Genomic DNA, 72,089 nt, shown 5'->3' with positions numbered 1-72,089 from the left:
TTCGGGTTTTCAACTTAGCGAGCTACCCGTTTTTTGCCTAAGCCGCCCTTTCGGGTTTTCGACTTAGCGGGTCTTCTTTTCTTTTTTTCTTTTTTATTATCGGCAAAGAAGAAAGAATTATGAAATGCCTTTTTTAATGTTTAGACCGTGCCCAAAGAGGGCTGCCTACATATCTCCGATATATAATTTCTTTTTTCCAAAGAGAATCAGGTCTAATGTAGTTCGTTTTACATTATGCAAATGATTACAATTTACACAAAATATCTTTTTAACTGATCTAAATTACATGGATTAGTGAATTCCAAGCCATCCAAATCAGTCAAAATAACGGCTCCGCCTGACAATATCTTCTTTAACACATAGGGTCCGGCCTAATGAGGGCGAAACTTCCCACGTGGATCTATGATTGGCTATCTAATCTCTTTCAGAACCAAACAACCTTCTTCCAGTCTCCGGTCTTTGACCTTCTTATTAAAATGTCTTGCCATTCTTCTTTGATAGACTTGAGTTTGGTGGATTGCTCGTAATCGTTTTTCATCCATACCCAAAAGCTGCAAATGATAATTCTCAACCCAATCTGCTTCGCTGATCTGGCTTTCCCGGATAATCCTTGCCGACTGAACTTCCAGCTCAATAGGCAACACTGCTTCCATTCCATATACTAGGGAGTACGGGGTTGCCCCAGTAGGCGTTCTGATTGAAGTCCTGTATCCCCACAAGGCATTTGGTAATTGTTCGTGCCAAGCTCTATGCTTCTGAACTGTCTTCTGCAAAATGACCTTTATAGCCTTATTTGCAGCCTCCACCGCCCCATTTGTTTGTGGACGATAGGGCGAAGACTTGTGGTGCTGAATCTTCTTTTGCTTCAGTAGCTCCAAAAATTCACTCTGAAAGTGAGATCCGTTATCCGTGATGATCTCGAAGGGTGTTCCGTACCGACAAAGGATGTTGGTACGAACGAACTGAGCTACTTTCTTGGCGTTCAAGACTGAATAGGAGGCTGCCTCAATCCACTTAGTGAAATAATCAACAGCAACCAGGATGTATTGATGGCCATTGGAAGCCTTGGGATGGATCTTTCCGATCACGTCTATGCCCCAAGTTGCGAAAGGCCATGGTGAAGCGATGGGATTCAAATTGATCGGAGGCTGCTTTTGCAGCTTGGCAAAAACTTGACACTCATGGCACTTCCGCGCGTGCCTCACGCAATCTGCATTCATGGTTGACCAGTAATAACCTAAGTTCATAATTTTTCGAGCCAAGGCTATCCCGTGCATATGTGGACCAGACTCCCCATTATGTAAGGAATTCATGATGTTTTGAGCTTCTCCTTCATCGACGCATCTCAGGTGCAGGCCATCCCAACTTCTCTTATACAGAACTCCCCCAGTAAGGCAATATCCAGCTGCTAACTGCCTCAATGTTCGTTGATCAGTCTTTTTGGACCCCTCCGGGTAGGCTTCATTCTGAAGATAGTTCTGTATATCCCAAAACCACGGCTTGTCATCGACTAGATGCATGACATGTGCCGGCTGCTTCTGTAGCCGGACTATTAGAGGTCGAATGATTTGATCTCCCTCTACATTAACCATGGAAGCTAAAGTAGCCAGCGCATCGGCAAACTGATTTTTGGCTCACGGCAAGTAGTGAAAGGATAATTCCTCAAACTGCTGAGCTAATTCGTCCAAGCGTCGTAGGTAAGGAACCAACCGCTCTTCCTTAATTTTCCATTTCCTTAGCGCTTGAGAGACTATCAGGTTGGAATCTCCGAAAACCCTAAGGATTTTTATTTCTCTTTCTAGGGCCGCTTCTAACCCTTTGATGCAAGCTTCATACTCGGCTTCATTGTTGGTACAGTCGAAATCTAGTTTGACTGCGATTGGGACGTACTCTCCACAAGGAGTTTTGAATACGACACCAACCCCATTTCCATGGTAGTTGGAAGCTCCATCGAAGTACATCTCCCAGACTTCACTTTCCAAGCTTAACAAGTCTTCATCAGGAAATTCTACCTCTGGCATCTGGTCTTTGACCGGTAATTCTGCTAATTGGTCAGCCAAGGCTCCACCTTTTACTGCCTTCCGTTGTACAAACTTTAAATCATAAGCTGCGAGCACTGATACCCACTTAGCCATCTTGCAGCCAAGAACCAGCCTCTCCATAAGGAATTTCAAGGGGTTCGATTCAGAAATGACATAGGTCGTGTAAGATGAGAGGTAGTGCTGCAGCTTTGTACAGGCCCAAACTAGAGCCAGACACAACTTCTCTATCTTGTTGTATTTTAGCTCGTATTCCAGCATCCTCTTGCTAAGGTAATACACGGCATTTTCTATTCTTGTATCTTCTGCTTGTTGAGCTAGCATTGCACCCATCGCTTCTTCTGTCACTGATAGGTATAATAATAAAGGCTTTCCTAGCCTTGGTGGCTGTAAAACTGACAGGGATAGCAGATATTGCTTGACTTGGTCGAAAGCTTTCTGGCAATCCTCATTCCATTTAACCGCTACTCCTTTCCTGAGTAACTTGAAGATCGGACCACAAGTATCGGCCAATTGATTAATGAACCGGCTGATGTACTGTAGCCTTCCTAGGAAACCCCGAACTTATTTTTCCGTCCTTGGTGCTGGCATTTCTAAAATGGCCTTGGCTTTTGAAGGGTCAATCTCTATGCCCTTCCGACTGACCATGTGCCCTAGAAATACTCCGGATGTAGCTCCAAATAGACATTTCGCCGGGTTGAGCTTTAAGTTGCACTTTCGAAGTCTAAGGAAGAACTTCTCAAGTGCTGTTGTATGTTCTTCAGCTGTTTTTGATTTGACAACCATGTCGTCCACATACACTTCGACTTCTTTGTGAATCATGTCATGGAAGATGGTTGTCGCCATTCTTTGATAGGTTGCCCCGGCATTTTTGAGCCCAAAAGGCATGACCCTGTAGCAGTAGGTTCCCCACTCTGTAATGAATGCCGTTTTCTCTTTGTCTGGCAAATGCATCATTATTTGGTTGTACCCGACAGCGAGATCAGTCAAGGAGACCATCTCGTGTCCGGCCATCCGGTCCACCAGCAAGTCAATATGCGACAGGGGGAAGTCGTCCTTCGGACATGCTTTATTCAAATCCCGATAATCCACACACATTCTGACTTTTCCATCCTTCTTAGGAACCGGCACAATGTTTGCTAACCATGTCGGGTAAGCAATGGGCTCTATAAACTTGTTCTCCAGTTGCTTGGCAACTTCCTCCTTGATTTTCAAGGACCATTCTGTCTTCAGCCTTCTAAGCTTCTGTTTCACTGGCTTAGCCTCAGGGTATACTGGAATCTTATGCACCACTATTGCTGGGTCGATTCCCGTGATGTCACTTGCCTTCCACATGAAACAATCGGCAAATTTCTTCAAACATTCACTGACCTGTTTCCTGTTCATACAATCAGATGCAATGTATGTATGTTCATTTTCTTCTTTGCCAATTATTATTTTTTCTTTTTCATTTTTTATTTCATTTATTTGATTATTTTTGCTTGGAAATGCTTGGAAAGATAGACACGCAGGGTAGTCAAGAATTTGCAAGCCTTTATTGATTATGACGGAATCGTCTTCAAAAATTACATCAAATTTGAAATCTGGATCCTCTAGATCCGACACAGACGACTCAGAACTGGAACTGGACTCTGACTCGATTTCAAACTCGGGGTCAGACTCGAATTCAGTACAGGACTTTGTTACAGATTTTGACTCTTGGTTTGACTCGGGAGGGGGTCTATCAGCAGTGTGATCCTCCTCGGCGTACCAGTTGGTGAGAGGTCCTCCGCTTGGCTTGATTAGGTTGAGCAAGTCTCGATTCTCGTCACTTCCGGTGATAACCGCAACCTCATCAAAGAGACTAGGCTGCATGAAGTCTTCCGCCTCCAGTTCAGTTATGGTTTCGGGCTTGTTGCCCCAGACATCCAAAAATATCTCTAACCCAGGCAGCATTTTCTTAGCAGCCGGGCAGCGGAATGGTTCTTGGAAGCCACGATAAGGAATCGGATCTCCCGGTTTGCAGAAGTAACCATTCAGAGTCAAAAGGTAAGGCCGCATCTGTATACCGTCCTTCCCTCTCCTTCTACCTCTTTCAGCTCGGTCTTCGTCAGTAGGCTCGTAGCCTAGTCCATAGGTCCCCTCATTCACCGGACATTCCCAGGCTTATAGTGTGGGGTATGTTTTTCCGGATCTTGCCATAATCATTCCTGGCAGATAGGACATTTTCAGCATCAGAGGCACTATGCAGTTTATTTGCACCGTCCCGAAATCAAAGAGAACTCGAGAGCTCGCAGTCTTTCCCTCTATGAACTGCACGGTGTCATATTGAAATCCAGAAAGGGGTAAATTTGCAGTTTCAGGGTTAACCTCAAAGAGAGGCTGGCCCTTTGGCCTTTTCAGCTGGCTGTAGTCATCCCCTTGAATGGTGATAACTTTGTCCTCATAAGGAAACTTGACCTTTTGGTGCAAGGATGAGGGTACTGCCCTAGTGTGATGTATCCAGGGTCGGCCCAGAAGCAGATTGAAACTAGTCGGTACATCAATTACCTGGAATGGGACTTCCATTACAGCCGGCCCAACTGTTAACTTCAGTGTAGCAACCCCCAACACTTCCCTCCGGGTACTGTCATAAGCTTTCACTATTTGGTCGGATGGACTGAAATCTGTTTCCTCCAACCCCAGACAGCTAGCTACCCTTAGTGGGCAGACGTTTAGTGCTGACCCATTATCAATGAGAACCATGGGTACAGTTTTGTCTCTGGTCTGGACGGTAATATAGAGGGCATTGTTGTGACTGCCTCCCTCCTTGGGTAAGTCATCGTCAGAGAACCCGATGTTCTGCATTTTTGATGATTGGGTAAGGGTGGATACTAGCACTTCGGGGCTAACCTCCACTGATGTCTGAAGTTGACTCAAAGCCTTGCAAAGAGCTTGGCGATGAGGAAAAGATGATGCTAGAAGTTCCCAGATTGATACCCTAGCTTGTGTCTTTTTTAGCTGTGCAAGTACCGGGTCTTCCTTTAGCTCCTCTACCCTCTGATAGGGTTTACTTTGGATCTTGTCCAAGACTAACGGTTCATATTGTCTCCCGCTCCTGGTTATAACATCAAGCTCTTCGGTTAGGTCATTCAGATCCAAGACACAGATGTTATTCATTTCTAGGAATAGTTCGAAAGGATCGATCAGTTCCTGGTCAGCAATAATAGCATTTACCCCATGATTTGGTAAGGGATTAGTGCTAATATTTGGCTTACTTCTTGGAATAATAGAACCGTTGTCCACCAAGTCTTGGATACGGTTCTTAAGCGTCCAACACGCTTCAGTCTTGTGCCCATACCCCTGATGGTACTCACAGTATTCATCAGCTTTGTAATTTCTTGGTAATGGGTTTGGTGGTGGCCTTGCTTCTAAGGGCTTGATGTAGTTTGCCTTGACAGCCTCTCGGAAAACCAAAAGGATTGGCATCCCGAGATCAGTATAGGTTCTTCTGGACTGGCTGCCATTTCTCATGTTCCCCACACGCAAAGGGTTAGTGGGGGTGATGCTTGCCACTTCGTGGACTTTACTAGCTTGGCTAGGTTTCTTGTACTTTGAGGTTCCTGAGTCTTCTTTCAGTTGCCCCATTTGAATCAGATCTTCTACCTTCGTAGCAGTGGCAATGAGCGACTGGAATGTTGGTAGATACTGGGTCTACAACTGCTGTTGGTAGACAGGTTGTAGGTTCTTGATTATTATGTCTACCTGCTCTTGCTCAGAGGGCCGGTTAATCATCTAAGCGGCCTTGGCCCTCCACCTCGTAAGGAATGAGGAAAAGGGTTCATTGCTTTTTTGCTTGGTGGTTTCTAGTTCTCTTCGAGTGACATCCACCTCCATGTTATAGTGGTACTGTGAATTGAAGGCATTACAGATGTCTTCTCATGTTTTCATCTTAGAGCGGTCCAGGCTAACAAACCACCTCAAAGCAACACCGGTGAGAGATTGTTGGAACAACTGAGCAAGGAGCTCGCTGCTCAAACCAAACGGGTTAAGAGCACCCACATACATCTTCAAGTGAGTTTTAGGACAAGTAGTTCCATCAAATTTGTCCATGTTGGGCATCTTGAACTTGGTTGGCAGTCTTGCCTCAGGGAACAAGGACAAGGAGTCCATGTCCACTACTTCTTTGTGGGTTTTGAGAGCAGTGATAGATCTTTCTAGGAGTTCTAGCTTCTCTCGCACTCTCTGAGCTTCCAGCTCAGAAGCAGTTTTGGGTGGCACATCATACAGGTTTAGGGTGGGGTTTGTTGGTTCAGCAGCAGGACCCTGATTGGAGGCAGCAGGTCCACTTCCCCCCGCCGAATTTCCATTACCATTCCCATTACCCAATTCAGCTATCAGGGCGGCCCTTTGGGCGGCCAGGGCCTCATTCATTCTGGTCTCCATTCTGGCCTCCATTTGTTCAATGAGGGTTTGGATATCAGCAAGCGATGCCATTGGTGTAGGTAAAGCTGTCGAAGTTGTAGGTGAAGCTGGTGTAACTGGTGAAGCTGGTGATAGTACTATAGGTGTAGCTGGCACAGATGTGGGCACTTGGATCGTGGGCACCTGTAAGGATAAGGGTAGCTGGATTAGGTACAGTGGTTGGTGTGTCAAGGTAACTGATGTAGATCGACCCTTTTGTCCGACTGTGCATGGATGAGAAGAGTGTTTCATGCTCTCTTTATGTTTACCCCATGTTTATGATATGTCGTGAATGCGCATAACAACACGTCATAATCTGTTTAATGAATATGATTCACATCATTGCGTGCATACGGTCCTAAAGGATAGGTTCTATAGGCTATAACTCAAATAGAGAATCGGCTTATAAGGGACCCTTGAACCTTGAGTATGGATATACCTAACCACATGTGAAACAAAGAGTTTCGCGTGAGTCCAACGGTACGCATACCCATGGGCCACCCCCAAAAGGATTAGGGGCGGTTTGCGGTAACAGGGAGGATGCTTTGGCTGTCTGTCGACATAATCAATGAGACCTACCGATCAGCGCTACTTGCTATCCAGACTCAGAAGTTTGAACAGAGAGAGAAGAAATTCATTTGAAATTCATTTTTTTATGCAATGGAGAAAAGGATTCTCAATCGTGCAAATAAATCAACAAATTTAAATGTCTTAATCAAATTTGCCAATTAAGTTCAAATTTCCTCTCATCGAGTATTCTTAAAGAAAGAACACTCAATTTATGTCAAGGTACCCTGCAAAACAAAGCATAGTAGAATAATACCCTAACGAAGGGCAGGTTAGTCTATGCAACAATTGTAGTCCACTTATGCAAAATAATTACATGTCGTCCCCAGCAGAGTCGCCAAACTGTGAACCCCTCCCCAAAACATCAAATGCATATGGATGCATGTGACTAAGGAAGAAATGCACGTGATGTGTGAGTCGCCACCTTGTTTAATTATTTTAGGGTAAACTAGGAAAAACCCTAAGTGACTCTAATTTTAATTAACCTAAATGCTAGATTAATTATCCCAATGTTAAAGGCATGGTCTGCGAACCCGAGGTGGATCCCGAGACTATGTCATGCTGATTAACTAACCGATGAATGAATGTTGTGCAGGGTAAATGATGTAATTGGACCAATGAAATGTGCTTTGATGATTTCGACTTGCCACTCGGGGTTAAATCCCAAACGTGCCTACGTACTTCCGTTTGAATGGAAGATCAAAGTCGACGTAGTTCGATAGGCCTCTTTTAGAGGGCTTTGAATGGGGATGCTTTATGCATGAGTGTGTGTATACTTTGTGCATTTTGTTTAGGCATTTTGCCAAAAATGTTGATTGGGCTTATTGGTTTGCCAAAAAAATGTTGATTAGGGCCTTTGGCCAAAAGGTTTTGTGATTTATGCAATCTGATTGCCAAAAGATTGGTTATTTAAAGGCTTTTTAGCCAAAATGTGTTGTTTTGAAGACTTTTAGCCAAAAAGATTAATTTTAGGCAATTATTGCCAAAAAGTTGATTATTTAGGCGATTGTCGCCAAAATGCTTGATTTAAGACTTTTAGCCAAAAAAATGGGTTGATTTAGGCAAATTGTTGCCAAAAAATTGGTTATTCTCACTTATAGGCGATTTGTTTGCCTAAAGTAATTAAATGAACTGCAATGTAGGCAATTTTAATGCCAAAAGAACGTGATTAATTAAGGCCTTTTAGTCACAATTATTGATTAATTGGACTTAAGCCGAAAATTGTTCGAAATAAAGGCAATCATACCATAGCCATTGATAGACTAGATATATTAAACCAATATTGTCGGATTTAAGCTTTAATACCACGATTATTAATTAACCGGGCATTTAGCTTAATCATATTTTAATTGAGGCAATTTACTTGCCTATATGATGATATGAATGCATTTATGCAGTTGTAGAATTATTAGGAGTAGAAGAGAAGCATGCATGAAGTGCTAAAATTAAATAGGCAGAGTTTAACTTACGTACCTGATTTAATCGTCGACCGCTTCTTAACTCCAGGTTAAGCTCCTCGTTGACGGAATTTTAATTAATTTAATTTTAGTGACCACTTAAAAAAGCAAGAAAGCGATAAAACTAAATTAAAATGCAAGAAAGCAGTAAAGAATCGCAAGGAGCGTAGGGGAGAAGGAGCGTCCGTCAACACAGACTGAGTGAGTCAAAACGGAGGTCCCGGGGCCAATTTTATAGGAAAAAAGAAACCGAGGGCGGTTCTGCCCGCCCTGGAGGGCGGGCGTGCCCACCCTTGAGGGTGAGCGTGCTGCCTTTTGAGGGCGGGCGCACCCACCCTCCAGGGCGGTCATGCCCGCCCCCTTGAGGGTGGGCGTGCCCGCTCTTGAAGGTGGGCGTGCCAGCCCCTGAGGGCGGGCACATCGACCCGTGCTCTCTTTTTTTTTTTCTTCCGGAGGCTTTTTCGGGAGTTCCAGACCTCTAAAAAATATTCCGGGATCAGTTTTGCGATCCTCGTAATTTTCCGGACATTTCAAGTACCATATTAGCATACTTCCGGTGAACTTTCCGAATGGCCTTTGGTCCGGCCGGACTGTTTGCAGTCCAGGAAAACTGGCTCTTTGAGCCTCAAAATTTGAGTATTCACACGGCCGCCGGCCTCCGGCGGCACCGATTCGGCGGCACCTGCCGCCGGCCTCCCACGGCACCTGCCGCCGGCGCCGGCGGCAGCTGCCGCCCTAGGCCCATTTTTGGCCTATAAATAGCCACTTACCTCTTCATTTTTTGCCACTCCTGTCTGTGTTGACGGACGATCTTTCTCCCTCACGCTTTTGCATTTTTAATTCATTTTTTGCATTTTTTAATTCAGTCTTTATTTTTTTTATGTGTTGTGATACTTGGCCACTAAAATTAAACAAATTCTAATTAATTAATTAATATTCCCCAAGCGAGGAGCTTAATCCGGAGTTAAGAAGCGGTCGTCGATTAAATCAGGTACTTAAACAAAACTCTGTCTATTTAATTTTAGCACTTCATGCATGCTTCTCTTCTACTCCTAATAATCCTATAACTGCATAAGTGCATTCATATCATATTTAGACAAATAAACTGCCTCAATCAAATATGATTAAGCTTAAATATCCGGTTAATTAATAATCGTGGTATTAATGCTAAATCCGACAATATTGGCTAAAAAGCCTAGTTAATTAATAACTACGGTTTAATTGCCTTTATTTCGAACAGTCTGGCTTAAGTCCAATTAATCAATAATTGTGGCTAAAAAGCCTTAGTCAATCACGTTTTGGCAACAAATCGCCTACAATTAAATCAACCACATTTTGACAACGAATTGCCCACGGTTCAATCAATTTTTGGCAAACAAATTGCCTATAAATTAGAATAACCACTGTCTAGCGACAAATCGCTTAAATCGAACTTTTTGACAAAATGCCTTCAATAAATCTACTCATTTTGGCTAAAAGCCTTAAAATCAATCAATTTTGGCGACAATCGCCCAATCAACACTTTTGGCAAACGAATTGCCTAAATCAACTCATTTTGGCTAAAAGCCTTAAAATCAATCAATTTTGGCGACAATCGCCCAATCAACACTTTTGGCAAACAGATTGCCTAAATCAACTCATTTTGGCTAAAAGCCTTAAAATCAATCATTTTGGCGACAATCGCCCAATCACATCATTTTGGCAAACAGATTGCCTAAATCAACACATTTTGGCTAAAAGCCTTAAAATCAATCATTTCGGCAATAATAAGCCCGAACATCAATTTTCGGCAATAATAAGCCCGAACATCAATTTTCGGCAATAATAAGCCCGAACACCAATTTTGGCAAAAAAAAAGCCCAATCATCATTTTGGCGACAAATCGTCCAACAAAACGTCTTTCGGCAATAATAAGCCCGAACATCAATTTTGGCAATAATAAGCCCAAATATCAACTTTGGCGACAAATCGCCCGACAACCATTTTTGGCTCAAATGCCTTAAAACCAACATTTTTGGCGATGAACGCCTAATCGAATCAATCGATCCTTTGGCAAAATGCCTAAACAAACATGCACAAAGCATACACACACTCATGCATTAAGCATACACCTTTAAAGCCCTTCAAAGAAGGCCTATCGAACTATGTTGACTTTGATCTTCCATTCAAACGGAAGTACGTAGGCACGTTAGGGATTTAACCCCGAGCGGCAAGTCGCAATCACATAAACATTTTTCATTGGTCCAATTACATCATTTTACCCTGCAAAGCATTCATTGTTTTGGTTAGTTCATCAGCATGACATAGTCTCGGGATCCACCTCGGGTTCGTAGGCCATGCCTTAACGTTGGGTTAATTAATCTAGTAATTAGGTTAATTAAAATCGGAGTCACTTAGGGTTTTTCCTAGTTTACCCTAAAATAATTAAACAAGGTGGCGACTCATACATTCACGTGCATTTCTGCCCTTAGTCACATGCATTCATATGCTTATGATATTTGGGGTAGGGGTTCACAGTTTGGCGACTCTGCTGGGAAAGTTAATTATGTAATCTTTTTGCATAAAAGTGGACTACAATTGCTGTGTAAACTAACCTGCCCTTCTTTAGGGTATTATTTTGTTGTGCCTTGTTTTGCAGGATATCATAGCACGAATCGAGTGTTCTTTCTTTAAGAATACTTGATAAGGAAATTTGGACTTAATCGTAAAGTGTGATTAAAACATTAAAACTTGTTGATTTATTTGTGTGAACCCCTCCCCAAAATGTCATGGCATATGAATGCATGTGACTAAGGGTAGAAATGCACGTGAATGTATGAGTCGCCACCTTGTTTAATTATTTTCGGGTAAACTAGGAAAAAACCCTAAGTGACTCCAATTTTAATTAACCTAATTATTAGATTAACTAACCCAATGTTTAAGGCATGGTGTGCAAACCCGAGACGGATCCCGAGACTATGTCATGCTGACAAAACTAACCATGAATGAATGCTTTGCAAAGTGATTAATGTAATTTGAACCAATTTTAAGTGATTACGACTTGCCGCTCGGGGTTAAATCCCAAACGTGCCTACGTACTTCCGTTTGAATGGAAGATCAAAGTCAACGTAGTTCGAAAGGCCTTCTTTGAAGGGCTTTGAATGGGTATGCTTAATGCATGGGTGTGTGTATGCTTTGTGCATTTTTGTTTAGGCATTTTGCCAAAGAATTGATTTTTAGACATTTGATGCCAAAAGTGTTGATTTTAATGGCTTTTAGCCAAAAAGATGTGTTTGATTGGACTTATTTGCTTGCCAAAAATGAATTAAGGCTTTTTAGCCAAAAGGATTGATTTAGGCAATTCGGTTGCCAAAATGATTGACTTTAGGCGATTGTCGCCAAAATGATTGATTTTAAGGCTTTTAGCCAAAAAGAGTTGATTTAGGCAATTTATTGCCTGAAAATTGATTGATTGGGCGTTTGTCGCCAAAATGATTGATTTAAGGCTTTTGGCCAAAAAGAGTTGTTTGAAGGCTTTGAAGCCAAAATATTGATTTAAGCGATTTGTCGCTAAGAAAATGGTTAATCTACTTATAGGCAATTTATTTGCCAAAAGTGATTAATTGATTTGCAATGTAGGCAATTTATTGCCAAGAAAACATGTTTAATTAAGGCTATTTCGCCATAATTATTGATTAATTGGACTTAAGCCGGACTTTGTTCGAAATAAAGGCAATTTCGCCATAGTTATTGATTAACTAGGCTTTTTAGCCAATATTGTCGGATTTAGGTTTAAATACCACGATTATTAATTAACCGGGCATTTAGCCTAAATTTATTTAATTGAGGCAATTTACCTGCCTAAAGATGACGTGAATGCATTTATGCAGTTGTAGAATTAGGAGGAGTAGAAGAGAAACACGCATAAAGTGCTAAATTAAATAGGCAGAGTTTAGTTCATGCACCTGATTTAATCGACGGCCACTTCTTAACTCCAGGTTAAGCTCCTCGTTAAGGGAATTTTAATTAATTTTAATTTAGTGACCAAGTATCACCACAAGAAAGCAATAAAATTAAAATTAAAAAATGCAAGAAAGCAGTAAAGAATCGCAAGGAGCGTAGGGAGAAGGAGCGTCCGTCAACACAGATTGAGTGTCTCAAAACGGAGCCCCAGAGCCGTTTTTATAGGAAAAAAAGTGACCCCGGGCGCCCCTGCCCGCCCATGAAGGCGGGCATGCCCGCCTGGGCTGGGCGGGCGTGCCCGCCTGGCTTGGGCGGGTGTGCACACCCATGCGGGGCGGGCGTGCCCGCCCTAGCTGGGCAGGCATGCCCGCCTGGCTTGGGCGGGTGTGCCCGCCCATGCTGGCGGGCGTGCCCGCCCTAGCTGGGCGGGCATGCCCGCCTGGCTTGGGCGGGTGTGCACGCCCATGCTAGGCGGGCGTGCCCGCCTGGCCTGGGCGGGCATGCCCACCCCCGCGGGCAGGCATGTGTGCCTTCTCTTTTTTTCTTTTTTTTTGTTCCGGAGGCTTTTCCGGGAGTTCCGGACTTCCAAAAAGTATTCCGAGACCAGTTCCGTGATCCTCGTAATTTTTCGGACATTTCAAGTACCATATTGGCACACTTCCGGTGAACTTTTTGAATGACCTCCGGTCTGACCGGACTGTTTGCAGTCCGGAAAAAGTGGCTCTTTGAGCCCCAAAATATGGGTATTCACGGGCGACTGCAGCCGCTGTCGCCGGCGGCTGCCGCCGCCGGCGATAGCGGCTACCGCCACCGCTGCGGCCGGGAAAACCGGCTTTTTGAGCCTCAAAATTTGAGTATTCACAGTTGCCCCCCACTGGCTATCATAAAAAAGATTTATGAGAGCCAGTGTCTGTCTAAAGGAGCAAATTTTGAGGATGGGCAGAGAAGGAAACCTCGCCGTTGAAATGATCAAATGCATGGATTTATGTTTGCAACTTAAAAGATGTTTTTGCCTCTTAGAGGACTTGAAAAGATGTTTTTCCTCTTAGAGGACTTAAAAAAGATGTTTTGCCTCTTAATGAGGGCTGGAAAAGAGATTTTGCCTCTTAATGAGGGCTTGAAAAGATGATTTTGCCTCTTAATGAGGGCTTGAAAAGATGATTCTGCCTCTTAGAGGACTTGAAAAGATGTTTTGCCTCTTAATGAGGGCTTGAAGATGTTTTGCCTCTTAGAGGACTTGAAAAGATGTTTTGCCTCTTAATGAGGGCTTGAAAAGAGATTTGTTTTATTTTTGTATTTTTCTTTGAGAACCAAGGGTCCACCTAAAGTCGAAATGATCAAATGGCTTGGTTTTGGATGAAAAATGGTTGGTTATTGGTTAGGGTTTCACCCTAGGTTTTATGTAGAAAAATAAGGTAACCATTAACCGGGTTCTACCCTGGGTTTGTGTAAAAGGGGTTGACGATGGTTGGGTTCCACCCTGGGTTGTGTATTTTTTTTATAACATTTGCCCCTGAATCCGACTTGGAGGATTTTGCCCCCTGCTTGAGAGAATTGATGCCCTTATTAGCTGAAATAGAATTTCTTCTTAATGAAAGACTAAAAATTCCGTGATTACTTCTGTGATGGGAGAATGGTGAAGGTTCTTGTCACTTCTTGCCCCCAGAATGGTGCTGACCATGGAATACTTCAAAAACATTGGTGTTGTTCTTGTCCAATCGATTGAGGAATCAAAGAGAACAAAGCCACTTATATGACTCGAGGAAACGGACAATGTGGATGACATCGCTCGTCTGAAAGGATCGAAGAAACGATGGTCCGAGTGGAGACGAGGTATTAAAGAATTACCTCTCAACGATTGTGCTTGACATTTTTTTAGGGTTGTTTTGGAAACCCCAGGGATTGAATTGACATTTTCCTCTCTCTCTTTTTTTTCGAGGAATGACTCAAAGAGTGACGCTTTCAAAATGAACTTTTGAGAATGACTCGATTTTTGTGACTCGTTGTGGAATGACCACTGGTGATGGAGACTTGATTTTAGAGACTCATTGGAGACTCAATTTAGAGACTCAAATTTTTCTTGTAGTGAATTTTGGCTCGAAGGAATTCAGTGGTTCCTGTAAAAAATGATTTATATACTCCCGAGAAGACCTTTGAAAGCACTTTTTTTTCTTTTTTTGCCTTAACTTTTGCCTAGTAGCCGCCCTTTCGAGTTTTCGACTCTAGCAGGCTCTTTGCCCTAACTTTTGCCTAGACCGCCCTTTCGGGTTTTCAGCCTAGCGGGCTCAATTCTTGCCTGAAGCCGCCCTTTCGGGTTTTCAACTCCAGCTTTTATTTTTCTTTTCTTCTCTTTTTTTTATTATTTTTTTTATTATATTTTTTTTATTGGCAAAGAGAAAATGCTTTTTATGATGCAGACCTATGTTTGTGACCGCGCCTTTGTGGTTGCCTACGTATCTCCAAGAACTCTTCGGGGGATGGGGAGAATCAAGTCTTTCGTAGTTCCTTCCAGGATGCGAACTTCGTGCTCGGCTGGTGCGGAATTCATCTCCGACTTGATGTTAGCGCGGAATTCCTTTCCGTCTTGGTGCAGAATTTATTTCCGACTTGATTTCTTCACGGGATTCCTTCCCGGCTTGATGTCTTTGCGGGATTCCTTCTCGGCTTGATGTTTTTGCGGGATTCCTTCTCGGCTTGATGTTTTTGCGGGATTCCTTCCCGACTTGATGTTGATGCAGAATTCATTTCTGCCTTGATTTCTTCGTAGGATTTCTTCCTAGCTTGCTGTCTTTACGGGATTCATTCCCGACTGGATGTCTTTACGGGATTCCTTCCCGACTTGATGTTGATGCAGAATTCATTTCTGACTTGATTTCCTCGCGGGATTTCTTCCCGGCTTGATGTTGAATCAACTTATTGACTCGAGCTCATATGATAGTGATGACCCTAGGCGAATCTGACTTTGTTGTTGTAGTGGTTTTACCACTGGTTGACTGAAATATGACTTGTATTCATCACAAAGAGTTTTGAATACCCACATTGTGGTGGTAACTTGAGTGGCTTGAGTGTTGAAGAAGCTTTTATGCTTTGAGTTTGTGGCTTCGCCATGTTTGAATTCTTGAGGTTAATTTGATTCCTTTTCTTGAACTTTATCTTCCTCTGAATTTGAAACTTATTTCCTCAATAGTTCTCCTCTCCATAAGGAATTTTGAGGAGACTCTTCCTTTTCCTTGTTTTGAGAAATGATCCTTGTTTATAAGGACACTTGTACTTGTGCCATGCCTGGCGCTTGATTTTCAAGGTGTTTGTTGTCATCCAATTTGTGGAAATGACTGCTTCTTTTAACTTGTTTTTTTTTTAAAATGTGAGCAGCCGCTTGGTCTTTGTCCTTATGGCTGAAATGATTTGTCCTCTACCCTTGATGGGCTTGAATTTAACGGAGAGCTTGCAGTCGACCCGTTTTTGACCAGGGGTTCCTTTTGTCCCGTTTTTGCTTTTGCTTGCTTAGAAGCAGCCTCTCCATAAAGAATTTCGAGGCAACTTGATTCTGAGATGACTTGAGTAGTGTATGGATTGCATTGCGACTTCGTGCAGACCCAATCCAATTCCAAACATAACTTCTTTATTCTGTCGCTTTTAAGCTCAAAATTCAGACACCTCTCTGTTGGAGCATCTTCCATTCCTGGGTTTTCGGAGAAACCATTCTGGCCTTAACCCCTTCAATCGGCTTTGCCTCGGTACTGTTTGAAGTCTTGCGTACCCTTTGCTGGATCCTTTCCATGATTACCCTTCAAAACTTCCCCTTTGATGGTGCCTCTTAGGATGCCCCCAGCTTTGATTGATGCAGAGCAAATGAATGCATTTTTCTTTGCCAATTTTTATTATCTTTTTTTTTTATCATCATTTTTTATTATTTTTTCGATTTTTTTTTTTGCTTTCGCAGGAAAGGAAAGAGTATAAACATGGTTGGAACGTAAACTGCTCCCTTTTTATTGATAAAACAACATTTGTGTACAAAAGACACTTAGATTTACAAATGAAAACTTGACTGGAAATGAAAATGAAAAGAAAAGACTAGACCCTAAAAGATAGACTCCAGGTAAACTGTGATGGACTAGGATTGGATTGACTGAAGTGACTTTGTTCTTCTCGATGCTTAAATCGATCAGACAGGTTGTTGTTGGTCTGGAACAATTCCTTTATTCTTTTGGAGGTTGGATCTCAACCTTCTCAGACACAAACTTCATTCATTTCTAAGAAAAGTTCGAAAGGATCGAACGATTCTTGTTCAGCAAAATTTTTTTTTGCATTAATCCCATGGTTAGGCAAGGGATTGGTTGATGTTCAGCTTGCTCTTGGTGATGATGGACCAATTGTCAACCAGGTCTTATAGACGGTTTTTTCAAAGTCCAGCATGATTCGGCTTCTTGTTTGAGTCTTCTTTGAGTTGACCCAACTGGATTAAGTCTTCCACCTTAGTTGCAGTCGCAATGAGCGATTGGAACGTAGGCAAGTACCGTGTTTGAAGCTGTGACTGGTAGACAGGCAGTAAATTCTTGATTATTATGTCAACTTGTTCCTGTTCAGAGGGTCGATTGATCATTTGAGCAGCTTTGGCTCTCCACCTCGAAAGGAACGAGGAGCTCATTGTTCTTTTGTTTAGTGGTTTCCAGCTCCCTCCGGGTAACATCCACTTCGATATTATAATGGTACTGCGCATTGAAAGCATTGCATATGTCCTCCCAATTCTTCATTTTGGAGCGATCCAAGCTTACAAACCATCTTAATGCAGCACCAGTCAAAGATTGCTGAAACAACTGAGCAAGGAGCTCGCTGTTCAGGCCAAACGGGTTGAGGGCACCCACATACACTTTCAGGTGTGTTTTGGGACAAGTGGTTCCGTCAAACTTGTCCATGTTAGGCATCTTGAATTTTGTTGGCAGTCTTGCTTCGGGGAACAAGGACAAGGAGTCCATGTCCACCACTTCCTTGTGTGTTTTAAGGGCAATGATTGACCTTTCCAAGAGTTCCAATTTTTCTCTCATTTTCTGAGCTTCCAGCTCAGAAGCAGTTCTGGAGGGCATGTCATCAAGGTTAAGGGCAGGGTTTGTCGGCTCAGTAGCAGGTCCCTGATTGGAAGTAGTAGGTCCACTTCCCCCAGTTGAAGCCCCATTTCCATTGCCATTACCTAGTTCAGCTATCAGGGCAGTCCTCTGTGCAGCTAAGGCCTCATTCATTCTGGCCTCCATCCTGGCCTGCAGTTGTTCCATAAGGCTTTGAATGTCAGACAGTGATGCCATTGGTGCAGTTGGGGTTGTTGGACTTGTGGGTAAGAGCTCAGTTAGTATTTCGGGTACAGGTGGTCTTTGGACGGGTACCTGTGAAAGGACATAGTCAAAATGATTAGACTATCCTATATAAGGTGTTTCCATATGGTATGTGAGATAGTGTGAGGTAGGGTAGTGTTGGTATGCTAGGACACCTAGGATAGGACCCAATGGGGTGTGATATGTAAGGTGGAGTGCTTAGGGCTGGACACCTCGACTTTTCGAAAGGCCCTAAGTTCTCAAAAAAAAAAAATTTGGGCCTTAGGGGCCAAAATGTGAATTTTTGGGCCTTAGGCCAAATTGGGAATTTTTGGGCCTCTGTGGCCAAGAATGTGAACTTCTGGGCCTTAAGGGCCAAAATGTGAATTTTAGGGCCTTAGGGGCCAAAATAGGAACTTTAGGGCCTTAGGGGCCAAGATGTGAATTTTCGGGACCTTTGGGGCCGTATTGGGAATTCTTGGGCCTTTGTGGCCAAATTGGGAACTTTTGGGCCTTTGGGGCCAAATTGGAAATTTTTGGGCCTTTGGGGCCAAATTGGAAATTTTTGGGCCTTTGGGGCCAAGATGTGAACTTTTGGGCCTTTGGGGCCAAAATGTGAACTTTTAGGCCTAAGGGGCCAAAATGGGAATTTTCGGGGCCTCTGGGGCCAAAATGGGTATTCTTGGGCCTCTGGGGCCAAATTGAGAATTTTTGGGCCTTAGGGGCCAAAATGTGAATTTTCCAGGTCTCAGGGACCAAAATGTAATTTTTCAGGTCTCAGGGACCAAAATGTGATTTTTTAGCTTTGAAATGGAATTTTTTTTTTTTTTGTGAAGTATGGGATGAATGCGTGAATGCGCACAACATCACAACATGATTCATTTATGGTATGATTCACATCATTGGGTGCATACGACTTCCTAAAGGATAGGTTCTATAGGCTATGACACAAATAGAGAATTGGCTTATTAAGGGACCCTTGAACCTTGAGTATGGATATACCTAACCACATGTGAAACAAGGAGTTTCGCATGGGTCCAACGGTACACATACTCATAGGCCACCCCCAAAAGGATTAGGGATGGTTTGCGGTAACAGGGAGGACGCTTTGGCTGTCCGTCGACATAATCAAAGAGACCTGTCGATCAGCGCTACTTGCTATCCAGACTCAGAAGTTTGAACAGAGAGAGAAGAAATTCATTTGAAATTCATTTTTTATGCAATGGAGAAAAAGATTCTCAATCGTGCAAATAAATAAACAAATTTAAATGACTTAAAGCAAAGTTCAATTAGGTCCAAATTTTCCTTATTAAGCATTCTTAAAGAAAGAATACTTAAATTTTTTTTTGTTGGGGTACCCTGCAAAACAAAGCATAGTAAAATAATACCCTAAAGAAGGGCCGGTTAGTTTACACAGCAATCGTAGTCCTCTTATGCAAAAAGATTGCATAACTCCCCAGTGAAGTCGCCAAACTGTGAACCCCTCCCCAAAATGTCATGGCATATGAATGCATGTGACTAAGGGTAGAAATGCACGTGAATGTATGAGTCGCCACCTTGTTTAATTATTTTAGGGTAAACTAGGAAAAAACCCTAAGTGACTCCAATTTTAATTAACCTAATTATTAGATTAATTAACCCAATGTTTAAGGCATGGTGTGCAAACCCGAGACGGATCCCGAGACTATGTCATGCTGACAAAACTAACCATGAATGAATGCTTTGCAAAGTGATTAATGTAATTTGAACAAATTTTAAGTGATTGCGACTTGCCGCTCGGGGTTAAATCCCAAACGTGCCTACGTACTTCCGTTTGAATGGAAGATCAAAGTCAACGTAGTTCGAAAGGCCTTCTTTGAAGGGCTTTGAATGGGTATGCTTAATGCATGGGTGTGTGTATGCTTTGTGCATTTTTGTTTAGGCATTTTGCCAAAGAATTGATTTTTAGACATTTGATGCCAAAAGTGTTGATTTTAATGGCTTTTAGCCAAAAAGATGTGTTTGATTGGACTTATTTGCTTGCCAAAAATGAATTAAGGCTTTTTAGCCAAAATGATTGATTTAGGCAATTCGGTTGCCAAAATGATTGACTTTAGGCGATTGTCGCCAAAATGATTGATTTTAAGGCTTTTAGCCAAAAAGAGTTGATTTAGGCAATTTATTGCCTGAAAATTGATTGATTGGGCGTTTGTCGCCAAAATGATTGATTTAAGGCTTTTGGCCAAAAAGAGTTGTTTGAAGGCTTTGAAGCCAAAATATTGATTTAAGCGATTTGTCGCTAAGAAAATGGTTAATCTACTTATAGGCAATTTATTTGCCAAAAGTGATTAATTGATTTGCAATGTAGGCAATTTATTGCCAAGAAAACATGTTTAATTAAGGCTATTTCGCCATAATTATTGATTAATTGGACTTAAGCCGGACTTTGTTCGAAATAAAGGCAATTTCGCCATAGTTATTGATTAACTAGGCTTTTTAGCCAATATTGTCGGATTTAGGTTCAAATACCACGATTATTAATTAACCGGGCATTTAGCCTAAATTTATTTAATTGAGGCAATTTACTTGCCTAAAGATGACGTGAATGCATTTATGCAGTTGTAGAATTAGGAGGAGTAGAAGAGAAACACGCATGAAGTGCTAAATTAAATAGGCAGAGTTTAGTTCATGTACCTGATTTAATCGACGGCCACTTCTTAACTCCAGGTTAAGCTCCTCGTTAAGGGAATTTTAATTAATTTTAATTTAGTGACCAAGTATCACCACAAGAAAGCAATAAAATTAAAATTAAAAAATGCAAGAAAGCAGTAAAGAATCGCAAGGAGCGTAGGGAGAAGGAGCGTCCGTCAACACAGACTAAGTGTCTCAAAACGGAGCCCCAGAGCCATTTTTTATAGGAAAAAAAGTGACCCCGGGCGCCCCTGCCCGCCTTCGAGGGCGGGCGTGCCCGCCCATGAAGGCGGGCATGCCCGCCTGGGCTGGGCGGGCGTGCCCGCCCATGTTGGGCGGGCATGCCCGCCTGGCTTGGGCGGGTGTGCACGCCCATGCTGGGCGGGCCTGCCCGCCCTAGCTGGGCAGGCATGCCCGCCTGGCCTGGGCGGGCCTGCCCGCCTGGCTTGGGCGGGCATGCCCGCCTGGCTTGGGCGGGTGTGCCCGCCCACGCTGGCGGGCGTGCCCGCCCTAGCTGGGCGGGCATGCCCGCCTGGCCTGGGCGGGCCTGCCCGCCTGGCTTGGGCGGGTGTGCCCGCCCACGCTGGCGGGCGTGCCCGCCCTAGCTGGGCGGGCATGCCCGCCTGGCCTGGGCGGGCATGCCCACCCCCGCGGGCAGGCATGTGTGCCTTCTCTTTTTTTCTTTTTTTTTGTTCCGGAGGCTTTTCCGGGAGTTCCAGACCTCCAAAAAATATTCCGAGACCAGTTCCGTGATCCTCGTAATTTTTCGGACATTTCAATTACCATATTGGCACACTTCCGGTGAACTTTTTGAATGACCTCCGGTCTGACCGGACTGTTTGCAGTCCGGAAAAAGTGGCTCTTTTAGCCCCAAAATATGGGTATTCACGGGCGACTGCAGCCGCTGTCGCCGGCGGCTGCAGCCGCCGGCGATAGCGGCTACCGCCGCCTTTAAGGGCGGCCGCCACCGCTGCGGCCGGGAAAACCGGCTTTTTGAGCCTCAAAATTTGAGTATTCACAATTTGCACGATTGAGAATCTTTTTCTCCATTGCATAAAAAATGAATTTCAAATGAATTTTTTCTCTCTCTGTTCAAACTTCTGAGTCTGGATAGCAAGTAGCGATGATCGGCAGGTCTCTTTGATTATGTCGACGGACAGCCAAAGCGTCCTCCCTGTTACCGCAAACCATCCCTAATCCTTTTGGGGGTGGCCCATGAGTATGCTTACCGTTGGACCCACGCGAAACTCCTTGTTTCACATGTGGTTAGGTATATCCATGCTCAAGGTTCAAGGGTCCCTTAATAAGCCAATCCTCTATTTGTGTCATAGCCTATAGAACCTATCCTTTAGGGCTGTATGCACCCAATGATGTTGAATCATTCCATTAAAATGAATTGTGTTGTGATGTTGTGCGCATTCACGCATTCATCCCATACTTCACACAACAAAAAGGGTATGGAAAATGATAAAAAAGAGAATCTTGAAAAAAAAAAAACATTCCATTTTAAAGCTGGAAAATCACATTTTGGTCCCTAAGACCTGAAAAATCACATTTTGGTCCCTGAGACTTGAAAAATCACATTTTGGGTCCCTAAGACCTGAAAAATTACATTTTTTGTCCCTAAGACCTAGAAAATTACATTTTAGCCCCTAAGGCCCAAAAATTCCCAATTTGGCCACAAAGGCTCAAAAATTTCCATTTTGGCCACAAAGGCCCAAAAATTTCCGAATTGGCCTCAAAGGCCCAAAAATTCACATTTTGGCCACAAAGGCCCAAAAATTCTCAATTTGGACACAAAGGCTCGAAAATTCTCATTTTGGCCACAAAGGCCCAAAAATTCCCAATTTGGCCACAAATGCTCAAAAATTCACATTTTGGCCACAAAGGCCCAAAATTCCCAATTTGGCCCCAAAGGCCCAAAATTTCACATCTTGGTCCATAAGGCCCAAAAATTCACATTTTGGCCACAAAGGCCCAAAAATTTTCAATTTGGCCCATAAGGCCCAAAAATTCACATTTTGGCCACAAAGGCCCAAAAATGCCCAACTTGGCCCCAAAGGCCCAAAAATTCACATTTTGGCCCCAAAGGCCCAAAGTTCACATCTTGGCCCCAAAGGCCTAAAAATTTTCAATTTGGCCCTAAAGGCCCAAAAGTTCCCAATTTGGCCCCAAAGGCCCAAAAATTCACATCTTGGCCCATAAGGCCCAAAAATTCACATTTTGGCCACAAAGGCCCAAAAATTTCCAATTTGGCCCATAAGGCCCAAAAATTCACATTTTGGCCACGAAGGCCCAAAAATGCCCAATTTGGCCCCAGAGGCCTAAAAATACCCAGTTTGGCCCCAGAGGCCCAAAAATTCTCAATTTGGCCATAGAGGCCCAAAAAATTCTCAATTTGGCCCCAAAGCCCCAAAAATTCTCAATTTGGCCCCAAAGGCTAAAAAAACTCACATGTTGGCCTCAAAGGCCCAAAAATTCACATTTTTGGCCCCTAAGGCCCAAAAAATTAATTCTTTGAGAACCTAGGCCTTTCGAAAAGTCGAGGTGTCCAGCCCTAAGCACTCTACCTTACATATCACATCCCATTAGGTCCTATCCTAGGTGTCCTACCCTACCAACGCTACCCTACATTGTTTGGTCATACCACCCTACATCACAAGGGTCAAGTCCAAATACCTTACCCTTACACTACCCTACCTCACACTATCTCACATACCCTATGAAAACACCTTATATAGGATAGTCTAATCATTTTGACTATGTCCTTTCACAGGTACCCCTCCAAAGACCACCTGTACCCGAAACACCCACTGAGCTCTCACCCACAAGACCAATTTCACCAACCGCACCAATGGCATCACTCACCGACATCCAGAACCTCATTGAACAACTAGAAGCCAGGATGGAGGCTAGAATGAATGAGGCATTGGCTGCCCAGAGGACTGCCTTAATAACTGAACTAGGTGGTGGTAATGGTAATGGGGCTTCCGCTGGGGGAAGTGGACCTGCTACCTCCAATCAGGGTCCTGCTGCTAAACCGACAAACCCTGCCCTTAACCTGGATGACATGCCCTCCAGAACTACTCCTGAGCTGGAAGCTCAGAAAATGAAAGAAAAACTAGAATTGTTGGAAAGGTCTGTTACTGCCTTTAAGACACACAAAGAAGTGGTGGACATGGACTCCTTGTCCTTGTTCCCCGAAGAAAGACTGCCAACCAAGTTCAAAATGCCCAACATGGATAAGTTTGATGGAACCACTTGTCCCAAAACGCACCTGAAAATGTATGTGGGTGCCCTCAACCCGTTTGGCCTGAACAGCGAGCTCGTTGCTCAGTTGTTTCAGCAATCTTTGACTGGTGCTGCATTAAGATGGTTTGTAAGCTTGGATCGTTCCAAAATGAAGAATTGGGAGGACATATGCAATGCTTTCAACACGCAGTACCATTATAATATTGAAGTGGATGTTACCCGGAGGGAACTGGAAACCACTAAACAAAAGAACAAGGAGCCCTTCTCCTCATTCCTTTCGAGGTGGAGAGCCAAAGCTGCTCAAATGATCAACCGACCCTCGGAACAGGAACAAGTTGACATAATAATCAAGAATTTACTACCTGTCTACCAGTCACAGCTTCAAACACAGTACTTGCCTACGTTCCAATCGCTCATTGCAACTGCAACTAAGGTGGAAGACTTAATCCAGTTGGGTCAACTCAAAGAAGACTCATACAAGAAGCAGAATCATGCTGGGTCCAGTGAGACAAATGAAATAGCCAGTATAATCCCCACGAATCCTTTACGTGTTGGGAACTTGGGAAACAATCAGCCAAGGAGGCAATATACTGATCTCGGCATGCCAATCCTTTTGGTGTTCCAAGAAGCAGTGAAAGCAAATTTACTGAAGCCCTTAGAAGCAAGGCCATTACCAAACCCTCTGCCCCGGAATTTCAAAGCCAATGAATACTGTGAGTACCATCAAGGACATGGGCATAAGACCGAATCATGCTGGACTTTGAAAAACCGCCTACAAGACCTGGTTGACGATGGGTCCATCATCCCCAAGAGCAAGCTGAACATCAACCAATCCCTTGCCTAACCATGGGATTAATGCAAAAAAAAATTTGCTGAACAAGAATCGTTCGATCCTTTCGAACTTTTCTTAGAAATGAATGAAGTTTGTGTTTGAGAAGGTTGAGATCAAACCTCCAAAAGAACAAAGGAATTGTTCAAGACCAATGACAACATGTCTGATCGATTGAAGCATCGAGAAGAACAAAGTCACTACAGTCAATCCAATCCCAGTCCATCACAGTCCACCTAGAGTCTATCTTTTAGGGTCTAGTTTTTCAAGTTTTCATTCAATTCAAATTTGTAAATCTAAGTGTCTTTTGTACACGAATTTCGTCTTATCAATAAAAAGGGATCAGTTTATGTTCCAATCATGTTTATACTCTTTCCCTATCCTTTCCTGTGAAAGCAAAAAAAAATCGAAAAAAAAATAAAAAATTTAAAAAAAATTAAAAAAAATGATGATAAAAAAAAAAGATAATAAAAATTGGCAAAGAAAAATGCATTCATTTGCTCTGCATCAATCAAAGCTGGGGGCATCCTAAGAAGCACCATCAAAGGGGGAGTTTTGAAGGGTAATCATGGAAAGGATCCAGCAAAGGGTACGCAAGACTTCAAACAGTACCGAGGCAAAGCCGATTGAAGAGGTTAGGGCCAGAATGGTTTCTCCGAAAACCCAGGAATGGAAGATGCTCCAACAGAGAGGTGTCTGAATTTTGAGCTTAAAAGCGACAGAATAAAGAAGTTATGGAATTGGGTTGGGTCTACACGAAGTCGCAATGCTATCCATACACTACTCAAGTCATTTCAGAATCAAGTTGCCTCGAAATTCTTTATGGAGAGGCTGCTTCTAAGCAAGCAAAAGGAAAAACGGGACAAAAGGAACCCCTGGTCAAAAGGAAGCAAACAAGCAAAAGAAAAAAAGATGGGTCAAAAGGAACTTCTGCACAAAAGAAAGAAAGAAATCAAGGACAAAGCTACAGGAAATCAAGTTGTCAAAAACAGGTCAACTGCAAGCTCTCCGTTAAATTCAAGCCCATCAAGGGTAGATGACAAATCATTTCAGCCATAAGGATAAAGACCAAGCGGCTGCTCACCTTTTGAAAAAGCAAGTTAAAAGAAGCGGTCATTTCCACAAATTGGATGACAATAAACACCTTGAAAATCAAGCGCCAAACATGGCACGAGTACAAGTGTCCTTATAAACAAGGATCATTTCTCAAAACAAGGAAAAGCAAGAGTCTCCTCAAAATTCCTTATGGAGAGGAGAACTATTGAGGAAATAAGTTTCAAATTCAGAGGAAGATAAAGTTCAAGAAAAGGAATCAAATTAATCTCAAGAATTCAAACATGGCGAAGCCACAAACTCGAAGCATAAAAGCTTCTTCAACACTCAAGCCACTCAAGTTACCACCACAATGTGGGTATTCAAAACTCTTTGTGATGAATACAAGTCATATTTCAGTCAACCAGTGGTAAAACCACTACAACAACGAAGTCAGATTCGCCTAGGGTCATCACTATCATATGAGCTCGAGTCAATAAGTTGATTCAACATCATCAAGTTGGGAATGAATCTCGTAAAGACATCAAGCCGGGAAGGAATCCCGCGACGAAATCAAGCCAGAAATGAATTCTACATCAACATCAAGTCGAGAATGAATCTCGTAAAGACATCAAGCCGGGAAGGAATCCCGCGACGAAATCAAGCCAGAAATGAATTCTGCATCAACATCAAGTTGGGAATGAATCTCGCAAAGACATCAAGCCGGGAAGGAATCCCGCGAAGAAATCAAGTCAGAAATGAATTCTGCATCAACATCAATTCGGGAAGGAATCCCGCAAAGACATCCAGTAGGGAAGGAATCCCGCAAAGACCTCAAGCCGGGAAGAAATCCCGCGAAGAAATCAAGTCAGAAATGAATTCTGTATTAATATCAAGTCGGGAAGGAATCCCAAAGAAATCAAATCGGAAATGAATTCCACAATCAGCATTAAGGCGGAATTGAATTTTGCCCTAACAGCAAGTCGGAAATAAATTCCGCACCAAGACGGAAAGGAATTCCGCACTAACATCAAGTCGGAGATGAATTCCGCACCAGCCGAGCACGAAGTTCGCATCCCAAAAGGAACTATGAAAGACCTGATTCTCCCCATCCCCCGAAGAGTTCTTGGAGATACGTAGGCAGCCGCAAAGGCACGGTCACAAACATAAGTTTGCATCATAAAAAGCATTTTCTCTTTGCCAATATAAAAAATAAAAAATACATATATATAAAAAAGAGAAGAAAAGAAAAATAAAAGCTGGAGTTGAAAACCCGAAAGGACGGCTTCAGGCAAGAATTGAGCCCGCTAGGCTGAAAACCCGAAAGGGCGGTCTAGGCAAAAGTTAGGGCAAAGAGCCTGCTAGAGTCGAAAACCCGAAAGGGCGGCTACTGGGCAAAAGTTAAGGTAAAAAAAAAAAGAGCTTTCAAAGGTCTCCTTGGGAGTATATAAATCATTTTTTTCAGGAATCACTGATTTCCTTCGAGTCAAAATTCACTACAAGAAAAATTTGAGTCTCTAAATTGAGTCTCCAATGAGTCTCTAAAATCAAGTCCCCATCACCAGTGGTCATCCCACAACGAGTCACAAAAATTGAGTCATTCTCAAAAGTTCGTTTGAAAGCGTCACTCTTTGAGTCATTCCTCGAAAAAAAAAAGAGAGAGAGGAAAATGTCAATTCAATCCCCGGGGTTTCCAAAACAACCCTAAAAAATGTCAAACACAATCGTTGAGAAGTAATCCTTTAATACCTCGTCTCCACTCGGACCATCGTTTCTTCGATCCTCTCAGACGAGCGATGTCATCCACATTGTCCGTTTCCTCGAGTCATATAAGTGGCTTTGTTCTCTTTGATTCCTCAATCGATTGGACAAGTACAACACCAATGTTTTGAAGTATTCCATGGTCAGCACCATTCTGGGGGGCAAGAAGTGATAAGAACCTTCACCATTCTCCCATCACAGAAGTAATCACGGAATTCTTAGTCTTTCATTAAGAAGAAATTCTATTTCAGCTAATAAGGGCATCAATTCTCTCAAGCAGGGGGCAAAATCCTCCAAGTCGGATTCAGGGGCAAGTGTTATAAAAAAAAACATACACAAACCCAGGGTAGAACCCGGTTAATGGTTAACCTTTTTCTACATAAAACCTAGGGTGAAACTCTAACTAAAAACCAACCGTTTTTCATCCAAAACCAAGCCATTTGATCATTTCGACTTTAGGTGGACCCTTGGTTCTCAAAGAAAAAAAAAAAACAAAAATAAATAAATCTCTCTTCAAGCCCTCATTAAGAGGCAAAACATCTTTTCAAGCCCTCATCAAGAGGCAAAACATCCTTTCAAGTCCTCTAAGAGGCAAAACATCTTTTCAAGACCTCATTAAGAGGCAAAACGTCTTTTCAAGTCCTCTAAGAGGCAAAATCTCTTTTCAAGCCCTCATTAAGAGGCAAAACATCTTTTCAAGCCCTCTAAGAGGCAAAACATCTTTTCAAGCCCTCATTAAGAGGCAAAACATCTTTTCAAGCCCTCTAAGAGGCAAAACATCTTTTCAAGTCCTCTAAGAGGCAAAACATCATTTCAAGTCCTCTAAGAGGCAAAACATCCTTTCAAGCCCTCTAAGAGGCAAAACATCTTTTCAAGCCCTCATTAAGAGGCAAAACATCTTTCCAAGTCCTCTAAGAGGCAAAACATCTTTTCAAGCCCTCATTAAGAGGCAAAACATCTTTTCAAGCCCTCATTAAGAGGCAAAACATCTTTTCAAGTCCTCAAAGAGGCAAAAACATCTTTAAGTTGCAAACATAAATCCATGCATTTGATCATTTCATTTCAAAAAACGGCGGGGTTTCCTCCTCTGCCCATCCTCAAAATTTGCTCCTTCAGACAGCCACTGGCTCTCATAAATCATTTTTATGATAGCCAGTGGGGGGCAACTGTGAATACTCAAATTTTGAGGCTCAAAAAGCCAGTTTTCCCGAACTGCAAACAGTCCGGCCGGACCGGAGGCCATTTTGGAAGTTCATCGAAAGTATGCCAATATGGTACTTAAAACGTCCGGAATGTCGCGAGGATTGCGGAACAGGTCCCGGAATATTTTTCGGAGGTCCGAAACTCCTGAAAACTCCTCTGGAGTGAAAGGCCCAAGGGGCCGCCGCCGAGCACGGCGGCTCCGGCCGTCGGCCTCTGGCGGCACCGGTTCGGCGGCACCTGCCGCCGGCCTCCCGCGGCACCTGCCGCCGGCGCCGGCGGCAGCTACCGCCCTAGGCCCGTTTTTGGCCTATAAATAGCCACTTACCTCTTCATTTTTGGCCACTCCTGTCTGTGTTGACGGACGATCTTTCTCCCTCACGCTTTTGCGATTCTTTTACCGCTTTTTTGCATTTTTAATTCAGTCTTTATTTTTTTATGTGTTGTGATACTTGGCCACTAAAATTAAACAAATTCTAATTAATTAATTAATATTCCCCAAGCGAGGAGCTTAATCCGGAGTTAAGAAGCGGTCGTCGATTAAATCAGGTACTTAAACGAAACTCTGTCTATTTAATTTTAGCACTTCATGCATGCTTCTCTTCTACTCCTAATAATCCTATAACTGCATAAGTGCATTCATATCATATTTAGACAAATAAACTGCCTCAATCAAATATGATTAAGCTTAAATATCCGGTTAATTAATAATCGTGGTATTAATGCTAAATCCGACAATATTGGCTAAAAAGCCTAGTTAATTAATAACTACGGTTTAATTGCCTTTATTTCGAACAGTCCGGCTTAAGTCCAATTAATCAATAATTGTGGCTAAAAAGCCTTAATCAATCACGTTTTGGCAACAAATCGCCTACAATTAAATCAACCACATTTTGACAACGAATTGCCCACGGTTCAATCAATTTTTGGCAAACAAATTGCCTATAAATTAGAATAACCACTGTCTAGCGACAAATCGCTTAAATCGAACTTTTTGACAAAATGCCTTCAATAAATCTACTCATTTTGGCTAAAAGCCTTAAAATCAATCAATTTTGGCGACAATCGCCCAATCAACACTTTTGGCAAACGAATTGCCTAAATCAACTCATTTTGGCTAAAAGCCTTAAAATCAATCAATTTTGGCGACAATCGCCCAATCAATACTTTTGGCAAACAGATTGCCTAAATCAACTCATTTTGGCTAAAAGCCTTAAAATCAATCATTTTGGCGACAATCGCCCAATCACATCATTTTGGCAAACAGATTGCCTAAATCAACACATTTTGGCTAAAAGCCTTAAAATCAATCATTTCGGCAATAATAAGCCCGAACATCAATTTTCGGCAATAATAAGCCCGAACATCAATTTTCGGCAATAATAAGCCCGAACACCAATTTTGGCAAAAAAAAAGCCCAATCATCATTTTGGCGACAAATCGTCCAACAAAACGTCTTTCGGCAATAATAAGCCCGAACATCAATTTTGGCAATAATAAGCCCAAATATCAACTTTGGCGACAAATCGCCCGACAACCATTTTTGGCTCAAATGCCTTAAAACCAACATTTTTGGCAACGAACGCCTAATCGAATCAATCGATCCTTTGGCAAAATGCCTAAACAAACATGCACAAAGCATACACACACTCATGCATTAAGCATACACCTTCAAAGCCCTTCAAAGAAGGCCTATCGAACTACGTTGACTTTGATCTTCCATTCAAACGGAAGTACGTAGGCACGTTAGGGATTTAACCCCGAGCGGCAAGTCGCAATCACATAAACATTTTTCATTGGTCCAATTACATCATTTTACCCTGCAAAGCATTCATTGTTTTGGTTAGTTCATCAGCATGACATAGTCTCGGGATCCACCTCGAGCTCATAGGCCATGCCTTAACGTTGGGTTAATTAATCTAGTAATTAGGTTAATTAAAATCGGAGTCACTTAGGGTTTTTCCTAGTTTACCCTAAAATAATTAAACAAGGTGGCGACTCATACATTCACGTGCATTTCTGCCCTTAGTCACATGCATTCATATGCTTATGATATTTGGGGTAGGGGTTCACAACATATAGCCAGTTTTCTTGAAATCTGTGATACATTCAAGATGAATTCGGTACCAGCAGATGCCATCAAGTTACGTCTATTTCCTTTCACATTGAAAGACAAGGCAAAAGCTTGGTTGAATTCATTACCACCAAACTCTATCACTACCTGGGAAGAACTAGCCCAAGCCTTCCTATCACAGTATTTCCCACCAGCAAAAACCGCTAGGCTTATCAAAGAAATAACCTCATTTACCCAGCATGAAAATGAGTCCCTATATGAGGCATGGGATCGCTATAAAGAGCTCTAACGAGTTTGCCCACACCATGGCCTTCCCCAAAATATATTGATTCAAACCTTCTACAATGGGGTGACACCTTCTACAAGAGGAACTATAAATGCCATGGCAGGAGGATCATTAATGAAGAAGACTACTAATGATGCAATTGAGCTACTAGAAGAGATGGCCAACAATAATAGCATATGGCCAACTGAAAGGGCTCAGGTAAGTCATTCTACTACTAATAATGAGTCTTCATCTTCTGCAAAGAATTCAGTAAAGAAAGTGCATGAATTAGATCCTTTAACCATGATGCAAGCACAAATTTCTGCTTTGTCTTATAAAATTGATAACTTAAACATAAGTAAATCAACACCTCTTATTTGTGACAATTGCGGTCAAAATGGGCATGTGTCAAATGAATGTAATTATAAGCATCCGGGTATGGAGGAGCAAGTGAATTATGTCCAAGGACAAGTTCGTGGTCCGTACTCACATACTTATAATACTGAAAACCGTAATTATCATAATTCCTTTTGGAGAAATCATGATAATCAGGAAAGGGGCAATCAGGTTAGTCAATCTCAAGATAGGCTGGGACAATTGACTAATAAGCTTGATAAATTTCTAGAGGGATTCAACCAAAAGATGAGTAGTCAAGATGATAGTTTTAAATGGTTAGAATCAAAGTTTGACAAGTTATTCAAAAATCATTCATCATCCATACATAATTTGGAGGTACAAGTAGGGCAGCTTGCAAGTGCCATTTCCTCACGTGAAGTGGGAAATCTTCCTAGTAATACAGAAAAGAATTCTAGGGAGAATGTAAGTGCCATTGCCTTATGAAGTGGAAAAATAGTAGATAAAATAGTTCCTTCGGGTACTGTTGTTAATGTTTTGAATAATGCAACTGTGGAGCCGGTTTGTGAACCGAGCATTGAAGTAAATAGTGCAGGATCAAGAGGACAAGAAACAGGAAAAAATAAGGGGAAGGACAATGATAAAACATATCAATCTAGGCCCCCTTTTCCGCAAAGGCTCAAGAAGCAGGAGCAAGATAAGCAGTTCTTAAATTTTATTGATAAACTGAAAAATTTGCATATCAACATGTCGCTCATGGAAGCTATCACACAAATTCCAAACTACGGTAAGTTCCTTAAAGAGTTGATCTCAAAGAAACGGAGTTGGGAAGATGTGTCGACAGTCACTCTAACTGAGGATTGTAGCTCCATAATCTCAAGTAAGTTACCTACTAAACTCAAAGATCCAGGGAGTTTCACTATACCATACAAATTAGGTAAAGTAGATTTTCCTAGATGTCTATGTGATTTAGGAGCAAGTATTAATTTGATGCCATTATCTCTCTTTAAGAAATTGGGACTAGAGGATGAAGTTAAAAGAACTAATATGGTTTTACAACTTGCTGACCAAACTATTAAAAGACCCTATGGTATCATTGAAGATGTACTTGTTAAGGTTGACAAATTTATTTTTCCAACTGATTTCGTCATACTTGACTTTGTTTATGATAAAAATTGCCCTCTTATTTTAGGAAGACCATTTATGAACACAGGGAGAGCATTAATTGATGTTTCAGAAGGAAAATTAGTCCTTAGGATAGGTGATGATGTCATTGAGTTTCATATAGATAAAGCTATGAAATATCCTATGGATGAGGGAAATTGCATGAGAATTGACATAGTTGATGCATGCATACAAGAAATATTTACCTTGGAAGGTAATGAAAAATTTGAAGAAGAAAATGTCAATATTGAAGAAGAGGAGTTTATAAATTTAAGACCTGAAATGTTACTTAGGGAGCATGAACCTTTACCACCATCAATTGAAGTTCCACCAATAGTATACCTTAAAGAGTTACCAAGTCATTTGCGATATGCTTTCTTAGGTAAAGATCACACACTTCCTATAATTATTTCTAACAAATTAACTGTAGATCAAGAGAATGATTTATTAAAAATTGTTAGAAATAGGATTAAGAGTATAGGATGGCAAATTTCTGACCTTAAGGGGATAAGTCCAAATCGAGTCATGCATTACATCAATCTTGAGGATGGACATATACCTAAGGCAGAAAGACAAAGGAGACTTAATCCTAATATGAAAGAAGTAGTGAAGAAAGAAATTATCAAGTTACTAGATGCAGGAATAATATACCCAATTTCGGATAGCCAATGGGTTAGTCCAATTCAGTGTGAGCCTAAAAAGGGAGGAATGACTGTAGTAAAAAATGAAAATGGTGAACTAATTCCTACTAGGACCACTACAGGTTGGAGGGTATGTATTGATTATAGAAAACTTAATTCAGCCACCAGAAAAGATCATTTTCCATTACCATTCATATATCAAATGTTAGAAAGAATTGTTGGTCATGCTTTCTATTGTTTTCTTGATGGATATTCGGGATATTTTCAGATTTATATCTTTCCGAATGACCAAGAGAAAACCACATTTGCTTGTCCATTTGGTACATTTGCGTATAGACGCATGCCTTTTGGATTATGCAATGCACCTGCAACATTTCAACAGTGCATGACCGCGATTTTTAATGACTACATAGAAGAAATTATGGATGTCTTTATGGATGACTTTTCTGTGTATGGTGATTCATTTGAAGGTTGTTTGAAAAATCTAGATCTTGTATTATCAAGATGTGAAAGTGCTAACTTGGTTTTGAATTGGGAGAAATGCCACTTTATGGTTGATGAGGGCATTGTTTTAGGGCACAAAATAAGTAAGGAAGGAATCCAGACAGATAGGGCAAAGATAGAAGCTATAGAAAAATTACCTCCTCCTACTACGGTTAAAGGTATAAGATCTTTTCTAGGCCATGCAGGATTTTATAGAAGATTTATAAAAAATTTTTCTATCATTGCTAAACCTCTAACTAACTTACTTGTTAAAGATGCATCTTTTAATTTTTCTCCAGAATGTTTAGAGGCTTTTAAAACTTTAAAGAAGGCATTAGTAAGTGCGCCTGTTATAGCAAAACCCAATTGGGGATTACCATTTGAAATAATGTGTGATGCTAGTGATGTTGTTGTTGGTTGTGTATTAGGCCAAAGACATGAGAAAAAGTTGCATGTGATATACTATGCTAGCCATGTTCTAACTAGTACTCAAATGAAGTATACAACTACTGAGAAGGAAATGTTGGCTGTGGTATATGCATGTGATAAATTCAGATCATACTTGTTAGGAGCAAAAGTCATAATCTATACTGATCATTCTGCATTGAAATACCTGTTTGCTAAAAAAGATGCAAAACCACGTCTTATTCGATGGGTATTATTATTGCAAGAATTTGACATTGAAATTAGAGATAAAAAGGGTTCTGAAAATTTAGTTGCAGATCATTTATCACGTCTAGAAAATGAAGCAGGACCAATAGGAGAAACTACAATTATAAATGAAAATTTTCCAGATGAGAATTTAATGTTAGTACAACATGTTCACACACCTTGGTATGCTGACATTGCAAATTTTCTAACTTCTAACATCATACCTCCAGATATGACTTATGCACGAAAAAAGAAATTCTATGCAGATGCTAAAAATTTCTTATGGGATGAACCGTTCTTGTTTAAAATATGTATGGATGGTATAATTAGAAGATGTGTAGGGGAAACAGAAATACAAGATATACTTATGCATTGTCATTCTAGTCCATATGGAGGGCATCATGGAGCAAATAGAACTGCTTCAAAGGTTTTGGAAAGTGGCTTTTATTGGCCCACTTTGTTCCACGATGCTCGTATATTTGTCTCTCATTGTGACAGGTGTCAAAGGGTTGGCAACATAAGTCGAAAAGATGAAATGCCTTTATCCAACATACTCGAGGTAGAGATATTCGATGTATGGGGAATAGACTTCATGGGACCATTCCCTATTTCACAAGGTAAAAGTTATATCTTAGTAGCTGTTGACTATGTTTCTAAGTGGGTGGAAGCACAAGCTTGTGTCACAAACAACGCCAATACAGTGGTCAAATTCTTAAAAGCATTATTTACCAGATTTGGGGTTCCAAGAGCAATCATAAGTGACGGATGTACACACTTTTTAAATAGATCGTTTGAAAGCCTTTTGAGGAAATATGGAGTACATCACAAGGTATCTACCCCATATCATCCACAAACTAGTGGTCAAGTGGAAATTTCAAACCGAGAGCTTAAGTGGATTTTGGAAAAAACTGTCAATTCATCACGAAAGGATTGGTCGCTTAAACTCGATGATGCACTCTGGGCCTATAGAACGGCATTTAAGACACCAATTGGGATGTCTCCATACTGTCTAATTTATGGTAAGGCATGTCACCTACCCCTAGAATTGGAATATAAAGCATATTGGGCAATAAAGTCTTTAAATTTTGATTTAAGCAAGGCTGGTTACAAAAGGAAACTTCAGTTAAATGAACTAGATGAGATCAGATTATTAGCATATGAAATGCCAAGTTATACAAGGAAAGAACTAAGAAATGGCATGATAATCAAATTCGAATCAAATCATTTAAGGAAGGAGACCAAGTGTTATTGTTCAATTCAAGACTACGCCTATTTCCTGGAAAACTGAAGTCCAGATGGAGTGGACCATTTGAGGTAATCAAAGTTGCAGAACATGGAGCATTAGAATTGAAGAATCTATCTAATGGTTCTACATTCGTGGTAAATGGACAACGGTGTAAGCTTTATTTAGGTAATAGGATTGAGGATCCACCACAGGTAACATTTTAAATCGATTTCATAAGTATGTATAATTTCAATAACTACTTAATATACTTTGTTTATTATAATGTATTATTTGATTATTTGTTTTTATCAGTTTCAAAAAAAAAAAAAAAAAGGAAACCCATCAAAAATCAAGTGTGCAGAGAATTCTATTTTTGCAGGAAGCCAAACTCGTGAGCGTGAAGAAAGAAAGTGCGAGCGTGAACATTGCAAAAAAGAGACAGAAACTCTTTTTTACAAAACTCGCGATCGCAACATCTATCTGCGGGAGCGCAAATTCTCCACAAGGGAAGTCAGAAGCTTCAAGATCCCCTTTCGCGATCGCAACAAATATCTGCGCGAGCGCGAGTTTTTGCAAAATAAGTCAGAAACAAGGAGATACCCTCTCGCGATCGCAATAATACCAAGCGCGAGCGCGATTAGGGCACAACAGAGGACAGAGGCCAGGTAAGAACCATTCACGAGCGTGAATTTTCAGACGCGATCGCGACTCCAGAAAAATTCCTGGCGCAATTCCACAAATCTTTGGCGCAACTTCCTAACGGTCAGAAATTTTCAACTGCCCTCTCACATTCCAATCAATTCTTCTCCTTCCCAAGGCATTCAAACCTGCAAAAACTATAAGTAACCTTTCAAATCCAATCAAAACTCTTCCTTTTCAACTTCCCCATTAACTACTCAACCCTATCCTTCCCTAAATTCATCTATATAAGAAAATCAATTCCTTTCCTTACAAACCCCCAAACTCGGGGCCCGCTAAGTTGAAAACCCGAAAAGGGCGGCTTAGGCAAAAATGGGTAGCTCGCTAAGTTGAAAACCCGAAAGGGCGGCTTAGGCAAAAATTAGAGCTTAAATAAATAAAGTTGGAAAGCTTAAAAGTCGAATGACATTCCCAATTAAAGCAATAAAGTCAAACAGTCCGAAGTCAAGCAGAAAGCAAAAGAGTCCAAGAAAAATAAATAAATAATGAAGTCTAAGTCCAAGTCCAAAAAAAAAAAAAAAAAAAAAAAAAAAAAAAAAAAAAAACGAAACATACATCCAAAGCCAAAGAACAAAATCCAAAATCCAAAGTCAAAGTCCCAAATAAAAAGTCAAAAAAGTCAAAATAAGGGAAAAAACAACAAAAGTCCAAAAGCCTATAAGAGTCTAGGTGTCCCGTCGCCTCCGTGGGGCAACATCCCCCGAGTCATCCCTAGCTGCTGAACTCTCTCCAACCTCGTCTGTCCGGGGAGCCAACACAATCTCCTCATCAGTCCCAACCTCATTATCAGCGTCAGCCTGAGCCCAACCTTCAAGTGCACTCAGCAGTGCGTTCCTCCTTGGCCTTTCAACCGGCCAGACAACGATAATGAACCAGGTCCGATACTCAGGAGAAGTCTGGACACCGGCAGGATTAGGTAAAGGCCTAACCATGTGATGGTCTCTAACCCAAGCCCTAAGGACGGCTCGGGTAACACCCGGAGTGATGGCTGAATCAGCTGAAGTGCCATCTACAATTGGGATAGTCTGGTCTATCCCCATCTGCCTCAAAACGCGCGAAGCGCAGTACCAAGTACAGTGTGTAAGGCCTAAAAGGTAAACCCGAGTATGGCGAGAGCTAACCTGGATAAAACGGGTGATGTCATACCAGGAAATGTACCACAGTACCTCATTTGGACCCAGCTCAATCAGCCATGAGGTCCATGCATCAGTAGACGGATGAGTGATCAGGATCCTCTGCATACAATACTGAGAGGGGTTGTAAGGCAAGAAAGTAGGAGCAGCAACCACTTGGAGGTAGTCCTCTAACCAAACCTGAGTAATGGATCCTTTCTATTACAAAGGAATGAACCAAAAGAAAGAAGAGACAATAAGCAATAGGAGATAGACCATACCTCCCCAAATTGATATGTTCTACCGTGGAGAGACTCTTAGTCCAATTGTGCATGTTGTGGTTATAAAAGGGATTCATTTTTGAAAAAAAGATCAGAAATTGAAAAGAATTGAAAGTTGAAATTGAAAAAAAAAATCTCGTTTTCTTACAAATCAAAGTGGATAATCATGCATACATATAAAATTTTCAGTACTAACCAAGTGCAGGTACAGTCAAAGTTCAGTACAGAAATACAGGCAAAGAAAAAAAACAGGAAAAATCTAGCAACCATGGCATCAGTGACGGGGCCTCCTCCTCCTCTGATCATCAAAGGCCCTCAGAGTCCAGGACGAAGAAAGTTCTTGCTACATCCCAAGCATCAGCTCCATCATCTGACTGACCAAGCCGTTAGGAACCTGGAAATCATACAAAAAACACAAGTCAATATCAAATCTCTTATGAATCCTTTTTGTGAGAGATTTATCAGTCATTAGCTCATTAATGTCCTCGGGAGGAAGATCCAAGCAATCCACATTCTCCATGGAGACCTCCCGAAAAGCTAAAGTGCCATCAGGAGTATGGTAGGAAATGTTGTATGGAAGACGTAGGTTGGCCAGGCCTGGATGAAGCGGCCTGGTAGCCTCTGAGATGGCCCGAGGAGCCCTGGAAGGACCTGACGGGCGACTAGGTCCAGCCTGAGATGGGCCCTCAACCGGAGTGGAAGAAGAAGGATCAGTCTGGGGCCTCCTCCTTGGAGTCCTGGTCGAGGGGCCTGAAGCCCGAGAAGAATGTGTGATAGGAGGCTGGGAAGGTGCCTGAAAATCATCAAACCGAGATCCGATAAGCTGCATCAGAAACATCTTGCAGAACTCATCATAATCTTCTCCCAGAATAAACTCCACATGTGGGAAGCTTTCAATATGAGCGTCGGTAAGCGTCATCTGCTTTCCCGCTCGCATGTCCTCGGGAGGGGGATAAGGGACGGAGCGGCAACCTCTGATCTGAAAGTCTACTCTCTTGCCCAGATAATAGCATCTCAAGACGGGATGTGACAAGACAACCCTCTGCCGAGACAAGGCCTCTGATCGCTTGAAATGGGGGTCAGCCTCAATCCAACTTTGAAGACGGGCATTCATCGCCCCCGCCTCAACCTATGAAAGAAGCAAATGTGTTAATAAATCCTTTTTATTTTCACATACTTAAAAAACATTATAAGACACTTACCTGCTCCACGGTGCAAGTATCAAAGAAGGTCCGCAGGTCCCTTAACGACTTTCTGCGTCGAACAGTTTGGAGGTTTGTTCGGTACCACCTCCAAGCCAAAGGTACCAGCCCTAATCCAAGATCAGCATGAATCAGCTCCGGGCAAGTGTAAGGAAAGTACTCAAATGCCCAAGTCTGCAAAACAGAAGCAAGAATCAATGAAGAAAAATCAATAAATAAACAGAAAAACACAGAAAGGGAGAATGTTCTTTACATTACCTCCCAAAAGTAGTAGGTCCTGCTGAGTTTACAGTGGCCCCGACTCAGATCACACATGTCATCATACATGCGGCTCAGAATAGTGCCGGCCCAGTCGTATTCCTCAAGATGGGCCAGGTTTTCCAAACTCTTCAAGATGGAAGGATTAAACTTATCCTTCCTGTTGGACCAGAAGGTCGAAGCGAACAGCAGCAACAAAGTGAATCTGGCCACCTGAGTAGCCGTCAGCTCTCCCTGCCTGTGTCTAGCATAAATGTCGGGGGCCTGGAGGGATAACCAACGTCTGGAAACGTTCAAAACGGGAGTAGTAGAGCTTGGCCCGACAATCCGGGGCAGGTCGATCCCTATCAGCTCAACCATCCGATCAGGAGAGACCTCAGTCCTCCAGTCATTATGCAGCTTGATCGGCCGAATGCCAAAAGGAATCCGAGAGATCACCGAAAAATCAGTGGGGGTCATTGTCATCTCACCCCAAGGGAAATGGAAAGTATTGGTGGTGTCCCACCATCTCTCGGCCAATGCGCCCAGTAAGTCCTTGTAATTGTGCCGAGCCATCTCAAGATGTCTTAAAAAGTCCAGATGAGAGGGACTGATAATGGCTCCGACCGGGTTGTTGTGGTCGAGTATCTCGAACGGGATTTCAGCAACAGAGGTCTCGCCTACGTCCAATCTAATGTGTGGATCCTAAAAGGTAAAGCAGTCTAAGAGTTATTCCTTGGTTCCTTACTAAGGGTAATATCTTAATTCTATCCTAGCATGCATACTAATAAAACAGTAAGTGCAGAAACATAAAAAAAAAAAGTTCACATTTTGGTCTCTAAGGCCCAAAAATTCCCAATTTGGCCCCAAAGGCCCAAAAGTTCACAATTTGGCCACAAAGGCCCAAAAGTTCCCAATTTGGCCCCTAAGGCCCAAAAATTTCCAATTTGGCCACCAAGGCCCAAAAGTTCACATTTTGGCCACCAAGGCCCAAAAATTCCCAATTTGGCCCCCAAAGGCCCAAAAAATGCCCAATTTGGCCACAAAGGCCCAAAAGTTCACATTTTGGCCCCTAAGGCCCAAAAAAAAAAGAAAAAATAATAAATAAACAAATAAAAGTGAAAGGGAGCTTACCTGGGCGTAGACGCCAGTTACGGATGCGTGAGTGTCAGCGTCTGCCGTGACATTAACTTCGTCGAGGGAAATCCCCAGAGACTCCAGAAAATCCTCGTCGCTAAGATCTGAGGAAACCATGGAGGAAGGAAGCTTTGAAGCTTTGGAAATTGAGAGAATTTTGAGAGAGATCTTTGAGTTGGAAAGTTTAAAATGAATGTAGAAGTGAAACTTCAGCTATTTATAAGGAAATAGCCAAAAGGCGGGTCTTCTAGACGCGTCCGATTTTTGCCTTCAAAATTTGTTTTTCAAACAACCACCGATACCCATAAATCATTTTTATGGTTGCCGGTGGGGGGCAACTGTGAATACTCAAATTTTGAGGCTCAAAAAGCCTGTTTTTCGGAACTGCAACCGGAGGCCATTCAGAAAAGTTCATCGAAAGTATGCCAATATGGTACTTGAAACATTCGGAAAATTACGAGGATCGCGGAACTGGTCCCGGAATATTTTTTGGAGGTACGGAACTCCCGAAAAAGCCTTTGGAACGAAAAACTAGCGAGTGGACAGGCCACGGCGGGAGCGCCCGCCCTCCAGCCTGTTTTTCCCTATAAATACAGCCCCGAATCGACAGTTTTACTCACTCGGTCTGTGTTGACGGACGCTCTCTTCTCCCCTACGCTCCTTGCGGTTCTTTTACTGCTTTTCTGCATTTAGTGTAGGCTTTTATTACTCTGCTGTTGTGATATTTGGTCACTTAATTAAATTAATTTTAATTAAATATTCCCCAAACGAGGAGCTTAATCTGGAATTTTCAAGCTGAAGCTAAGAAGCGGCCGCCGATTAACTCAGGTAATAATGAAACTTTGCCCATTTAATTTCAGCATTTTGTGCATATTCTCTTCTACTCCAATTCTGAATTAAACTGTTGCATAAATGCATTCACGTCATCAATTTGGCAAATAAACTGCCTCAATGAAAGATGATTAAGCTTAAATGTCCGGTTAATTAATAATCGTTGTGTTAAAGCCTAAATCTGACAATATTGGCTAAAGTATCTGGTCAATTAATGACTACGGTATAATCGCCTTTATTTCGAACAGTCCGGCTTAAGTCCAATTAATCAATAATTGTGGCTAAAAGCCTAATCAATCACATTTTTGGCAACAAATTGCCTATAATTCAAATAACCACCTTTTTGGCGACAAATCGCCCAACAAAGCCCCTTTGGCACAAGTGCCCTTAATCATTTTGGCGACAAATCGCCTAACCAATCTTTGGCAACAAATTGCCTAAATCAACCATTTTGGCAACAAAAAGCCCAAACATCAATTTTTGGCAATAAATTGCCCAATCAACCATTTTGGCGACAAAAAGCCCAAATATCAATTTTTGGCAATAAATTGTCCAATCAATTAATTTTGGCGACAATCGCCCAATCAACACTCTTGGCAAACAAATTGCCTAAATCAACCATTTTGGCAACAAAAAGCCCAAACATCAATTTTTGGCAACAAAAAGCCCAAACATCAATTTTTGGCAATAAATTGCCCAATCAACCATTTTGGCGACAAAAAGCCCAAATATCAATTTTTGGCAATAAATTGCCCAATCAATTAATTTTGGCGACAATTGCCCAATCAACACTTTTGGCAAACAAATTGCCTAAATCAACTCATTTTGGCTAGAAGCCTTCAAATAATCATTTTTTGCAAACAAATCACCTAAATCACATCAACTTTTGGCAACAAAATTGCCTAAATCAATCTTTTTGGCTAAAAGTCTTAAATCAACACTTTTGGCAACAAACGCCTAATCAAATCAATCAATTCTTTGGCAAAATGCCTAAACAAAATGCACGAAGCATACACACACTCATACATTAAGCATACCCATTCAAAGCCCTTTAAAAAAGGCCTATCGAACTACGTCGACTTTGATCTTCCATTCAAACGGAAGTACGTAGGCACATTTGGGATTTAACCCCGAGCGGCAAGTCGAAATCACTTAAACATTTCATTGGTCCAATTACATCATGTACCTTGCAAAGCATTCATTCATTGGTTAGTTCATCAACATGACATGGTCTCGGGATCCACCTCGAGTTCGCAAACTATGCCTTAAACATTGGGATAATTAATCTAGTAAGTAGGTTAATTAAAATTGGAGTCAACTTAGGGTTTTTTCCTAATTTACCCTAAAATAATTAAACAAGGTGGCGACTCACACATTCCGGTGCATTTCTGCCCTTAGTCATATTCATTATATGCCTATTTTTGGGGGAGGGGTTCACACCTGGCAGTTGCGTGACGGAGCTGTTCATGCCCAAAATATCATTTCTTTACCCAGATTAGTTGCGTCACACAGCTATCAGATCCGTAACGGACCTGGAGGTTGCGTGACGGAACTGTTCATATTCACGGTTTCATTTTATTTTTAATATTCTATTTTTAATTGTGGATCTAAAATATACGGTTGATGGATCTGGAGTTTTAAGAACAGTTAGGTCACGCGACTACTAGATCTGTCACTCAACTGTTCTTCTAAAGAACAGCTGCGTGACGCGACTGTTCTAGGGCACCAGAAACAATTGTTGTTCTTTCAAAAATTAAAGAATTTTGTACAAAATAAAAATTAATTTTTCTAATAAATCCAAAGACAACCAATTGTGAGCAGATTGCAATTTAATTAAGTTTAGAATATTAAAATGTAATTATGCATGATTTTGGGTTTTTTTTGGTTTTTGGGTTAAGATTTTTAATCGGGTAGAATGTATTTTTAGGTCTAGTTTGTGGCCCGCCTTTAACCATAAGGCAAGAGCGGGTCTTTTATTTATGTGATTTAACTGCTTTAGTTTGAATGGTTTGGATGATTATGGATGCGATGATTGAATTTGATTGAATTTGATTGGGACGATTAATTAATTTTCCGCATAAGAACTCGGTTCAATCCATTCGGGTTGGGTTTAAGTAAATTAATAATTTGGCTTTTCTAACTAAAATAAATTAGAAATCGTAAGGTTAAAAGAGGCCGATTTTTCAGGCGTCGGCTTCCAACAAGCTGGTGTACCCAATTCCCTTACCCAGAACCGCATTGGTTCGCTTGACCAGTCTTTTAAATAATTTGGCCTTGAATAAAATTGGGTTTAAAATGGAGTCACTTTTATTGGAAACGGTCCCATTACCGAAATAATGGGTGGCGACTCAAAATATTTTATAAGACCGATTTATCGACATCGTATCCAAAATGTTTTATCGCCACTGTTCAAAAATAAAAATCACATTTTCCATCAAAACAAAAAGGGAATGTTTTTCGTATCGCTCGGGGGCAGTCGATGAAAACAATAGGACAAGCAGAAAGACAATGAACAGTGGTGTTTGCATAAAGGGATCAAACTACAGTGACGAGTCAAATGATTTTTTGGCAAATTGGTTGAGGTTTTAGAGTTAGAATATCCATCCCTACCAATCAAGTGCACAATTTTATTCAAATGTGAATGGCTTGATCCTACGCCAAACATTGGCATGAAGGTTCATCCTAAGTATAATCTTGTGGATATTGATCAAAGAAGAAGATATACGAAGTACGAACCTTTTGTGTTGGCGATGCAAGCTGCACAAGTTTACTATGTCCCATATCCATCATTGAAATGAGATCGTTGCGATTGGATAGCAGTATGTAAAATCAAGCCTAGAGTAGTTGTTCATGCAGTTGAAACCAAACAATCTGCTTTACTCACAATATCTGAGCCAGTTCAAGAAGTTGCGGTTGATACACAACCGATGCAAGTTGTTGAAGATTTAACGGATAGACTGGATGATGAAAGTGAAACTTATGTTGAAATAGGAGCATCAGATGATGAAGAGGAAGAAGATTAAATTATCATGGGTACCTTAGAAGACAAAAATAGAGAAAAGGAAGAAGAAGAAGAAGAGGAAGCAGATGATGATGAAGACAGAAATACTTAATGTATTATATATTGTGGATAATAAATTAACAGATGTATATATAATATTATTAATGAAGAATTTTAATGTTATTCACTTTCTTTATACATATTTACCACATGTGCTACAATTCATATAATTGTATACAAATGTAGGTTCTGTTATCTGTAGTACAGATGGCTAGAGGCAGGGCGATTGATTCAAACGCGTCTGGCTCCAGTGGTCCGCGTGGAGATCGTGGTCGAGGACACAGTACACGTGGGCGAGGAGGGACTATCCCTCCTCCTTCTTCTTGAGGTACGTCTGGGGCTTCATCCTCCGCTCAGCCTCCCATGCCTATCACTTCCTTATGTTCCTTCCTCTTCTACCCTACTTCCTGGACCAGCAGAGTCTTCACCAGCTTCACAGTCACCTACTGCACCAAGTAATTATAAATGTTGTTGACTGTCATTTCAGTTATATATTAATTATTTATCTGTATTGACAGCATTTGTCACTTCTTTTGCAGCTTCATTAGAGCCACGTGACAAGCTCAGTTTGGCAGTGGGACAGTAAGTATTTATTTACTTTTTCCTTTGAACTTGGTTTTGTTCAGATTTTGATGCTTTTGTCTACTTATATTTCACTTATGTTCTTTTTCTCAGATATATCCATCTTCTCGAGCAGCAAGGCAAATTTTGAGGATAATCAAGCTACATCTCGATAAAGATGGATGCACATGGGATATTATACCATAAGAGGTGAAAGACTTTTATTGGAAAGAGTTTCAGGTATGATTTGGTTCAAGTTATATCTTCATTCAATGTAAATAATAATCAAGCTACATCTCTTTATTGAAATTTTATTTTTCATTTTTGCAGTATGGGAAGAGGCTATTACGGGTATGCTAAAAGTGGCCTGGGAGAAATTGTGCGCTCTACAGTATGCTGACTTCACTTATAAGATGCGAAAAAGCGGTAAGAAGCAGTAGTGCATGTCTCAGGAGAAATGGGAGAGTTGACAAAGGCTTGGGAGGATCCTGCATTCAAGAGAAAGTGTGAGATATTTGCACAAAACAGGCATAGTGAGACTGGCAGTGACGGAGCAAGACCTTCACGACACACAGGCGGATCAATATTTGCTAAAGAGACATCTCGATTATTAGTGAGTCAATTAGTTACAATTACAAAACTAATGTTTAATGAAATGACACCATATTAATATATCATGCATAAAAATTCATTACAGGCTAAAAAATATGGTCGTGAGCCCACACCGATGGCGGTGTTCACTTACACTCACATAAAGGACCATGATGGAAATACGTTTGTCGACAGACGTGCATTGGGCGTCAATGTAAGTAACAATGAAGAATATTTACATTTACTTTCTAGTCTTCTCTTACGTGTACAAGTTCAATATAATAAAGCTTGCAGTTGCATTAATTAATTAATTTGTTGTTTTCAGGAGAACTATAGTACAGCTCGCGAGCGTGTTGTTTCTTCTCAGGCTGAATCTGAACCTGAGTCAACAATTGATGAGTTAGCACTTTATTTGGAGGCTGTAGGGGGCAAAAAGAAGAGGAAAGTATATGGCATCGGGTCTCAAGCATCACAATTTTACTACGGCTCAGCATCTTACGCTTCTACAGCCTCCTTAGGACCACAGCCCGACCATAGTGCCGAGGAGATTAGTGCATTACGGGCTTGTGTTGATGAGCAGGAGAGACAGCTTGCAGAGCTTAGAGCGCATGTCATGCGGATGTCCGGTCAGCATGGTGCTAGTACTTCTTCCTTTGATCCTCCGCCTACTACAGATCGAGATGTTTCTACAGCTCTGCATCAGCCACTATCGTCTCCTCGTGATCTCGATACTGCAGATGATACCTTGGTCACTCCTGCCGACACTACGACACATCTAGTAGATACTCTTGCCAATGCTGCGACATTGGATCATGCAGAGGACCGACCTCGTAGATTTGATTTTAGACCTTTTTAGCTTTCTATGATTTTTTCATATTTTGTATAGTACCTTACATTTACAATTTCATTCTTATATTGTTATTGTGTTGTCATCTTGATGATAATGCTTATGATTGTGATGTATATATGTCGATTTTTGACAGGTGGAAAAAATTATGGTTTTTAATATTATTAAATTATTTTTTTGCCTATAATTATATTTTGCGACCGACTAGCGACCGAACTGCAACAGATCACCAACCAATCATTTTCATATTTTGCGACCGATGTGCGACCTCTTTTCATAATTGTGACTGACGCTTTCTGCCACCAGATTGTGATCAATTAGTCGGTCGCTAATTAGCGATCGATATTTATAAGTTTCCGACCAATTAATCGGTCGCTAATTGGAGACCGCTTATACAATTGATCGCAAAATTATTTGCGACGAGCACTTTTGCAACTGATTAATATTTGTCGCAAATCAGTCGCTAAGTCCATTTAGCGACCGATTTCCTATATTTAGCTACTGATTTGTCGGTCGCAATTTACCAATTTTTTTGTAGTGTTTATTTTGAGCATAAATCAAGAAGTTGTAGGAGGTCGAATGATAGAGGAAGAAGAAGGATAGGAATAGGGATGTAAAGAAGAGAGAATGTAACTCCAAGACACAATCGAATTGCGTTAGCCCTTTAAAGTTGCTCTGTGATGTTGAAGAGTTTGAAAAATTACTGGTTGAACACATCATCTCCTTCTATCTACATTAATTTTGCTCTATAGGATTTGGGTAATACTGAAATCAATTTTGGGGATTTATAGATCGTCAACTTTCTATCCTTTTAACCAGTATGAAGTTACCAATAAAAAAATAAATTAATTGTTTTTTAATTTTACATTGACCACGTGTGACACATGCAGCCAAGGCAAGCAACAATATGGGCAGTTTATAAGTTTATACCCTAAGTTGGTAAGATTTTTATCAAAAAAAAGGTGAAATATGAGTAAATTGTATATATCCTCCAAGTTTAAGGGGTATTTTGAACATTCTATTTGAGAAAAATGTACTTCTTGATGTCAATTGATAAATTTAAAAGAACTGTATATAATTTTAAACATAAAATTCAAGCCTTTTCTGTTCATTGAGACAGCAAGTGGAATCTACTTCGAAATGGAACATAAAAAATTGGAACTCATTTACAAGCACATCACTGTTTTTTTGGATGACAATAGATAGAGGCCAAAATATTATTAAAAAATAGAACAACTGTATTTGTATCCCTATGTTTTAACATAATTAACTATTTTGTCCTTAAATTTTAAAAATTATACTATTTTGTTCTTATAATTTGTCTCCATTAAACAAAATTATCACTCCGACCACTATTTGAGATTTTAGCCATTAAGTGCTAGTAAAATTACAAGAGTAACTCGTTATACATATGAACTAAAGGAAAAAACTACATTTTTGTCACTATATTTTGACATTGTTAACTGCTTTATTCTTGTACTTTAAAATTAAAGTATTTTATCCCTCTAATTTGGATTTGTTAATGACTTCAATATCTAATGGACGGAAAAATAATTTCATTTAATGGAGATAAACTACAGTGATAGAATAGTGTAATTTTTAAAATGTAAAAATAAGGTAGTTAATTATGCTAAAGTATAGGGATAAATTGTTTTTTTTTTTTTGCTTAAAAATATATTACTAAGTGTTAATAGATGAAGTTAAAAGAATTGACCATAATTTTAATTATTATGATAGTTAAAGTTTTTTCTTTTTTTTTTTTTAAAAAATATTCTTATTATGGAGATTTATAAGTTGTTATGTTGTATTTGGAAAGAGGAAGTAAAAAATATTCATTTTACCTCCTTATTTTGTACTTGTTGTTTGGATTGGTTGGATTGGTGTAAAATAATTTTATTTTTATCGTTATACTGTGAATAATAACTTTTCACCCATTATTTATTACTTTCAATCCATCTTGGGAGGAAAATTGTACAAGCAGTGGCAGAACTAGATTGTCGGTCGCCCCATCTAACTTTTTTTTTTTTTTGAAATGTACCTTATAAAATATATAAAATTTTACTTTTTACCTATAAAATAATGATTTTTTTCTATATTGCCCTCTTTAAATTTAAATTTTTTTTTTCTCTACATCCAATTATTTTTTCTGGTTCTGCCACTGTGTACAACCTAAAATAAATTTATTTTACACCCTCTTTAATATTTTTACCCAAATCAAATAAGGTAATTTGAAATTTTCAATGTATTTTTACTCCCTATTTTACATCCACATATATTTTGCAACTATCCAAACAAAGCATTAATGTTTTGCAAGCGGCTTTTGGTGGTTGGGGGTAGTGTGGCGCGTTGAGGGAGGAATTGCGTGTTGTATGGAAATTTGTGGAGAGAAATCAGTAAAGAACAAAGAGAAATGGCAGAAAAGAAGTTAGAGAGAAAGAGACAGATAGTATCTTAAATTCTCTCAATAAAAATACATATTCCGTTCAGAATAATTTAAAATAAGAAAAGTACAGAAAATGTTTTAAAGATTTTTTTACACATAAACGTGAAAATATTTTCAAATTTCAAAAGAATTTCGAATCAAATTTTAATAAAATATCCTAATTAAAAAAAAAAAAAAAGAGAGCGCAGTTTACGTATGAAATGAGCTACTAAAGTGTTAAACTCTTTTACTTTGTTTCAATATATTCGTGAATGTAGCTAACAAAATGCCAAATGTGCATGAAAGTTCAGCAGAAACTTTTGGGCCCCATAGATATTGACAAATTTAATTATGAGTATAACAAAATCATGTTATGCACATTTTAACCAACATTTTCACGGTGATAAAAAGTCTCGCCCGATTCCAATATATTATTATTTATTTCCCTTGATAGTAAATTATTGGAAACCGTTGCGTAATGACAAACGATACGTGTTACAAAAGATACAAAAGATACGTGTTATTATTTTAATAAACCGTTACCTTTTCATTTGATGTTACAAAAGATACGTGTTTCAGATGCTCTTAAATAATTGTAATTAGTGGATAATGAAATTTAATTATAATCAATATGTTGAATATATATACGTATATACCCTTTCGAAAGTGTATATACATATATATATATATAATATGATTGTTTTGTCTAAAATATAAATCATTTTTAGTATTTTAAAGAGATTTTTTTGCTTATATGACAACTATCTTTATAAGTTATACTTGGTTTTGAGATAAAAAGTAATTTGATCAAATTATCTTTAATTTTATTACTTCCTCTATTTTTTTTATATAGAAAAAATTTTTCATTTTGGATGTTCTTTTTATATAGAAAATTTTATCTAATTTGATAACTTTAGAAACTATGTCAATATGAAAAGTTTATCTTACTCTTATTTTAGTCCTTTGTAAAGCTTTTACATGAGAGATTCTCGAGATAGTGGCAGACAAAAGTATAGATGAACATTTAATGTGTAAAAATTTTAGGAAATAAGTTTTTTGCATCAATTTCTATTGAAAAAAAGAATGCTCATATTGGTGATATGGGTGCTTATTAAAATGGAGTTTGAATAGAAAAAGATCACGGGTTGACCACATTAAAAGAAATTGCATGATATTTAAAATACATTTTCAATAACCAAAGACAATTTGAATATTAAATGAACACAAATTTTCATATTTTCACACAACTTTCCTAAATAATATATTATTTGTCGAAATTGTATTATAATATTTTCTTTTAAAATGTTATTCATTGATAATATTATTAAGTATTACAAATAATCATATAGACTAGATATAAAATCTTACTATTAATAGCTAATAGAGTTCGCTGATATTTTAATGAAACAAAAGAATTTATATTCTTTTGAATAATCTATATACTTACTATATATAAAAGTGGGAATGAAAGGGGGAATAATGAGATTACCTATAATGACCTTACTGAAATTTTAAATGTTCTAAAATAACTTTATTAATAACCAATTAAATTTATTTTAAATATTATGCTTAATATATAATTAACATTAAGATAATACCCTTAAGGAAATTTAAATGTTCTATAATTTGATTGGATGTTTTTTTAACTTTTTTTAATAGATAAATAAATAAATAAAATATATATATATATATATATATATATATATATATATATATATATATATAATTAAGCATTTGAAAATAAAATTTTACTATTATTATCTTATTATTTCTAATTATGTTTTATTTCATTATAATATTAATAATAATTAAATAATTTTAGTAATTTATTATTATTATTATTTATTATTTTATTTTTATTTACTATCCTCATCATTATTATTTTAAATGAATATATGTAAATATGAGGCATTTGAAAATTTTTATTTTTTTTCAAATTTATTTTAAATAAATATATCTAGATAATTAAGATTTTGATTTAAAAAGGATATGGTTAAATTTCTTTAATGACAAATTGCGCTCTAATTTGGTTGGCCGAAAAGATAAAAAATTATTATTTTAAACATCTCAAATTTGATTAATTATATTGATATCTTATTTAATCCAAACCCTACTCTTTCTATTAAGGAATATAATTTTAATATTAAATTTTTTAAATGATTTCGTGATTTTGATTGGCAAAAAAGTAAAAATAAAAATTATTATTATTTTCAAATATTTAATTTGGTTTATTAGATTAGTTTCTTATTCTATTGTTAAAGTATATTTATTTAGTGAAAGAGATTATAGTGAAATTTATTAATAAAATATATAAATTAATAATAAAACGGAAAATAAAAACTATATGATGATTTTTATAATCAATTTGGTACTTAAATAAAAAATAAAAGCAACTAGCGTACAATAAAAATATTATAAATCAGTATGTTGAAGAGAATATAAATGATATATTTCATATTTAAATTGCTATTTTAAAGAGAGAAATAAATATATTAATTTTTCAATGAGATATTATAATGTAAGATATATAATTAAAAAGAATATTTTACTGTATATATAAAAACTACTATATTTATTGCGATCTAAATAGGAATTTATATTTTAATTATATAAGTAAAAAACTAAAAGAGTATAAAAAATGAGTATATTACAAGTATATAACGTATATCGCACGTCATAAAAAAAACTAATACTATATATAAAAGCGATAATAAGGGGTGAATAATGAGATTTTCTATATTATCCTTGTAAAATTTAAGATATTCTAAAATAACCTTAGTCATAGCTAATTTAAAAATTTTAACATAAAAAAAATATATAATATCTGTATAATTTGTTGGATGTTTTTTTAACTTTTTTTTTAATAGATAAATAGATATATGTTTTTTTAACTTTTTTTTTAATAGATAAATAGATATAGATAATTAAGCATTTGAAAATTTAAAATTTTACTACTATCTTGTTATGTCTAATTATGTTTTATTTTATTATATTATTATATAAATTATTAATAATAATTTAATAATTTTAATAATTTATTATTTATTATTTTTATTTACTATTATTGTAATTATTTTCAACATTATTATTTTAAATGAATATGTGTAAATGTGAGGCATTTGAAATTTTTTATTTTTTTAAATTTATTTTAAATAAATATATCTAGATAATTAATATTTTGATTGAAAAACGGTATGGTTAAATTTCTTTAATTACAAACTGCACTCTAATTTGGTTAGCCAAAAAATTAAAAAAAATTATTTTTGACCATATCGAATTTGATTAATTATATTGATATCTTATTTAATTCAAATCATATTCTTTCTATTAAGGAAAATAATTTTATTAATAAATTTTTTAAATGATTTCACGATTTTGATTAGCTAAAAAATAAAAATAAAAATAATTATTATTTATAAATATTTAATTTAATATATTAGATTAGTTTCTTATTCTATTATTAAAGTATATTTATTTACCAAAAGAGATTATAGTGGAAGTTATTAACAAAACATTTAAGTTAATTATAAAATGTAAAATAAAAAGTATATGATTATAAATCACTTTGGTACTTAAACAAAAAATAAAAGCAACTAGCGTATAATAAAAACTATATGAACTAGTATGTTGAAGAGCATATGAATGACATATTTCATATTTAAATTGCTATTTTAAAGAGAGAAATAAATATATTAATTTTTTTTCAATGAGATATTACAGTGCAAGACATAAAACTAAAAAAAAAAATATTTTTACTGTATATATAAAAACAACTATATTTATTGCAATCTAAATAAAAATTTATACTTTAATTATATAAATAAAAAAATTAAACGAGTATAAAAAATAAGCATATAATGAGTAGAGTCTACGTGTATCGCACGTAATAACAAGAACTAGTGAAACTAAAATTTAAAAATATAATATTAGATATTTTTGCTTGAAGTTTATTTTGACAAAAGATATAAATTTTCATAATAGCAACTGATCCATTAATTGATTTGAAAGACAAAAAAATAACTTCTATAGATCTTCTACACCTAGTGCTTTTTCAGGAATTTGCAACAAATGAGAAACACATATGAGTTTCCGCCACTATGCGTGAATAACATCAATAGAGGAACATGCCACACTACTAAACTCTATTGCTTGAAAATTCGCATTTGCAATGAAGATCTAAAGTCTCCAACCTAATAAAATCAAATATCATATTTTTAGTCAGTAATAAACTCTCACAAAGAAAAGACTACTCTTGCAAAAAAGGGACAAAAAAACTCTAAGTATAGAGACAAAATAATAATAACAAAAACAAAAAAGACACATCTGTTATAAAAAAAAATAGATCTAATTGTGTATTAAAGTGAATAAAGGTGAAGCGAAAGGAAGAGCATAAGGTAGGGGCTATCGATATCCAAACTAAAACTAGGGTTAGAAGATTAGAGAGAAAAAAGAGAAAAGAGAGGGACTTGTATTATAATATATTGATCCTTAATTTTTATTAGTCTTTTTATGACGTGCATTGCATGTTGACTATACTCGTTATTCGTACTCGTTCAATGTTTTATATCATTCCTCAGTTTTACTTGTTATTTATACTCGTTTTTATTTTTTAATATTAAACATTGGTTATAAATTTTGTCCTATTTAGATTTTTGTAATATTAAAATAAAATTTCATATGAATTTAACCTGAATATAATAGTTAACTAATAAAACAGCAATATGTATATACACTTCAGTTCAATTTATATTGCTATTTATCTAAAATTTTTTATAAATGTATATGAACAATTCTACAATATTATATATGTTTAAAAATTAAAACTTTCAACTATTCGTCATCCCATACACATATGTTCATTTATTTAAAATAAATTTTAAAAAGTAAAAATTTAAAAATTTTGGCTTAATTATGTATATCATGTTTGAAAAATTATTTTTTGAAAAATAAATCCAATCAAATTATAAACATAAAAAAATATTATAAAAATATATATTTTTTCTTTTTTATCTCTCGGCTAAATAAAAAATTTTAAGTTATTATAAAAATAGAATCAAATATTTAAAAATAAAATATCAAAAATTTCAAATTTCTTGTTACCATATAAATTTAGTAAAAAATAAATTTAAAAAAGATAAAACTGAAAATTTTGAAATGTTTAATTATCCATATGTATTTATTTTAAAAAATAATTTTAATAAATTATATCCAATTAATTAATAAAATATAATTTTCTAATTAATCATGACTAAAGTTATTTTAAGATATTCAAATTTTATCAAAACTCTATCCAAATTCTCATTTTTTTTTTTGTGTGTTCTAACATTTATATATAATATGAATTAAATAAAATATAAAGATGCATGAAGAACCGATAAATGCATGTTCCGTAAAAAAGAACATTGCCGTGGAAGATAACAAAAGTATTGGGAAAATTCAAGTTCATCCACCTAACTTCATTAGGGATTTAGGGGAATTAGGGCGGCTGTATAAGTCAATTTCCGAATATTTGATTTTGACCCCAATATTAGTAATATTACAGTGCAGCTGTCATTATTTATAATCATCTACTACGTTGCACCGTGTGGTTTTCTTAGTTATCTACTTCATTTTATTCACTCTTACGTACACATTACATATTTGACTATTCATGGCAAATTTTATACATAACTACAAATAATTAGTTATCAAAATCAATTTGTTTTTTTATTATATATTAAATTAGAAATTCAATTTATTCTTTTTTTTTGAAAGGGAAATTCAATTTATTCTTCTAGTTATTAATTAATAACTAAATTCAATTTATTCTTCTAGTTATTAATTAAATTCTTCTGGGCCCAAATAAGAGGATTGAAATGGCACAATTGAAAAAAAAAAAAATCGAATGATTAAAAATATGTCAATAGGGCCAGTAACAGGCGTCTTCTGATTCTCATTCTCTTTTTTTCTAGACTAATAGGCACGCGGCCAAATTAATCCATTCTATTCTGGACAATCCTGATGAACAAATCCAACAGACTTTATTCACTTTTAGGTTTGATAAATTTATATTCAAACATGAAAATATATTTTTAGAGTCTTTGGAAATAGAATATACTTATAATTTGATGGGTGAGATGGGTTTTCACTGCTACCAGATCCATAAAAATCCAATCTAAAGTATGTTTGAGTATTAATTAAATAAATTTGGGATAAATATGAATATTAAATTAATTATCCATCATGGATTTAGATCGAAAGTGGGTTTAAACTGTGGGTATCCACTACCCATAAAAAATCTATTATATAATTTAAAAATATTTATATAATAAAATATTTCTGGTGAAATTTTAAGTGCATGTTGAGTTCAAGATAATAATAAAATTTGTATGTTATGAAGATGACTTGATTTATTTTTGTATTTTCTTAGTTTATTCAAAAATTTTGATATTTATGAATTTAAATTTTTTTATACATAAACAAAATGAATTTTCTAGGTTCTCTATCTGTCCAATCTATTTAAAGTAGATTTAGATATTAATTAAACGAGTGTAAAACGGGTGTAAATATTAAAAATTTCAAACAAGTTTCGAAAAGGATATTTTAAAAAGAATTTTAAATAGGAGTCATTTGAAATTTTAAGCTATTTTTTTTATGGAGAGTGTAAATTTTGCGCGTACCCATCCCCAATTGACATGATTAAAATATACTAATTAAACCCAAAAAAAAAAAAAAAACCTTGATTTATTTTGCTTTTAAGAGAAAAAAAAAACAGCAGTCAAATATTGCTATATTTCCTAGATGAACAGGTCTATAGACCTTGAATATAAATGTAATTTTTCAAAAACAAATTGAGCCCAGATTAATAAAAAAAATAATTTATTTAAATTTAATATTTTGAAAAAATTCAGTAGAATCAACTGAGTTGACAGATATATGAAGTATACCCTCAAGGAAACGTTAAATAACTAGCGAAAAAATCACACAATGCATAAATTTGTCTTTATCGTCGTCATTTTTGTTGAATCCACCTTCAACCATGTCGGTGATCTATTGTACTTTTAATGATTTTATAAATTTTAATAATATTGCGTTTTTTTCATTGACAGAATACCTTTTATTATTTTACTCTTTTACACCTAAATTACTTGTTTCTGATATTTTTTTATTATCTTGACAAAGGTTTAAAAATGTGATTGGATTAAACTAATAAAACTGGGGTTTAAATTATGCATTATTCGAGGAAAGGAGATGTAATTATGTTATTATATTGGACTGGCTCAAAAAACACCACCTCGTCTTTAATTAGGAAAGCAAAGCAAGTCAGTAATGGAATCTTACCTTCCTGGTAGCTAGGTGCCTAGGTTTTATTTAGTCGCGCAATGAGAATCCCGAGGTTGACTAACTTTCCATTGTTTCAAAGATGCCGTTTAGTTAAAAGATAACTAATTAATGCAAGTCAGTTAATTGCATTAATTGATTACATGTCTTGTCATCTGGTTGTTATTGACTTTACAATTATATTACAGATAATATTGCTAACTATTTCTTGTAAATTTTAAGTACTTCTTGTCATAGGAAAGATAATATTGCTAACTATTTCTGATAAATCATTACTTTAAAAAAAAAAAACTTTGACTAAACTATATATAACAATAATAGAAATTAGAAATTAAAACGTATTATCATACTAGCTGCGGTTGGTTAAGTGAATGGGTAAAATACTTGTCTATATGTAATATATATAGTGTACGAGTCTATCCATACATCAATTGAATAGTTAATTGTTATTTACAAAAGCCATTAAAACTATTTACTAATTTATCTTTTTTTTTTAAGTGAAGAAATAATGATAATTCCCTGATTTGTATTTATGAAATTGGCTTAGGCTTGATTTTGTTTTTGAAAAATAATTTATTTATTTTCTTTAAAAATATTTTTTAAATAATTTATTTTCCCCTGTTCGGTTACAATATTGAAAATTAATTAAAATATATTAAAATTTTTAACTTATATGATTATAAAAATATTTATAATAATGAAAATTTTGTATTTTAAAAAATTATTTTAAATATGAGAAAAATAAAAAATAGTAAATTAAAAAAGTTGCCAGTGATAGTGATCAGTGGTGGTGGCCTATGATGACTAATGACTAGTGGTGGTAGTTAATGATAAATAGTGACTACCGGTAATTAATAAATTAAAAAAATATGTATTCATAAGGTTAAAAAAAGTTTGTTAATATCCAAAAAATCTTTTTTATTATAAAAAATTATTTTCTATAAATTATTTTACATAAACAAAATGAGACAGATTGCTCCATTTACCAAGCATAGATAGCCTTTCTCATATAAATTATTTTGTTATATTTATAACTAAATCTATACTAATACAAAGAATGAATCTTTGGAGACAATTTTTCTGCATGTAATCTTTAGGTTACCTCTTCTCTTTAAACAATCTCCAACGTTAATGAATCATACTAATTAAGAAGTGAGGCACATATAGAATATGATCATATCATGTTAGATGTGCTAAACTTTTCCTGAAGTTATGAAATTTTTTAAAAAAGTGTACGTTGGAAATATAATTAAATCATAAACCCCAATGAAACACTTAACTTTATAAAGATAGAACGGGAATTCCAGCTGTCATATAATAACCAATGAAACAATTCAAAACAAGGAATATGTCAAAAAGACAAAGGGAAAGCAACCTTTTCTCAATAATGACAAAGGGAAAGCATGCTTTTCTCAATAATGTTATTAAGTTAATAATCCAATGGTTTTCTTGCGTTTTTTGACAAATAATTCATTTATTGTTTCCTTTTCATAAAGTCGTCTTATACCACGTTAGGTAATTATTTTTTGTCCTTCAGTTTTGAAATGTTCAATGTATCGAGGAACTGGCTGGCAAGGAAGCATCCTGGCTAAAGCAACAAAGCCAGTCCTATAAATATCTATTGTATGCAAGCTAAAAATCACAATAGAATATATCAACAGAAAGTTTCATTATCTTTTTTCTTGAGAGAAGTATTAGTGAAAATGAGATTCATATTAGGGTTTTTGGGGTTTATGCTTTTGAATGGGCTGGCTTATGGCAGGACTCATTACTATGATTTTGTTGTAAGTGTTTGCTTCTTTTGCACTAACTAGATCATAATTAAGGTGCTCATTCTTATTGTTATCATGCAAAGTTTTTTGTGTTGTTAGGAATTTAGTTTATTCAGTTTACACTATCTCTTTAGTTTTTAATTTAATGTTGTTTCTTTTGTTTAAAAATTCGATTTAAATCAGATTTTAATCAAACCAATCGAATGCTCACCCAAATTCATTAGTTCTTTGAAAAAATAAAAATTTAATTATTAAATTATTTGTAGAGTAGCAATGAGACTCACTTTACTTATGTGAACATGCAGAATTGAAGACAAATGAGAGCCACTTTAATTTATGGATTTGGCTATATGCTTCTAAATTAAATTTTACTAAAATTGAAAGTATGTATAAATAAATTAAAATGAAATACTAATGAATATTTTTTTTATTTAATGAAATTCTGATTGGTTGTAATTGTAAACACAGTACATTTATATTTTGAAGTTTCTAAATGGGACCATGCATATAATTCAAAGTTCTAATTTTCAACTAATGATTATTTGACTGCAGCTAAAAGAAGCAACCTTTACAAGGTTGTGTACCACCAAAACTATGCTCACTGTAAATGGAAGCTTCCCTGGACCAACAATACAAGTTCATAGAGGGGATAAAGTTTATGTTAATGTTCATAATCAAGGAAATTATGGTGTTACAATTCATTGGTAACCTCTTTCACTTTCTCTTTTATATCTCAAAATATAAGTCATTTAAAATTTTTGTATTGGGCTTAAAAAAGTAATTAATTAACTAAAATTCTAAATAAATAAAAAATAATTTGATCAAATTATCCTTTATCTCACGTCGTTATTCTTATCTTGAATCATTATATTGTACTTAATATAGATAAGGATAAAATTAGAATAAGATCGTTTAATACTTGTTAAAATACTCAAATCGATTAATATTTTGGGACAAAACTATGTGCCTAAAATGAATTATATTTTGAGATGGTGGGAGTTTTATAATATTTACATGCATAGAATAGAAAGAAGTCTACGAGTCAACTATTATACACAGCATGTTGATTTGATTTTCCTGATTAACTATATATGAAAGAAATAAAATATATATGGCTGTTATTATTTGGATGATATGATAGGCATGGAGTGAAGCAACCAAGGAATCCATGGTCAGACGGCCCTGAAAACATCACACAATGCCCAATTAAACCAGGAACGAACTTCACACATGAGGTCATACTTTCAGACGAAGAAGGAACTCTATGGTGGCATGCACATAGCGATTGGTCTCGAGCCACCGTCCACGGCGCCTTCATCATTTTGCCTGCCGTTGGCACCATTTATCCATTCCCTACGCCTTTTGCACAACAAACAATTGTCATTGGTATAATTAATTAAACACCAATCTTAATTATTTTTCTGTTTCTATATGTATATTTCTTATCACATTTATATAAACTTTGTGTTCGGCAGCTTCCTGGTATAAGGGAGATCTAAAAACAATAATTGACGAAGCACTTGCCGTTGGTCGAGCTCCAAACTTGTCTAATGCTCATACCATCAATGGCCAACCTGGTGATCTATATCCATGCTCTAAAGGTAATTAATAACCTTACAAATTTGAAGAAACGACATACCATTTGGAAAACATCTTTTCATTATATTTTGTTTTTTGTTGCAGAATCGACATACCGTTTGCTTGTTGAACAAGGAAAGACCTATCTTCTCCGCATAATCAATGCAGTAATGAACGAAGAACAGTTCTTTGGAATTGCAAACCACAAACTAACAGTTGTAGGACAAGATGGTGCATACATTAAACCAGTAACTACAGATTATATAATGATAACTCCAGGCCAAACAATGGACGTTTTGGTCACAACAAACCAATCACCTAATTACTATTACATGGCTTCTTCTCCTTTCATTGATAGTATTGTCGCCGGAGACAATACCACCACTACAGCAATTCTCCAATACAAAGGAAATTATAGTCGTCCCTCTAATATTTCATTCCCAAACCTACCTAGCGTTGCTGATGAAGCTGCTACTGCGAATTTTACTAATCAAATAAAGAGCTTAGTTAGCAAATCTCACCCTATTAATGTCCCTAAAAATATTACCCAACACCTTTATATAGCAATTGCTATCAACCAAATACCTTGCCCTGAAAATGAAACTTGCCAAGGACCAAACGGTAACATTATAGCAGCAAGCTTGAACAATGTTAGTTTTGAGAGTCCAAAGATTGACATATTGCAAGCATACTACAGGTAAAATAGTTATTTTCATCAAAGTTAGGCAAGAACAAACATGTGTGGACATATACTAATTTACAACGTATTTTTATGCAGGAGCTTGAGTGGGGTTTTTGACAGAGATTTTCCAAGTTTTCCTCCAAATTTCTATAACTTTACTGGAAATATGACGGGTATTTCAGCATTTACAGCCACTGGGACGAAGGTGAAGATGCTGAACTATGGAGATGCAGTTGAGATAGTTTTCCAAGGGACTAACATGGGTGCTGCAGAGAATCATCCAATGCATTTGCATGGCTATAGCTTCTATGTGGTTGGGACTGGCTCAGGAAATTTCAATAACAAGACTGATCCCAAGTCTTATAATTTGATTGATCCACCACTGGTCAACACTGTTGGAGTTCCAAAGAATGGCTGGACTGCCATCAGATTCATTGCCAATAACCCTGGTAAGTCGTCAAACTACTTCAAATTCAGTTATAAATGCATATATGTTATCTTAATTGATTCGCGCCATAAACTTATATTCTTAAATGGTCACATGGTTACTTTGTGGTTCAGGAGTATGGTTTATCCACTGTCACTTGGAGAGGCACGCAAGCTGGGGAATGGATACAGTTCTGATAGTGAAGAATGGCAAAACAAAGGCAACAAGTATCCGTAGTCCTCCTGCACACATGCCTTCCTGTTCATAGGCTTGCAAACAGCAATGGTCATAATTAAGTTTAATTTTCAAATATTCAACTGTTGATGTTCTTTATTAATTCCATTGTTTCTTTTGCAATTACAGCCCCTTTGTTCTTTATTTGTTTTGCAACTGTAACGATACCATTAAAAAATCTTGGATTTTTTAATTTAAAGAGAATAAAATTGGATAAAATAAAATTTTCATATTCAGCTTTTTTTTTTCTTATGTTCTTAATTCTTTATGCATTCCTCAATTTTGTTTGGTTGTTCCCCCACCGCAACACCCCCCCCCCCCCCCCAAAAAAAAAAAAAAAAAAGAAAGAAAAAGGAGAAATTGGAGGTTGTAAATCAAATCGAAACAACTAATTTTGTTTCCTGAATTGAAAAACTAGAACTGGTTCCGATTTAGTTGCAAGGGCTCTGATTAGTGCCATTAAACCCGGAGGAGATAATGACCTGGATCGAGTGGATACGTAACTGAGTTAACGGGTAGGTCGAAGGTTCAGTTAACAGGTCACAAAAATATAAGCAATATATATTAATGAAATAATTATATTTAAACTAATTACAATTATAATTAGAGTTATTAATGAACCGAATAATTGGTTGAACCAGTTCGATTATTCCGTTCTATCATAGTTCAACCAGCTCATTTTGATTCTCTTTATTAAATAATTCAAAAATAAATCGGTCCAATTAATCTGATTCACAAATTTTCTAGTTCAACTGCCAACTGGTCTGGATTGCCTCTGATAGGTAGCTCAAATAGCCGTATGACCATGTAATCAAATAAAACACTTGTAGGCCACGCTTGTAAGAGGGGATTGTAAAGTGTATTGGAGTTTTAATTGGGTGGTAAAAAGTAAATGTTATAAAATGAGGGGTTAAATGCATAAATTCACCCCTATATAAAATGAGAGGCCTAATTTATCGGGGTTTTCCCAATATAATGTTATGCAAAAAAACTATTTTTGAAAACGATGTTCTGTGAAAAATATTTTCCAGAATGGTGTTCCGTTGACATTTCAAAAGATTTTGTTCCAGTCGTATTGTAACAATGCACTTGTTACACTATGACTGTAACAAAAACAATAAATTTTAATTTGTTTTGACGCTATCTAGCCGCTTTATAAACCAATGTTCTCTCTCATTGAATGTTATGCTATAAGTGAAATGATGTAACAATAACAGAAGGAATATATTTTTTGACAAGATTCCTATATAAATGTTCAATTGTTACATTGTAAGTGTAACAATTTATAAGTGCGATTCCCGTGCCTCTCATCATTTACAAAACATATCGTAAACAAAAACAAGTATAGAAAAATTTTCAATTACTAGTTTCAAGGATTAGACACCTATTACACCTAACACAAGAACATTTTCCTTCCCCATAAACATCTCTTTCATGGCATCAAATTGTTCACATGAATTGTGTAAACAGTTGAGTTGTATGAAGAAAATTGTTTATTGATTTCTATATATTCAATGTTATTAATACATCCTATTTATATACAAGTATATAATTCCCAATAGGAAAACAAATCTAATTTCTAAATAGGCAAGAATAAATTTCTCCTAATTAGTTTATACACAAGTCAACACTCCCCCTCAAGTTGGTGCATAGATATTGCACATGCCCAATGTTGCGTCTCTTTTGAGTTCCCGCAAGTATACGGATCGCAACGTAGTAATAAAAGATCGATCTCACGAGGAACGGGTTGAGTTCACTTGCTACTTTACTCTTAATAATGTGTTTACAGAAATATGAATACAGAAGTGATTAATTTCTATTTATGCTAAGTCTAATGTTTAATTAACTCTAGAGATAAGTGTGTAGTAAGCTACTTAGAATAATTAATCATACACAGGATTTTCCCTTTCTATGCAAAAGCTTGTAACATACAATAAAGAGTTCTTTAATTACATATGGTAGGGTATAATTCAACCTCTCAGTATAGAATTATACTATCTATTATATGTATTTCTACTTATAATAAAAACCTTACCTTGTTAAATATTAAAAATTATTCTTATTCTTTGATTATTTCAATAAGACAGATTTAATTTCAACAGAAATAAGTGAAATATGCATATGTAAATTCAACTCAATGAATTAAATCTCTTTGATCTTTACTAAACTATTTCCTTCTGAGAATATAATCTAGTAACTTTGATTAAACAAAGATCAAAAGATAACTTAAGGAATTTTTATTGAATACTACCAATTAAAATTGTTGCTTTGCATAGAAGAGTTATGAAGAACAACATACAACAAGTCTTTAAAACAAGAGAAAGAAGTAATCTAACTCAGACCTCCGGAGGGTGTCACAACTCGAGGAACTTCTTGATGTTCTTGGCACAATCAATAACAAGTGACTCTCGTCAACTTGCTCTAAGTACTACTAACACACTTCTCCTAATACAATCTAAGTGTTTCTGTTTCTGAATCTAACTTTCACTATGAATCTCTATATCTGTCTCTTTGCTTCACTTTGATTGCTATTTATAGAGGAGGAGAGTGATGGTGGTTTTGGTGATGATTGGTTGGCCAAAAGGTGCTTGAGGTGACTTCTCTTGGGAAGAGTCCCGACCCTTGCATGGAAAGATATGATTTTCTGATGAAAAGGTAGCAATTACGTCTCCTAGAAATCTCAACTCGCGCTCGCGCTTGTAAAGGTCGTGCTCGCGACTTCTGCTCCAAATGCTTTTGCCTCTCAAAAGTTCTTTTCGCGCTCGCGCAGATGGAAGTCGCGCTCGCGAATTTCGCTGGCAAACCTTCTACCTCTCAAAAGTGCTTTCTCGCGCCCGCGCAGATGGAAGGCGCGCTCGCGACTTTTGCTTGCAAACCTTCTGACTCTCAGTCCTGCTTTTTGCGCCCGCGCTTGTGAATGTCGCGCTCGCGACTTGCCTTTTCTGGGTGTAGGTTGCGCGTGCGACCTCCGGTAGCGCTCGCGACTTGGGCATTTTCTTTGTTGCGACTTGCTTCGCGGCGCAAGGGCTGGATCAAGGATTTCTTCCATTTTTTTCAACTTGTTTTGGCCCTATTTTTGTATGGAACAAATCTTTGCTCCAACTGTGTTCCTGAAAATTACTTTGAAACAAAACAACACGAACAAACATAAAATATACAAAAACAATCATGCATTCATGCAATTTATATCAAAATAACATAACAAGATTTGCCCGCTTTGCGAGGCTATCAATTCCCCCACACTTAGCTCTTTGCTTGTCCCTAAGCAAAATATTTATCCTTCTTTTTGAACTTCAAGTTGATCATGTTTGTTTTATTCGTTGATTTAGACTTCTTAAGTAATCTACCAAGATAAGAGGTTTATGTATTTTATGAACTAGGTGGTGTAAATGAATATGACATGTAAAAATTTCAATATAGCAAACAAAAATCTAAAGTATAAGAAATCTAGTCATTTTAAGATATGAGATAGGCAATTCTCCATCCTTAGAATGCAAAGAATAGGAAGTACTTTAGATAGCATACATGTATTGTTTCTTATCTCAAGGCATTTTTAGGTAGTCTTATTTCTATCTCACTAAGTGGTTGTATTTTATGCTCCATACCACTTCATTGCTTTATTTTTTTCTTTTTTTCTTTTTCTTTTGTGGTTGCATTTTATGCTCCATACCACATTTTTTCTTTTGCTATCATTTTTCTTGTGCTATCATTTTTATTCAAGGTATGTGGGAATGTAAATGAGAAGTGGTTGCATTTTATGCTCCATACCACTTTGCTTTTAAAACGGATTTTCCGTTATTCCCTCTATCGTATATTTTTCTCTCTTGAACATACCTTCATCCTTTATTGACTTGAAACATACAAGTATTTAATTTTCATTTTCTTCCTATTCTTCATTCATGTTAGGATTCAAGCTTCTCTAAATAAAAGATAATGTCTAGATAGTTAACTAAAGATTAAAATTTGCTATTTTGAAAATTTCAATATGTCATATCTAATATATTAATACTTAAATTCATATAGGCATTTTAATCTCTTTAATCATGGTACATTATTCAAGACTTCTATTTCAACAAGCAAAATACAAACAAATCAACATGTAGAGACTAAAACATTGAACTAAGGCAAAGAAGTTGACTTTTTTAATTGTCACACTTTTTTTTTACATATATATGAAATGAAATGAAAATGAACTGAGATCTTGTAAGTCTATTCCCCCACACTTAAAAGACACAATGTCTCATTGTGGGAGGAGAAATGCAAAGAAAATACACAACACATGCAATAACACACAAACAATACTGAAAATAAAAGAAAACTAAAGAGGGACAAAAAAACCTTAGGCCTCTGGAGAACCTGGAGGCGACGGAGTGAATTCGATGTTTTGGTAGTGGAAATATTTCATCCACTTCCGTTCCATCCGTTCGTGGTTTTTCTGGATTGTATGCAGTTTTTGTCCCATGTCAAAAACAGTAACTTGCAAGGTTTCCTGTGATTGCTGCAAAGCTTCCACTTTACCCAACACTTGCTTCCATTCAGCGACTTCATCTTCTGCTTCTTCTGCGTGAGAAGATGAGGTGACTGGCGCTTTTCCTTTCCGCTGTCTTTGCGTTTGTGCTTTAGAGGTTCCTTCATCCTGATCGCTGTGCCCGACTCTTCTTTCCCATGGCTTCCAACGATAAAGTACTGTGGTGCCAGTTTTCACTTCCTCAACTAAACCTGTCTTTTTCAAGAATGCACCATCCATATATCAAAAAGTGTCTGTAGGTTGGGGCCGATAAAGTGGAATAGGCATTCGAGCAACATAGGCCAAGATAGGTGCCATACTACCGACTCCTAAAGTTGTTGACGCGTAATTTTATGCCCCGCCTAACCCGGTGATGATATGAGGACAAGGGATAAAGTTTCACGGTTAACCAGGAATGTTTGAACAAAAAAAAACCTGAATCAAACCGTCTAAAGGAGCCTGACCCATGTTAGGGCTGTGTCACGCAGCTACAACCCGCGTGACGCCACTGTTAGCTGCATCACGCAGCTCTAACGGGTCTGACACCCCTGGCGCGCGCCCGTGCAACAGCCTGCACTGTTTGTATGGATACGCGGCAACAGTACGAAAAGTAAGTCGCGTCACGCAGGTTTACGGCTGCGTCACGCAGCTTCTACCCGCGTCACGCGACTGCTCTGTCGCCCTAGCCATATAAATACTACATTACACAGCAAAAACGAGACTTTTGACATTTTTTAAGATTTTTGCTCTCGTTTTTCTCTAAGACATAATTTTCTGAGTTTAGGTATCAAAAAACGACTAAAGCTCTTTCTCAAGAACTCGTCTGAGTAAATTTGGGATAGATCAGGTCATAGATATCTAGATTTAAAATCAAAGAAAAATAACAAAAAAAGAGAAGACAAAAAAAAGAGGAAAAGAGAGGAAAATCGTTTTGTTTTCGTAGAAGAACCTGGTGATTACATTCCTGTGACTGTGAAACATTACTTCCAGATCAATACCAACGTATGCAATCCTCAAATCTGAGGGTTAGGTAACAATCTTAACCTTTCTCTTTCATTTCTAGTATTTTACCTCTTAAAATCCCATTTTCACACTATTTGACTGGACTGTTATTGATAAAACACAAGTTTGCCTATTGTTGAACCCTTCTGGGTTGGTTCTAATCGCTTAAAATAAAAGAAAACATAAAAAAGGGTAGGTTTGAAAGGTAGTTGTGGACCAGAGCAGCCGCGTCACGCAGCTATCACCTGCGTGACGCGACTGTCCGTGTCCAAAAATCCCTTATCTTGGATTAGACTACCTGCGTGATGCAGCTATTCAAGTACACAGTTTTTATTTCTTTTTATACTTTGTTTAGTGTTTCACTGTAAATAAATAATCGAAGTGTCTGCGTGTTTTGAATAAACTATGAGGAGTTTCGTCACGCGGCTAGAAGTTCCGTCACGCAACTGTTCTTCATAGAACAGCTGCGTGACGCGACTGTTCTAATCTACAAGCCTGTAATTAGAGTTCCGTCACGCGACTGTTCTTCGTAGAACAGTTGCGTGGCGCAACTGTTACAAGCTCCAGAATAACAGACGAGAGTTGCGTCACGCGACTGTTCTTTGTAGGACAGCTGCGTGACGCGACTGTTTCCCAGCTTCAATTTACTTTTGGTATTTTATTTAAATTCCATGTCAATTAAGTAGGTTTTAACCCTAATCCAGGAGGTAATCAATTATGGGCAAACTAAGTTTTAATCAAACAAAGTCAATCAATTATTGATGATTATGAGTTTTTGAGGGATTTATTTTTTTGTTATTTACTATTAATTATATTTTTAGACTCGGTTTGTGGCCCGCCTTTAACCATAAGGCAAGAGCGGGTCTTTTATTTTATTTGATATGTATTATGGATGGATGGTGGATGATGTACTTTATTTGTGATGAATGCAATGGATGGATCTAATTGGGACGGTTAATTAATTTTCCACATAGGAACTCGGTTCGATTTATTCGGGTTGGGTTCAAATAATTGGCTTTTTCTAAAATAAAATCAAATTAGAAATCGTAGGTTAAAAGAGGCCGGTTTTTCCCGGCGTCGGCTTCCAACGGGCCGACGTACCCAATTCCCTTACCTAGAATCATACTTGGTTCGCCTGACCAGTCTTTTAAATAATTTGGGCTTGAATAAAATTGGGTTTAAAATGGAGTCACTTTTGTAAAAATAAAATTGGAAACGGTCCCATTGCCAAAAAAATGGGTGGCGACTCAAAATATTTTATAAGACCGATTTATCGGCACCGCATATTCCAAAAAGGTTTTATCACCTCTTTTTCTCCGGGGGAAAACAGTTTGGCGACTTTACTGGGGAATTTGCACCCATTAATCCCCGGTTATTTTTAATAATTTAGTGGTTGCAATTAGGAATTGACTCTAAAAGCCTACTTTTTCTAAATAAAATTGGTTAGAAAAGCCGATGGAAAATTATTAATCGTCCGTGTGTGTTTTATTGCTTTATTTTCTTTCTAGGATTTTTGCATTCACTCGCATTCCTTGCTTCTCACCTCATTCTACCTGTATCACCCTTCGGTACTGGTGTTAAGTTTGACGGTGGATCTAGCCTAGACCATGCGATTTAGGTGCATCCATCTGAGAATTAACATTACTACCAACCGCAAGTCTAGTACCTTAAAGGTGCGTCAAAAGGAGTAGGCCCAACAAAAGCCCGAATCCTGTTTGCGGAACCCAGACTTTGTTCAGCCCAATGAGACCGAAGCCCATGCACGTAGTTCAAAGCCTTAGTTACTCCCCCTAAGGTGCACCCGATGCTATTTGCTGTTGTAATGCCGCATTCATTTCCGAGAGCTTATATCGTCAATCTCAAAACCCCCTGTTGGTTGTCGAGATTAGACCTATTCCTAGGAAACAGATGTCGGAATTTATACCAATGGAATCCGTGTGTGGGAGAAATAAGGTTGGAAGGCATGCATTTCCCAACTCCCGTTCCCCTGTATGATATAAATTGTACATATGTTGTGACATTCATGCACCATGTAACACCTTCCTTTTCAGCCATGCATTAATAGGAGCTAATGTTCGATATGGACATTTGACCTTGATTTTGAGACCGGATTTCAAATTCGTTACGAATAATATAATGCAATTACTTATAGTGAATTAATACCCAAAAGAAAAGGGAGTTATAAGGGGGTTGCAATTCGTTTGTATTTTAACATTTCCCGCATTATCTGAAAATAAGTGAGAGATTATAAGATCTTGTAACGAAATAAAAGAAAAATCCTGCTTGGGACCATATGTTCCATGGCAAAAGGTAAGGATACAAAATATACACAAAAATAACAAAAATCCCGCTTGGAAAATCTTTCATTCCGAGGTAAAAGTTAGGGATTCGAGAGAAAATAGTCAACCGTAAATCCAAAAGGAACGGTCGACGACAGATAATGCTCGAAATATTCAAATACAAAATAAGTTATTGATGCATTATTCATACCGAATTTTTGATCCGGTCGTTGAAATCGAGATCTTATTTCCATATTGGTTTTAGCGCATTAGAAATGCATTCTTCATCCTATGTGCTCTCATTTTCACATGCATACATGCAGGACCCTCTGTAACTTAGAAATTTTTTTGTCAGAATTGATCCTTCCCAGGAAACTACTTTGAGAGTTTGGAATCGGCATCCTGGTCAGCGTTTAATCAGAACATCCCCAATCCCCGAATTCGCTCCAGTTAGCTCCGTGAATCAGTCCAGTTCATCAGATTCAGAACCCGATTCAGATCCAGCAGAAATGGCGGATAACGCAGAAAATGAGACCGGATTTTCTGAAGCCCAGATAAGAACCATTGCTCAGATTGTGGCTACGGCTCTTGCTCAAGACAGGGCCCAAAATCAGAATACTCCCCCTTCGGGTAGCCAACCTGTGGCTAAAGAGAGACCGATCCCGAAACCTGTGTCAAGTAATCAAGCTTCTGTGGGAAACACTGTCCCAGTTGAAAATGATATGCTCAAGCAACTCGCCGATCTGAAAGAAAGATTCGACAAAATGGCTGCAGTAAAGGAGAAAGACCCGGCCACCAATTTTCACATAACTGAGTATGTTCTGCACCCGACCAGTTCGGCCTTATTCAAGACCTTCAAGCATTCTATATTTGAAGGAGATAATGATCCTCGTTCTCACTTGTTCGAATTTCTCCGAGTATCCCAAATGAACCGGTATAATGAGGAAGATGTTTTGCGAGCATTCCCGCAAACACTACATAAGGACTATCGAAGGTGGTATGACGGTTTAGACGAGGAGGTTCAGAAGAATTGGATCAAACTACAGACAACTTTTCTCAAACATTTCAAGACTGAAGAGAGTGATGAGTTCAGCCTGCGAGACCTGGAGAGTTTAAGACAAGGGAAGGATGAAAGCTTTTTTGATTACTACAGGAGGTGGAGAACTAAGCTGTATAGAGTTCAAACAAGGCCAAAGGACAAAGAGCTGATCAGAATCTTTAGCAGGAGCTTGTTGCCCTTCTTCAAAGAAAGGATGCTGACTCAGCCGCTCACTGATTTTTCTCTGGTTCAAAGTGCTGGTCTAAACATCGAGGAATTGTACAAGGAAGAAAAGAAGAAGAACAGAGGGTTTGGTAACTACCGGACTTCTTATGGTGACAGAGGTGCCGAAAGCAGTAATCAGAATCAGTCAGGAGCCAGTAATGCCGTAATAGGTGCAGTTAATGAGAGAACTAGGAGAGAGTTCACTGACTTAGGAAGACCTTTGAGCACAGTACCAAGATCTTGCATCAAGAACGGGGTGTTGTCGAAGCTGCCAGTCGATCCGACTAAACCCGTGCGAGGGAGGTATATGGACCGAAATTGTGATTACCATCAGTGCAAAGGGCATTCAACTGATGAATGTTTCAAACTAAGGCACGATATTCAAGATTTGATTGACAGTGGAAAAATTACTAAGCCTTCGGAAAAGAGCAAGCCAAGCACCAAGAACAACCCACTTCCTCAATATCAGTACAACTATCCATCCCGTAAGTCTCAGTCGGGTGGATCGGTCAATGCAATCGGGAGTGGATTACCAGAAGAAGTAGTATTGGCTGAAGTAGAATGGGAAGAGCGGACGTGTGCCATGTTGAACATATGGGACGACTGTAGTAGTGATGAGGAAGAGAAGGTGCCAGTGAAGATTGAAATCGAGAAAAGTATCACTGTGAAGGTAGGCGACGTGCCGGAAGATGAGGATGAGCAACTCCAGCTGGCCATTCAAAAGAGTTTAGCCGATCAAGAGGAACAATGGTACTACAGCAGTGAGGAAGAAGTGAATGAAGTAGGTGTTCAGAGTTTGACCCAAAGTGGGCGAGTGTACAATCCCGAGAGCAGTATGCAGGCTAAGGGAAAAGAGACCGCTGTTGATGGAGCAAAGAAGAAAATGACAGAGAAAGACGGGGAGAACCCGAAAGAGAAAAAGAAAGAAGAGGAGGTAGTGAAAGGGCAAAAGAAGGCTGTCGAAGTTGGAGAAACTAGTCAGAGCAAGACACATAATGGGGTGACCACCAGCTCAGTACTGAGTCAATTGCAGAAAACAAGAGCAGACATTTCGATATGGGATTTACTGATAGCATCTAAGGAGCACAGAGAAGCTTTACTTGAAGCCATGACTTTTGTCAGAGTGCCGGCTCGGATCCAAAGTGTTGATATGATCAATGTGCTACAGCGGAGAATAGGCGAAGTCACTTTCTTTGATTCAGACCTCCCACCAGAAGGAAGGAACCACTGTAAGCCACTGTATATTCAGATTGCCGTCAATGGATGAGACATCCGGAATGTGATGGTGGACAACGGATCAGCACTATGTGTATGTCCGCTGAAGTGCTGTCTAAGTTCAAGATCGAAGAATCAGAGCTTGAGCCATCAAATATGGTGGTCAAAGCTTATGACAATACTATGCGGAACGCGAAAGGGACCTTTAAAGCAAAGATATCCACAAGCACCGTGGAAAGCTAGGTAGATGTAGTTGTGCTCGATATCTTAGCCAATTATGCTCTGTTGTTGGGAAGACCTTGGCTCCACCCTTTAGGCGCAGTTCCATCCACTCTGCACAGAAAAGTAAAAATCCCATGGGGTACAGCCGTGGTAACCATTAACGCACAGGAGGATCTGAATGTGGCTACAGTGGAAGGTCTAGAACTGGCGGTGCCATTATCGGGATTTCAGGTGGCAGTAATTGATGCGCCTACAACCAAGAGCAAGAGTGTAGTAAACAGCATGAGTCCTTTTTCGAGAAAGATGATGAAGAAGATGAATTGGCAGTACGGCAAAGGTTTGGGCCGGGAGTTGCAAGGAAGGTTTGAGCCTCTCTCATAGGCATTGGGGCAGCAAGACAAGCGTGGACTGGGATATTCTGAAAATAGAAAGAAGGAAAGATATGAGATTCGATCTCCGATTAGAGGGTCAAACTTGAATCAGATCTTCTTTGTTCCACAAGCTGAAGGGGAATTTCAGAGCAGAGGAAAGACCTACCCCGGCTTGGAGATATTTATGACCGATTATGAGGAGAAGCTGGTCAAGTCACCCGAGCCTTCTTTGGAACAGCTGGTGGATGGAACCGAGTTCATGGTATGCGTGACAGAAGCAAGTACTGAATCTGATTGGTCGAAGAAGATATCTGAGTTTGAAGACTTTTTGGGGATTGGGGATGAAGCTTCCAAGTCAGTGCAAGAGCAAAAGGCCAAGGCACGGATCCTCTAATCTGTTCTAGCCGTTGAAGATGCCGAAGAGGCAGAGGAGAAGGCAAAGAAGACGATAGAGCAGGGAAAGGCCAAGAAAGAAGCTACCCCGGCGGAAGAAGAAGGCGCAGACGCTGACGAGGTGGTCCAGGCAATGAAAGATACTTGTAATGAATGTATTGAACAGGCAGTTAATCCTGTATTTTGTTTTTCTGATGCTTGTTTTGAGAACACTATGGATGGTTTTCCTCTTTTATTTCAATCAATGGAAGTGAACTTTGACTATTTGTTTTCTTGTTTTCCTGATTGTCACGTTCATGGCATTGATTATACCACTCGCATATTTGACATAAATGCATTGCATAATTTTGCATTTAATTTAAGCACCACCGAAGATCCTAAAATAATTGAAATCGGATCAGACTTCAAACCTGAGCTCAGACAGGATCTTCAAGAATACATTAAAAGAAATTCGGAGGTATTTGCTTGGAGCTACGCGGACATGCCAGGGATCGACAGATCAATAGCA

At 38.0% G+C, this 72,089-nt stretch overlaps 2 protein-coding genes and 1 non-coding gene across 3 annotated transcripts; 2 read left to right on the top strand and 1 right to left on the bottom strand.

Annotated features, from left to right (window-relative positions):
• Positions 1–30,756: 30,756 nt before the first annotated feature.
• On the bottom strand, positions 30,757–30,863 carry LOC149493676 (small nucleolar RNA R71). Its single transcript, XR_016322790.1, has one exon. It is a non-coding gene; the product is annotated as a small nucleolar RNA R71 (small nucleolar RNA).
• A 70-nt stretch (positions 30,864–30,933) lies between these two features.
• On the top strand, positions 30,934–43,856 carry LOC149493675 (uncharacterized). Its single transcript, XM_089726301.1, has 6 exons — positions 30,934–31,635; positions 31,729–32,548; positions 33,446–33,637; positions 33,758–34,073; positions 34,608–35,128; positions 43,654–43,856. Exons 1-6 carry the CDS (start codon positions 30,934–30,936, stop codon positions 43,854–43,856), a joined length of 2,754 nt encoding a protein of 917 aa, XP_089582427.1.
• Positions 43,857–57,260: 13,404 nt separating this feature from the next.
• On the top strand, positions 57,261–60,568 carry LOC105645328 (laccase-14). The gene is made up of 7 exons (XM_012230904.4): positions 57,261–57,419; positions 57,960–58,111; positions 58,549–58,793; positions 58,883–59,008; positions 59,091–59,682; positions 59,764–60,116; positions 60,229–60,568. The coding sequence occupies exons 1-7, from the start codon at positions 57,261–57,263 to the stop codon at positions 60,360–60,362; spliced, it is 1,761 nt and encodes a 586-aa protein (XP_012086294.2). The 3' UTR covers positions 60,363–60,568.
• The last annotated feature ends 11,521 nt before the right edge of the window (positions 60,569–72,089 follow it).

The sequence above is a fragment of the Jatropha curcas genome, chromosome 9 (genome assembly GCF_041381405.1).
Source record: "Jatropha curcas cultivar XTBG-Jc1 chromosome 9, XTBG_Jcur_1.0, whole genome shotgun sequence".
NCBI classification, from domain to species: Eukaryota; Viridiplantae; Streptophyta; class Magnoliopsida; order Malpighiales; family Euphorbiaceae; genus Jatropha; species Jatropha curcas.
Note: the sequence above shows the minus strand (reverse complement) of the source record. Positions and strands in the feature narration are given on the sequence as shown.

Excerpts from the sequence above, each read along its gene's own strand:
- LOC149493675 (XM_089726301.1), top strand. The coding sequence starts at position 30,934 with ATGGCAGGAGGATCATTAATGAAGAAGACTACTAATGATGCAATTGAG. Across the intron at positions 32,549-33,445 it reads AGAAATATTTACCTTGGAAG|GTTGTTTGAAAAATCTAGAT; the intron begins GTAATGAAAAAT and ends ATTCATTTGAAG. Across the intron at positions 33,638-33,757 it reads TCCTCCTACTACGGTTAAAG|AATGTTTAGAGGCTTTTAAA; the intron begins GTATAAGATCTT and ends ATTTTTCTCCAG.
- LOC105645328 (XM_012230904.4), top strand. The coding sequence starts at position 57,261 with ATGCAAGCTAAAAATCACAATAGAATATATCAACAGAAAGTTTCATTA. Across the intron at positions 58,112-58,548 it reads TATGGTGTTACAATTCATTG|GCATGGAGTGAAGCAACCAA; the intron begins GTAACCTCTTTC and ends ATGATATGATAG. Across the intron at positions 58,794-58,882 it reads ACAACAAACAATTGTCATTG|CTTCCTGGTATAAGGGAGAT; the intron begins GTATAATTAATT and ends TGTGTTCGGCAG.